Source organism: Pinus tabuliformis, chromosome 7 (assembly GCF_031772625.1).
Source record: "Pinus tabuliformis cultivar Carrire ecotype Pingquan chromosome 7, CPIR1, whole genome shotgun sequence".
In the NCBI taxonomy this organism is placed as follows: Eukaryota; Viridiplantae; Streptophyta; class Pinopsida; order Pinales; family Pinaceae; genus Pinus; species Pinus tabuliformis.
The window spans coordinates 1,701,397,057-1,701,469,145 of NC_142293.1; positions in this window are offsets into that span (position 1 = coordinate 1,701,397,057).

The window sequence follows — 72,089 nt, forward strand, 5'->3', positions numbered from 1 at the left end:
CCCCACCACCCCCCAACCTACGCACCATATATAACTAGTTGTATTAAAGGGGTGGGCATGGGCCACCGGCCCACAGCCCGAAATCCCATACTAAGCGCCATACCAAATGTAATACGGGACAGGCGGGAGTCGAACCTACCCGACCCACGTGGCCGGCCCCCAAGTGGGTGGCCCCAAAATCGAAACAACTCCCCATTAATACATAAAATTTAATGCGCCTCCAACACAACACATGTTACAGGGATATGGGGCGGGCCGCCTAATGTGGACCCAACCCCCCATTCATATATATTTTTTGGGTTTAAAACTATAATGTGGAAAAATAGGAGGGGCAGGGTTTGACCAGCCGACCCCTCCTCAACCAATTTGCTAAATTTACCAATGCACCATAACTGCCTTATTGGTTAATCCGCCGGGAAACATTAGAGAAACCAAGTATTTTAAGTGCACCGAGGACAGATGGAGGAACTAGGAGTGAGCACAAATTTTGAGACAGAGGAGGCATAATCTTGGCACGTAGTTCGAGGCAGCGTGTTGTACAACCATAAATGAGAGTGAAACTAACAACTTCATTACACAATTTTAGAGGAGGAAAGACATACATGAAATGATATATAAGTGAAAAACATACTGCACATTTCTCCATTGGAATCAACAAAACTATTTCATTAATCTTTGAAGACGGAGTCCAAATCACCATTCCATCATAGTTAACATTAGCATAAGCTGGAGAACCTCAATGAACAAAAAAAATTGAACCAAAGTGGAACGTATTTCTCTACAAAACAAAGTTCAAAACTTGCAAATAGACAAAATTCAGGCCTCCAGAATTTGTAGGATTTGGAACCTTTGTAAATAGTTTCTCCCCTTTTTATAAGGAGAGGGGAAGCTTGAAAAATAGTTACAAAATATCTCAGTCATGCTCTTGCTGTATGATCGACTAGCTATCATAGTACACAAAGGTTTTGCTGCCCAAATCATTACAACAGATTCGATTCCTTTCTTTAAAATATGAAAATTAAAGAATAACATAAATGAAAAATTGAATGACAGTCAAGAAAAATATCCCCATGCCATTCTTGTGATTGCCTTTGATTAGGCCACGTCTCAGCCACAATATTCCTCCTCAGTTACTGGCTGGTTCGCCTATCATTCCTCCCTTAATTGCTTGAATTCCCCACTTTCTAGAGCTGGAAGCGATCAATTGTGGTGGCCTTGACGATGCTTTGTAATCGTAGATACCGACCCATCCACTTGACTACACTCTAGGCTATACCATCAGAACCTAATACATCTTGTAAATTCTTATAAAATATTATTATGATAACACATAGTTTCGACCACCATTAGCTCCTCTTGCTTAAGCTCCTCAACCATGGAACCACTGCCTATGACCAAAGGTTTGATGCATAGGCGTTGTGATATCATAGCCTTTCATCCTTGTAACTTTATTTGAACTAGCCTTCTGAAATCACAAAGTTTTGATGCCTTCAAGCTCCTCTTCTATTTGTCCTCTTCCTGTCTATCCCATGGGACCAAGTGTCGTGACCTCAGGCTTAACACTTGGGTGCTAAAACCTTTTGGGCTCCTGTTGGGGCTTATCTCTCTTTGTGATTCGTGCTTCTCCTTTGGTTTTATGGATGGTCATGACCAAGCTCCACCTATATTGGAAGACCTCTTCATCATATCTCTTCCTAAAAGGGTTCTAATACTTTCAACCTATGGTATTCCCCCTTATAACTTGGGTTCTCCAGCCAGCTCAGCGCCATTGGTCCTTTGAGGTCTTTGTGACCAAGTGCTAGTAGACATTGAAGCACCTCTCATTAAAAGTTTTGTAAAAGAAAATAAAAAGGGTTTCAATGGTCTCTTCCTCTGATATGTAGAGCTCTGACGTAATTTACCCTGTCACTTCTCAGGACCAACTACCTGCTGCCATGTGTCCAATTTTGAGGGGAGAGAAAGGGTCCTTAGGGCCTTTGGTTTTGCGCTAGTTTCTTTTATACTGTCATGACCAAGCGCCAGTCTACATCGGAAGCCCTCTTTATCGTAACTTTTCCAAAATCGACTTACACAGGAGTTACAATATTTGCCTCCCTGATATGGCCCGTAGCACTCAGGTGCTAAATCTTCCCTTGGCTCCGGGTTCTATGGATCTCTCATGACCATGTGCCAATCTATACTGGAAGCCCCTTTCATTGAAATTTTTTATGAAGGAGTCTCAATTCTTCCAATCCCTGATATTCCTTCTTAGCCCTGGGGGTTCTGCCCAACTCTGTGCCCTTGGTCCTTTGAGGTCTTTGTGATCAGGTGCCAGCTGATATTGAAAGCCTCCTTTTCATCAAAAACTTTTCAAATGGGAATTAAAATGGAGTTACAATAACCTTCGCTTCTGATGGTATCTAAAATATCCATGCTCAACAAATAGCCTTGCGTGCTTGGTCTTTTGAAGTCCTTGTGACCAAGTGCCACATGATTTTCGAAGCTCCTCTTCATCAAAACTTTTGGAAAAAGAATTAGATTGAAGTTACGAGGCTCTCAATCCTCCGAAGAACTGCCCTCCGATATTTTTTCCTACTATGATATATTTCTCTCTAGATCTGGGCTTTTCCTCTTGGATTTGAAACTTAAGTGTTGGTTTTATCATCCTCCTCGAATTTTTGGCGTCTGATATTTGCTCTCTTTTTGACCCTTTTGTTATAATTTGGCACAATTCGAACAATAATGCAGCAGGTGACAACATGTACCATGGAAGAAAGGCTTTGCAACCAAGTTTGACATATCACACAGTGAGTGAACACCACTATGGACATGCTATATATATATATATATATATATATATATATATATATATACATACAATGAAGGTTCCACAAGGGATAAGCTTTGCAACCAATTTTGATGTGTTGCATAGTGAGTTAGATCCACGGTGAACGGGCTTTGCATACTAAGTTTGATAGGTGTGAGTTAACCCAATAGTGAATAGGCCATATATATGTTTTGATACAATGAAGGCCCCATAGAGGACATGCCATATATATGTTTTAACATAATGAGGTTCCACGAAGGACAAGTCATGCTAATCAATGATTTAGATATTTTACACAACACAAAGGTGTATTCGCAAGGTTTGGGTTACGGGTTAACATGTGGCTTATGTGCCCCCACCCCCCCCCAAGGGGATGAGTTGAAGCATACCCATAATAAAATGGCTTATGAGGATGGTTGAGTAAGGAGCATCGTGTAGCACAGTTAGCATGAATTTTGTGTTGTGTCTACCAAGACCCTGGTTCGAGCCTAGGTCGTCAAGAATATCAAAGAAACTATCCTAGTTGAGAAGTGGCATCCAGATGATTGGCAGGTTGCCCCCCATGAAGCAAGGATCCTCAATATTTTGAATCTATCTCCGCAAATGCTTGCCCCATCCTCCTGGAAGCTTTTGGTTTCCCCTATATCCTCTCCTTGCAGTTTCTCAGCTCCTCCTATTGGTTTTCTTAAACTTAATTTTGATGGGGCCTCCAAAGGTAACCCAGGAGATGTTGGGTATGAAGGCTTATTTAGGGACTCCCAATTCCAGGTAAAACATTTTTATGCAGTCGACTATGACTTTGAAAGCAACAATGAGGTAAAATTCAATGCAATCAAACATGGGCTCATCATAGCTAGAAGAGAAGGGTACAAAACACTGGTGGTGGAAGGAGATTGTAATTTAGTTATTGAAACGGTTAAAAGATTTAAATCATGGCACTCATTGGGAGAAGCTTAGCCATAGTTGGAGAACAACTCGTTTGGTTTATGATATTAACGAGCTCATTCCTTGCTTTGATTATATCATTCCCTCGCATGTTAGGAGAATGAGAAATAAAGTGGTTGACTTTTTAGCCAAATGGGGATGTCTCAACATCGACACGACCCTTGATTCTCCCTGGATGGAAAATCAACATGGTGAAGAGACGAACCCTCTGAAGTAGATCTTGGTTCAGGATGCTTCCCCTAATCAGGCCCCTAATAGGGTAGTGAACCAAGATCCTCGACTAGGGTGCAACACAGTTAATGGATTGTCTTGGGATCCTCATAATGAGTATGTTAGTTAATGAAAGGGCAGGAGGACGGTTCGATCCACACACTCGCATGCTTGTATATCAATGTTGGGTGACAACATACATGGAAATCTTAATGGTGATGCGACGAGCCGGTGTGACCTTTCCCTCCAGGTGGTAAGGGCTCACAACTTGAAGTGTTTCATAGTTTCATGTTGGGTTTTGCTTTTTTGTGGTGGTCGAAGGCTCCTGGTAAACATCTTATCATCTGAAATAAAGGGCGGGTAGGAAAAATCCTTGGACACAACTAGTTTCCTCATTTTAATGGATTCTTCTCTCGGGTATGTAATTCTCTTCAATCCTTCTCTCTGACTGTGGTTTGCAAATTACTCTGCTGTCTCTTGGAACATAATAGACAAGCTCAACAATATACTATTTGTAAGAAATTGTTATTGTTGTTTGGAAAATTGGAAATTTTCAGGTGTCTTGTCCTTTATGATGTTTGTTTTTTCTGTGACCGTATCCGTCCTCTTTGGCATTCCTTTATCTCACATGGGAATGTATGCATGCATGTTCATTGGTGCTGGATATATCATTGAATTGTTGATTATGAGAATGAAAAGGAGAATGAACCTCCTACATTTGATTCACTGCACTTATCTTGTAGGTTTCACTGAAATTGGACTCAAGGAGCTAATCTGTGAAGCCTTCTTCCTTAGGCAGACCCACCTTGGCTTGCTTTGGTATTTAGTTTTGCTCGGGCTCGAGGAGCCGAAATTTGGTATTTTAGGTCGAGGTTGGTAGTCCCATTCGACCTATAGATTATTTGATAGGATTGATCCTAATGTTAGTTGCATCTTGCTTCTCTTTTATATTATTTTGTCAAGTCCTCATAGCCACTGTAAATTCCACGAATCCAAGCGAACAGGTTCACTTGAGTCAGTAGTTTGTTCTATGAGGCTTAATTCTTTTGATTTCATTATTATTTGATGGGCAATCTCTATGGTTCATCCAACCCCTAGTGCTAGTTCTTCAAGTAGAGGTGGTCGTGGTCAAGGAAGGAAATCGAGGAAGCGAGGAAGGAATAACCCAACCTCATACCATTAGGTGAGAAGATGTGGTTGTAAATCATCTATTCAGACTATCTGAGATGCAGCCCAGGGTTATGAAACAGGTACCCCAACTCAAGTGCGACAATTGATTTCTAATTGGGAAGATGAATTGAATCAACAAGAAGAAGTTGAAGTTTAGGTGGAAGACCAGCGTGACTTAGTTCCAAACCCAGGACATTCTAGAGGTCACACCACCCAATATAAGCAAATTTTTCACCTCTACTGGCTAATGAAAATTATTGTGGCCAAGGCTCTGATGACCTCTCCAAAAGGCTCTTTTCATCTTAGCTGCATTGAAAAACACATTCCTTGTCTTCCTCAGTCTGAATTACCAGGTTCAAGAGCAAAGGATCCAACTCCTGTGGAGTCCTTTGATGATTAGTAGTTTGCTTGTTTATGGCTACACTTGTTTTTGTTTAATTTTCTATGATGTATATGTCGACTAGGTTTCTTTGCTATAGATATTTAGGATGTAGTTGGTTTCCAAACATTCAGTCCTATAAGTAACTATTAGACAAACTTAAATCTTTTTGTTTTTGGATGACATATAATGTTGTTTGGTGGCCAACATACCTAGTTTCCCAATGGGCAGGTTGAGGCCAATGAACATCTTGACTCTGGTTGTGACCTGTTTTTGATGAAAATGAATGAATGAAAAGGTCTTGCCAAGATTACAAAAAAAAAACATTTTTGACTCTGAAATTACATAAAAAAAAATTTAAAAAAATATAATATAATTCTAATTATTAATTAAGCAACCTAGATCCATTTTAACTCTGGATCTACCAAGCGTCAAGAGGGATCAAAATTCTTGAGGTGCAAACTTCTTTTAGAGTGAAAAGAGATTTGATCCCTCTCGATGCTAGGTAGATCTTGAGTTAACATGAATCTAGGCTGGTGTAGATGGAGATTAATCATAAATATTTACTTTATTTAATAAAAAACTTTCCCTTCTTTAATGAAAAAATAAAATTGAATCCTTCCTTAAAATTGGAAATTTATTTTGTTTTTTTTCCTTTTCCTAATAATAAAGTTGATCATTAAAATTTCATTTTTTTGTTTTTTAATTCCAATTAATAAAGTTTGAAAGTGGATAATTATATCTAACACAAAACTTTTCGGTCTAATATTATAATTTCTTTGTAAGTTGATTCTGCATTACCTTCAAAATGCAAATTGCATCCTTGATGTATGAAGATAGACAATAAACTTGTAAAATTGGGAATTTGGCCTTAATCCATCACAAGAGGAGTTGGATATTTTGTCCAACACCAAAATAAACATAGCAACAACAACGAAAACTATAAGTGAGCATAACAACAACTTACCACAAACCATCTACTAGAATAAGAACATAAGATATGAGATGAGCTTAAGAGTTAGATGAAGTCACGGGAGCTGGGTTCTAAGTACTTGTTCTTCCAAGGCCAAAGGGCTTTGGATCATAATGGCGGTGACTCTGCAAATGTGTTAGCAAACATCTGATCTCTCCGGGTAGTATCATTGATGATGCTCAATCCTTTGAATATCATTCAAGAATGATATTATGTCATTATGTCTTCTCTCTTTTCCTTCAAGACGAGACTAAGCAAAGTCTTCAGTTGCCAGTGAAGGGTGACAAAGTGCATGTATTGGTTCCTTCGCCCTTGGGTGTGACCAAGGTTGAGTAACTAATTAGAAACCTTTGCAATGAGCTTTGTGGCAGAATAAGATGGGTGGTCTTGAGCCACATGAGACTCTAACTAGTGAATTTCCACTTTGGTACTAGGAGAAGTCACTGCATGGGATAAGGTTGTTTCATCTTGACCTTGAGATTGCACACACAACCGATTTTGCTGGCCACGACCACCCCTCCCTATTGACCCTTTCCCACATCTCATTCTTAGTCTATGCATGGTTGAGAAAGGTAAAAGATCCTAGGAACAAGCCTTGCTCCTATTGTCAATAAGTTCCTGGAAAACCTAATAGACTTTGTCCCCGACACCTGAAGGGACCGCAACAATACATTGAGGATATGTCTCTTCCTTAAAAACTCAAGAGGTGCACTAGACCCCACAAATACCAACCCCAACGAAGGTCCAAATATCTAGTTGGCACCCAGACAACCACAAGATACAACAAGGTAGAAGCGATGGGATAACCATATACAAGGACAATGATAAGAATAAACATCGGGCTAATACTTCAATGCTAGGGCGAGCCGAATAATAGAAACAACACACCCCAACATAGCACAGACTACAGGAAAACCAGATGAAGCTTCGAGTAGAAACAACACTTCAATAACATAAAAGCATAGAACAACAAGAACCTAAACACAAAAATTACCTAGTTACAAAAGCACCAACACACCAGGCTTGACAAGGCCCACACCTGGGCATGCTAAGTAGGTGTAGTAGCAAAAACCCTTTCAACAAACTGACCCCGTGCATGCACCTTTTGTGGGATTATCACCACACCATCAACCAAAATTCTACACTTGACTGTTGAACCTAACTCTCGTACAAAAGCCTTACCCTCCTATAATGAAATTCGCCATGGGTCATCCAGAAGCCCTACCACAATCGATTTACAAACCAATGATACCTATGTAATGAACCACTTATAGTAAATTAAAATTTATGAAATTAAATAAAATTAATTAAATTAAAAATTAAAAATTAAATAAATTAAAATTAAATCATTAAAATAAATAAATAAACTTTATTTCAAATTAAGATATTCAAATAAAATACAATAATTTTTTGTTTATAAAAATCAACACGTATCATAATTTGGACATGAAGATGAAGGAGTCGGTAAATGGAGACTTATAAGAAGGAAGGGACGGTTGGAGGAAAGGGGGAAAAGGAGGAAAATTTGTACAAAGATTTTATCATCGGTAACAATTGAGCCTGGTTGTTCTGAGGTTTCTAGGCACGGGGGAACAGTCTGCTTCAATTGAGAAGCTTACTAGACTGAGTAGCGAGGTTCTGCTCAGTTTGGCTGGGTGGTTTCGGTCTTTTCGGTAATAGAAGCGGGAGCTTGAGGCATCATCAACCGCAGGAATACAGGTAGGTACTCTCATAATTCTATCAGTTAGATTTGTAAAATTTTATGAATTTTATCAAAGGTTCATGATGTTTATTTTAGAAATCTTTTACTGTCTTTACAATGGTTGTTAAATTTTGTACAGTCCTTAAATCAAATTCTAGAAAGTCCTTACATTTTGTTAAAACATTAGCTATTTTTTATTTATAGGCTTTAATTTTGGGTAAATAGCTATTTAATTATTTATAGGCTCTACATTTGGTATCAGAGGTATGTTCAAACTCTCAGATTTGTTAAGTCTATTAAGATAACTCTGTTAAGATAACGTTCCCTGATCTAAAACAAAGAACAAAGAGTCAAAAAGTCTGTGACAAAATATTATAGAAAACCTTCTATTACAAACATAATTAACTATGTTTAAAGAAGTAATGATAGCAAGTGCTTCATTGCTGCAGATGAATCTTCTGACTGAAGAAATGCAACTAAAACACTCTCCATTACTAAATAGTTATGTTTTCAGATGACTAAGAAAAGAGTCCTTATTTTGGAAAGGTAACTCTGTATCTGAAAAGAAGAAAGGTGATGAGGGAATTAGTTTACATGTGCATGCTTTACCCAAGCATGGCTTTAGGCCAAACAGTACTTCCCTAAAGCACTTAACCATCCTATGATGAAATTCTTCAGATGGTGGCAGCGAAGTCCCAGAGGTTAACTTCCTTATTATCATTGACATCTGATCTATTGTTGTTAATGTGCATCGCCGCAGTAGCTCCTCTAGACACAATAAAACACCTTCAGCTACACCATCTCTTTTGAGTTATTTATACAATCCATGCCTGATCACAACCGTGCTTAGTCCTTCAAGTATGAAATTGATTTTTCTGATCTCAAAGTGGTCCTGTTTCTTTCTACTAGATGTTTGAATTCCTGCCCGAAAACCTGCCATTGCCCAACAAGTAACCCAAACACTTACTCTGAAAATTTTCTTTTCTTTTCTTTGCTTCCAGGATCTCTGCAGCTACTGTCGCTCATTTGTTGATTGCCAAAGACTCCTGCTATCCCCAGCTTCCTGGTGGCTTTACATGCTTCCTTGCTGGTTCCTGGTGGCTGCTCGACGATCATGGACTAGCTGTTTCCTGGTGGCCGCAACTTGTACAACTGCCTGTACTCCTGGAACCTTCTGCCTGAGACTCCTGGTTACTGTTCTTGCTGTCAAAAGACCACCACAGCCGATGCCTAGTTGCTGCAATTCATAGTGCTACCCGTGTATGGATCAATCCACAAAGACTGGAAACAAAGGGCATGAACAACAGTGCTATATAACAACATTTTTACATAAGTCCGCTAGCCTCTAAAGAACCAGACGTCAATAGAAGAAATGATCCGCAAAGCATGCAATCATGTTATTGTGGAAACGCGCCAAGGAAACAATTTTATTTTAAATTACGGTTTAGGTGTCAATCGATGAATTAAGGTTCAAACAAATATGATATATCATACCGTAAATATATATTAAACAACATAAATTATATTGCGTCAAACCTTAATGCCGGTCATATAAATATAAATATAAATATATATATATATATATATATATATATATATATATATATATATATATATATATATATCTATATATCTATATATATATATATATATATATATATATATATATATATATCTATATATCTATATATATATATATATATATATATATATATATATATATATATATATATAGCGGTGCGTCAGTTATATTATATTAAAGATGCCACACGCAACAATGTATCCTTTTAAGTCGGCGATACATCTACGCACCCGCGAGTCGACACACGGATTAAAATCCATCGATGAGGTTGGGCTACAACGCCATTCGAGATATTATTTATTTATTTATTTATTTTTTGCAGAGATAGTTTATGATGGGTTTAATGTACAAGGTTTTACATCCTCCAGCCTTTGACTCTGCACTGAAAATCCCCCTTACGTACAATGTTATACAATGCTTGACTCCTTTTCAATTCAAGATGACGGGTGGAATCGTGATCACCACTAAAGGGTCTCATAAACTATTTATCGTCATAGTACCTGTTTCTTTGAGAGAGTATGTTTCTCAGGTGTCCAATAAATCTCCAAACGTGTCCTATCATCCTGTCTAAAAGTTTACGAGATAAATTAAAAACATAATTAACCTAGAATCTAGTTCGATCCTTGTTGCAATATTCAAAAGCATCTTGATTTTATCTGATTTTGATTTTGATAGTTTGTTATTTGGAACAATGTTGTCTTGCATCTCCCATCAGTCAACTGAGCATGCTTCTGTCATAACATAATTACCATAACATCCACATCTTATGAAGCTAGAGGCTTGGAAACAAGCTTAGAGAACAAAAGTTAATACATAATTATGTTGCCCAATTATCAAAGGTTGAAGCAACAACTTTGTATACCAGTCCGATAGATTTGCGAGATTTTAAATGACGTTAAAACTTTCAATTTGAAGGCATGGAAACTGCCCTCTATGACGAATCTCTGAGCCGTGCCTTCATTATATATATATGGCTGTTACATCTTTAAAAAAAAACCAAATCTACAATTTGTCCACTGTCAGGAGAAAGGAGATCATAACCATGGTGCATGAGGGAGATGAATTGTGTGCCCATCTTGAATGATAGAAATGGTCCAAGTACCATACTTTTGCCCCAATGTCTCTTTTGAAAGTACATCTGCTGCCTTGTTCCTGTCCCTGTGTATATGAGACGAAGAAATGGGTGAGACAGAGGCCATCTGTTGTTGTATATAATTGACTTCAAATCCATTCGATAAATAGTGAAGAATCCCCCCCCCAAAAAAAAATTGAAGTAGCATTATACTGTATTTTGAGCCGACTGGAAGGTTAATTCAAGAGCTATCAGTTTACAATAGCTGTTTGTTTCTTGCACTACCAACTTTGAAAGTTATGTTGTGATTTGGGGATTAATACAAGATTCCTCTGAATCCTCTTATTGGAGGATTCCTATTAGAGGCACCATCAAATTATGCCCAAGGAATATCAGTGTTGGTGACTTCTTCATTCCTTCTCGGTTTTTTTGTTTTTCCTCAACTTGAGGATAAGCATTTAGAATACTAATTGATTGAATTGCACTTTTAGGGGATAGGGTCTTCTTGTCCTTTGAAAAGATTCCTGCTTCTAGTGAGCCAAATTGAGTGGTAGAGCTCTCATCTTCTTGGTGTCCTTGTTTATATCCTAGGTCTTGAAGGCTTCTTTAACACACTTCTTCCTTTGAAACTTCTTTTCAGACTTCTTTGGGAAAGAGCAAGTCAGAAGCAAGTGATTGATAGTTTCCTCTTTTGTTGGTATGAACTATACAATCCTTGTTCGTTTTTCACTTTTGTTTGTTGTTGTTCTATAAACCTTTAATAAAGGAGTTTTGTTGTTAAAGGCCAGCCACATGAATATTTTACCTTAACTTCCATATGAATCCCCACCAAATCAGTTGCCCCGTTAAAACTTCCTTGGCAAGGCCTTGATATCCCAATTTGGGAGCATAAATCATGGAAAGGTTAAGAGACCATAGCAACTGGTCTTCCTCATCCCATAATTTGACATGGCTGTCCTTAAAGTCATTTATATACGACTTACAAAATTGTCTAACATCCTCTCCCAATCCCATGGTCCATTAACTTTATAAAAGGATTTGAAAATCCAAAATTCTTTACTGTTTGAGAGAGAGATGGAATGTTGCTTCCTGAGCTCCTGTTCTTATAGAGAAAAATACAAGAGCTGTCTTTCCTCTAGAATATTGTATGAGCATGTAATAGAGAAAATTTTGAAGGCGCTGAGTAGAATCAACCATACAAGACACTATAGAAAAAGAACAAAAGTATGAGAGCAAATTCAAAAAGTTCAACCAGAATAGAATAAATTAAAAAAAAATTAAAAAATATGAAGTATCAAAATGTGTTGTGAACACAGTAAAAGGTAAGATGCAGAACACAGTCAATTGTAATATTCAATTGCTGGATTGTCAAATGAGAAACTTATTTATGTCTCTTACGTCCAATGTGCAACAAATTATATATGCTCAAGCTCAACAACAACAATGGATAGTGAACAATACCTTTTCAAAGAAAAAAGTCTTTTTTGGCTGAGGCATATCCTGTCCAGTGAATAATAGTTGTAAGAATGAATAAGATTAATATTACAAAAAATATAAAATATTGGTACAGAAGATGAGAAATAAACTTGATTAATATTACACAAAAAAAAACATCATTGGTACAGAAGATGAGAAATAAACTTGATTAATATTACACAAAAGAAATTGGTACAGAAGATGAGAAATAAACTTGAATAAGAATCAACTTGATATGTTTCGATAAGAATTCATTTCAGAACATGAAAATGAAAGCATGTTTTAAGGTTGTTGGAGCTGATTGGTTGGATGAATATGATATACGAAGTTTACAAAAGCTATCAATTTTCATTCTAAGTTATTGTCTAAGCAGTCAACTGTGTTAGGATTGAACAAACTTATCTACTATAGATTTGAACAAAATATAGGTTTGTTCAAATCTTCTTAATGTATGAACAAAATAGTGGTAGATTTGAAATATCTTCTAAAGGAAATGTTACTGCAAAATCTAGTAGTCTAGTGAAAAATAAGGTCATTAAGTTTTTGTGGATAGGTGACTTCTGGTGTAAACTAAGCTGATCTCTCAATCTTTTCAGGTTCGTCTATCAATGGATAAGTCTTATCAATACCTCTATCCTCTGTTTCCGTACTCATTTTTACTATCTGCATAATATGTCTACAAGTGTCAGTTGTACTTACCCACACATTCCATACTAATTCATTAAACTACTGTTTATGATGAGGCTTCTAATCCGTGTCAATCTGTGAAGAGACCAATAAAAGGAGAATGAGAAATGCTTTCCCTCAGTTTATATTTAGACTTGTAATAACTCACCTTTTGGGAAAGGGAAAGGTTCTATCAAATTAGAAATATTTTTTTAGTTTCTAAGTTTCACTACATCACTTTCACTCAAAATTAGCAATGACAGAATTGTTAAATTTCTTTGATTTTGTCAATTATGAAACCTTCAGATCCTCAATGTTTTGTAGCATAATAATATCAATACCAAGTGTTTCTTCCAAACAAACTCATTATCATTCTCCATTTCTACATCTATGACTGCAAACTCCTCTTCCATGACAAATTGAATTTTGGTCAGAGATTTCCATTTGGTAAGCACGTGAGTAGTCTGAAAAAAATAAAAATAAATAAATAAATAAATTCCTTGCGTTTGAATTCTCAAATTCTATGACTCAAGCATATTGATAACACCTACAAATTCTACTATGCTTCGGATTTATCATTTCTCTGATAATCGAACAGGCATTTCTCCCAATTCCTCCACAGAAACTTCTTAGAGTTTCACTAAAATTAGTTATTTATTTATTATTAGACATACAATGGCAATCTTTGCAAATGTACTGTTGCGGAAACTTCATCCAGAGCATATGTAACATGCATTCTTACATCATTCTGACTGGATTCATCCAGTGACAAATATAAACTATTGTCTCTCCCCTATGATATGCTTCACTGCATTATCGATGTTAATTTCACTGACTACTGACATTAATGTCCACTGGGTTTTGCACATTCAAAAATAGCATAAAATTGGACTCTGAACAAACTACCTCAGTTACTGCATTCTTACTGTGATCAAAGCACCAAAGGAATGGCACACTCCTTCACAGATTCTTCACTATCATCTGGGAACACACTACCTAGTGAGAGCCCATATTCACCAGTTGTAATGAAACAAATTCAACACCAATCTTTAAAGTCTTGACCTTAAATTTTTCTTTCTTAATCTCTTCTTCATCTTTGTTGAGGATATTTTGAGGATGTATGTTATGGATTAGCAATCACACTAGGAAAAGTACTTATCCTTAGTCGAATTTGCATACAATAATAGTTACCACAGCTCAATCGGAATGCCTCTATTTGAAGCATTATATGGTAGGCCTTGTAGAACACCATTAAGTTGGAACAGATTAGAAGATCGAGTGATAGTAGGACCAAAATTAATCCAAGAAATGGAGTAGCAGGTAAAACAAATTAGGCAATGGTTAAAAGGAGCACAAGATAGACAAAAGAGTTATGCTGATGCTCACATAACTGATAGGAAATATGAGGTATCGGACGAAGGAGTCATATCGGTCAAACCATTACATACACTGGAACATAGGAATTCGACAGCTCAGGAATCGTCTGGTAGACCAAGTTAAGGTCCAGTGGGACAAGTATAGTCCTGGATCAGATACTTGGGACAATATGGAAATCATATGTCAAAAATACCCCAACTTGTGTCAATTTTGAAGAACTTTAAACCATGTTTTGTATATGTTTACTTCAAATCAGAAACTCAGAACCATTTTGGAATGATCACATATAAACGTGAATTCTTATGATATGTTATCTGTTTAATTCCACTGGTACGTGAATACCAAGACAAAATATGTTATTGATCTTACTAAATTATAGTTATCAAAGTAAAGTTTAATTATTTGAGTAATTCTACTTGTGATAGGAATTAAGATATTATAATTTTGTTTCATTTATGCATATCGATATGATTAAAGAGATAGAAATAAAAGAAAGATTATATTGTAAATATGAAAGCTAATAACATGAGTAGAATGTGGCCAAGTATGTTATAATGTAGTTAACATGTACGAATTATACATAAACTATTTGTTTTGAATATGTTGATACATATTTTATAAATGTATGGACAAGTGTTTATGTTGCAGATAATATCGTTACTAAGATGACCATGTGATGACAGAAACTTTAGAACAATTAAGGTTCAAAGAGATTCCATGATAGGGTATTAACCTTGATTCCACTAGGAGGGGTGGAGGTGTTGCTCACTGTTTATCCTCCGAACCCTGGAGTCATGGGAGGACTGTTCGAGTCACGCTCCCCTAGACGTGTGATGATGACTGCTGGATGCCTACTAGGGATCAGGTCATAATAGCCGATGCTGTCATCCTTGGAGTTTATGAATGGTTAGGTCAGTATAATTGACGCCATGGCATACTCCAGTAGAGGACGGATAGGATGGGAGCGGAAGAGATTAGGAAGGATAGGATGATTATAGAATAGCTGAAAATCAACTAAGGCAGAACATGGATATTATAGTTGTAAAATATTAAAAATATTAAAGAAAACAAATTCAATTTTGTAATATAAAGACCTATATACTCATAATAATCATTAATATATTTTAGAAACCCTAACTTCGGGACGAAGTTTTTGGAAGGAGGGATGTATGTAATGACCCACTTATAGTAAATTAAAATTTATGAAATTAAATAAAATTAATTAAATTAAAAATTAAAAATTAAATAAATTAAAATTAAATCATTAAAATAAATAAATAAATTTTATTTCAAATTAAGATATTCAAATAAAATAAAAACAGATTTTGTTTATAAAAATCAACATGTATCATAATTCAGACATGGAGATGAAGGAAGTCGGTAAATAGAGACTTATAAGAAGGAAGGGACGGTTGGAGGAATGGGGGAAAAGTAGGAGGAAAATTTGTACAAAGAGTTTATCATCAAGAACAATTGAGCCTGGTTGTTCTGAGGTTTCTGGGCACAGGGGAACAATTTGCTTCAATTGAGAAGCTTACTGAACTGAGTAGCAAGGTTCTGCTTAGTTTGGCTGGGTGGTTTCGGTCTTTTTGGTAACAGAAGCGGGAGCTTGAGGCATCATCAACCGCATGAATACAGGTAGGTACTCTCATCAATTCTGTCAGCTAGATTTGTAAAATTTTATGAATTTTATCACAGGTTCATGATGTTTATTTTAGAAATCTTTTACTGTCTTTACAATGGTTGTTAAATTATGTACAGTCCTTAAATCAAATTTTGTAAAGTCCTTACTTCTTGTTAAAACATTAGCTTTTTATTTATTTACAGGCTTTAATTTTGGGTAAATAGCTGTTTTATTATTTACAGGCTTTACACCTTGCTCAAAAAGAAATGAATGTCATCCCATATGGCTAACTTTCCCTACTCAATCATCAAAGTTTCCAAGCAAGCCAAGGGAAGTTTACTCCCACCTGCGGTGAGTATGTTTGTCATGGACGCTTTAAATGGCAAACCACATGCTAAATCATTACACTCGAGAGCCAATAAATGAACTAGTTTGGTAGCTTGTATGAGTTGAAATGTCACATGCATTCGACTCCTCCCCCTTTCAACCCCCCTCCCAACATTAAAGGCATCAAGAGGCAGCATGGTGGCACGCACCCCTCCTAACTCCTTTTACCACATTCTAATTCACCGAGGGAAGTTTAATATTATAATTAAATAACCTAAGTACATTCAATTGGAGTTGATTTAAAAAATAATTTTTTCATATTAATTAATTAAAAATAAATGCTTTAAATTTTATTTTGACTTTTAACTTATTATTTTATTTTAAATCACATCTTACATCTAAAAAAGTTTTATAGTTTAATTGTTTTACGTTTTAGAAGTTTTTTGGGCTTTTGGTCAAATTTTGCCAAGATAAAATAAGAATTTATTGAAATTATAAGTTTAATATATGAACTTTACAAATTCAAGTATTAAAAAGTTTTTTCAAAACACTAAATCCATTTATACATTCAAAAAATTCTACCAGATTTTCACAAAATTATGCTGAAAATTTCACTATTTCATAAGGGAAATTGTAGCTACCAAATCTTCACAAAATTATGCCAGCATTTTCATTATTTTCTGGTTAAAATTGTGGTATCGATAGACTAGGGAGGTGTGTTACTGTGAGTGGAGCGAGATACCGATCTGATTTAACATTATTGAATTGGTAACTGATTAGGGTACAGCTGTGTTGATGGGACTTCCAACGATTCTCAAGTGGAGAGAGTGCTATACAGCTATGTTGATGGGACACTAAGAATCTTAAATAGTGGGACACTCTTAACAACGAAGTGGGGCAGGGTTCAGCGTTACTGTTTTAGGTTTCGACCTAACCTGTAAGATCTTTCGATTATGCTGTGACAATCTCATGGGCGTGGGTTACTGCTCATCTTCCAACATATAGTGGATGAATTGGGATGGTGTGAATGGCTGTATTGAGTATTCGCAGTGCCCATTGAGTTTCGCAAGTTTTCAAATTTTATTTCTGCCATCACTCAGAGAGAGGTGCAGGTTTTCTGTGATGGGGCATGGAAGAGAAAAGCGGCAGCTGGAGCTTCGTTTTTTTCAGCAGGACAATACCCTTCTTTCGTCTGCTCCAAATACTTGTTTAGATGCCCCGTCTTTTTTCTCTGCCACTGCTGAAGCTACTGTAATATTGTTTAGACGCCGTCTTCTCTTTTCTGTCACTGCTAAAGCTGCTGGTAATACCAACGCTTCTTCTCCCGCAGTTGAAATCCAAGAAGTCGATCTAGCGCTGCATGATTCCGGAAACCCTTCATTATCTTCTCACCCCTCTACTTCCTCCTCTTTGGCGTTCCAACTATGGTATCGCAGGGCAATGTTCTGAATCTTCAGATGCTGCTGCTAATAACAATGATGCTGCAGAGGATGATCAATTTCAAGGGATGCCCTCCTCTTTCAGCGTTCAAACAGTGTCCGTGCTGAGGGAAGGGATATAAAATATAATAATAAAAGCAGCAGAGATGATAGTGGAAGCCTCTATCATGTCCTCCTGTCAAATTGATTCTTCCAAATTTATTAGGTGAGCACTTCTAGAGTTTTACCGTCGGGGATCATCTTAACCTTATTTCAATCATTTTAATCTAGAAGATATATCTTGGCACTGGAGATTTGTTTCTTCCAAATTTATTAGGTGAGTACTTCAACAGTTTTCCTGTCAGGGATCATCTTAATCCTGCTTCAATCATTCTAATCTAAAAGGTGTATCTTAGCTCTGGAGGGGGGTTAAAAACACAGGCTAGAAGATCTATATGGAGAAGGATATAAAAAGCACTTAATCTAAAGCCTGATATGATACAAATGGTATAAAATCTATTGAAGTGCGAAATACTGAGTGTAGAAAAACACACAGGCTAAAATATATATACGATTTACATCTAACTCGTTGAGTCGTCTAGCCGGTCTACATCCATAAGCCTCCTAGCTAACACGGTACAGGCAGGGCCGACACGCCATTTACCAGTTGTGCAGCTTTGAGTCTCTACATAATAACGGCAAATACCAAGATTGCCACCAGTTCGAGGTACCCAATGTTGTAAATCAACGGTGCAGCCCAACACACGGCTTGTATGTGATGATTGTTCACGGGAAGTGCAGCGCATTCCATGGATTAAAAACGTAGAATGTCTCGATTGTTATCTGGTAGCGCAGCGCAACACACAGATATGTGAATACTGGTTTTTCCTATCGAGCATTTTCGTTCTGGAGTCGGCTGGCATCTGGATATTTTCTTAGCTCGGAGTTGTTTGCAGGATCTTCGTGTCATTACAGCTTCCCGTCACAGCAGTCTTCGTGAGGCTTCTTTGAAGAAGTGTACACAGGATTCTATATTGCCCAGCAGGCAGCAGTGGGGTTCCGGTTCTAGGCACCGATTGCAGACAGCAACAGCATAGGCACAAACCAGGAAAGGAAGAGAGGATGCACGCTAAGTGTTTGACGAATCAACTGTATAACAATTGAAGTTACAGTGCTTGTTTGTGCAGTGGTTTTACAGGACTTCTGATGGACCTACATATGGATGTTAACCAATTCCTTGACATCTTGTCAAAGCCTCCAGCATCGCTTGAACCTGCAGTAACAATGGCTGAAGGTCAAGGGGTACAGCTTGAAACTAGGGTCTATGAAAAAACCATGGAGTTGAATTTTTCATTTTGGACAGCCCAAGTAAAACAAATTTTGCAAATAATGGAATTTCTGAAAACTGAAAAAACAAGCTCCGTTCTAAAATATACACCCTCTCTACCAGAGTTTCGGAGATGGAAGGGGTTAATTTATCCTTTAAGAAGATATTACATGAAAGCAAAGAGTAGGAAAAATCTCCATCCATAATACGTTGCATGTAGAAATTCTTGACCTTAAAAGCAAGTAGGAAGAAATCCGATCCCAACAGACCATCTTTAAACAAGAAACTGAGACACGCATCAATTCTTGGGTACAAGTGGCTCAGGGAAAGGATAAAACTCCTACCCCTCTTGCAGCAATTGAGGAGGTGGTGCAAGCAAAACTTGTGGAAAAACGCACTAGACGAACGAGAAAATTGAATCTCAACGTGAGAGGTCTCCCCTTACCTCACCCCTCTTCGAATCCTATGCAACTAGGGGCTAGGTTCTTTCAGGATACCCTTAGCCTCTTTGATATAGCTCTGGGCAGAGCCTAGTTGGGCTACGATTCCACTCTCTTCCTCAGGTTTCTGACTACATTTGATCGACTCTGCGCCCTCAGGGCTAAGCAAAAGTTGTTTTCTCTCCCTAGCAAGATTTTTTGGATGAGGATCTCACTCGAGCACAAGTTGCAGAACTTAAACAATTCAGAGAATAGGTTATGGCAGCATGACAGATAGGGAAATGAGCAATTATCAGGAATCTTTAGGCAGTTATCGGGACTCCTTCCCACTTGGGTGGGTACCCCGAACTGGAGGTTTGAAATGATGGGTCTACTTGGGGAGATGACAGGGTACAGGCATCTCTATTCGCTATTGGAATGGCAATGGATCTTTTTGGTCATTGTCGAGACTTTTGTACGACTCTCTCGAATCAACAGACATCCTCTTTGTGACTGAGATGCATGCAAACCTTGTTCGACCTCTCCCAGATATCGTAGGTTACCATTGGTTCTCAGTTTGTAGGAAGGAGACGAGGAGCTCGGGAGGGGTCAGAGGATTAGGTGGAGTTGCTTGTTTGGCTAGTGACTCACTCTGGAACAGGGTATCTGATGTAGATGAAGACGAGTTTTCTAGGTTTATGTGGATTCAGATTAATGTCAAGGTCTCTCGTCCGAGGGACATCTACATTGCAGTTTGTTACTTTCCCCCAACCTCTTCACCATTTTCCATTCATAATGGCTCACATGGGGACCCCTTTATGGACTTGTACACCGGCATCACCCAATACTCTATTGTTGGGGAAGTCATCCTCCTAGGTGACTTCAATGCTCGTACTAGAGATCTCTAGATCCCTCTCCATGATCGATCATAGGATGTATTTTGTACCCAAGGGATAGATCTAGATGCAATTGGGTTTCATCGGATATCAAATGAGGCTTTGGGGCCCACAACAGTTTATGGTAAGCATCTATTATAGTTGGGGGAATCACAGGAGTTGTTAATTCTAAATGGTCTTCCCTGTTTCCCAGATTCTCGCTTTTTCACGTGTCAGCCATATGGTTGGGGTGCGAGTGTAGTTGATTATGTCATTGCTAGCCAAAACTTGCTCCCTTTTATTCGCCATCTCTTGGTCTCCCTCATCCCCCATGCTGATCACGCACTTCTTTTCTTCTCTCTGGTTTGACCCTCCCCTTCCACCCCATTCTTCCCCTTGGGGCCCACCCCGAACCACCTTTTGATTTGACGAAGGTGACCCTAACATCTTCTCCTCTACCCTACGCAAGATGCTCCCATCAGAGACACAATTTTCCTTGCTTAATTATGCTTCCACTAAATACACCCATCTTTCATTTTCCATTAAGGAAGCAACACTCAAATTCTTCCCTCACTCCACTCGTTCCACTTCCACCTCTTGAAAAGTTGGATCTTGCTCCATGAACAAATGGTACGATGATGAATGCAAGACTCTACATCGAGAACTTAGATATGCTTTCACCCACTCTCAACCCTTCTACCCTGACCTCAAAGCTTCTTACCATCGTCTCCTTCGTCGCAAGAAACAACTCTTTGTCTCTCATAGAAGACGAGAACTTTCTGCTCTCCTTGCCCACTCCCCTAAACAATTCTGGCATACCATCCTTCCCTGACACTCCCTTCTTCCATCTGACCTCGACCCTACATCCATGTTCTCTCACACTTCCAACCTTTATGATATTCTGGGGTAGGGCCAAATTCATGTTATATCCCCACCCCCTTCTTGTTACCTATTCTTAGACAAAGATATTAGAGAGGCCATTTTGGTGATGAACAACAACAAAGCAACCGATGAGGAAGGCTATCAAACAGAGTCTTTAAACACTGTTTCCGTGCTTTGTTTAGTTACTTGGCTAATCTCTTCAACCATGTAGCCTATGAAGGTTTTCCACCAGTATGGTCACACCACATCATCCATCTGATCCACAAATCAGGCTCCATTTCAAATCCCAATAATTAGAGAATGATCATGGTGGGCACACGTTCTTGAAGTTGTATGCTATTGTTCTACATAGGAAGCTCTCCAGTGACCTTGAGCAAAGACAGCTCAAAGCTAGGGGACATGCATATTTTCGACCAACTCATCAGACCATTGATCACATCTTCACCCTCCGCGCTGTGATTGAGGAGGCACGACATTGCTCTACCAAAGTCTATTGTTGTTTTGTAGATTTTTGGAAAGCTTTTGACTCTGTTTCGAGGGAAGCCTTACTCCAAAGACTCAGAGATATTGGCATCTCGACGACCCTATTGAAAACTATTACGCACCTATATGAGTCTGTCCTTGGTCGTCTTCGCATGGCTCATGGGATGTCTGATTTCATCCAAAGCACTATTGGGGTTAAATAGGGTTGTCCATTGCCCCCTACCCTGTTTGGGATCTACATTGATGAGTTGGAGGCTTTTCTACACGAGCATATCCATGACACTGATGGCTGCCTTCTTCACCAGGTCATGATATCTATTCCACTCTTAGTTGATGACGTGATCCTCCTATCCTCATCTCTAGAAGGATTGCAAAGGCAGGCGGATGCCTTAGCTCTGTTTTTCAATCTTCGACAGTTGATGGTCAACTTGGGTAAACCAAGGTTATGATCTTCAATGGGGTGAAAAAAACTTCAGATCTTCACTTCTTATTGGGGAGGAGGTTGAGATGACAAGCACGTATATGTACTTGGGGGTGCAATTCTCAGGTCCTCGCTTCAATTTGCGATCAACGCTTCAACCTCAGATCAACAAAGGATATGGATCCTTAGCCCTTCTCGAGAGACAATGCTTTTGACATCACTTCCATGACATCTCATCCAAGATAAGCCTCATGGACACCTTGATTTGTTCCACTATTCTATATGGCTCAGAGATTTGGGGACCGTCTTTACTTGAGTCGGATTGTGCTTCAGTTGAGAGAGTCTAGACTCTTCTTCTCCGTTGCATCATTAGATGCAAACAAACAATACCTCAACACATCATCCATATAGAGTTTGGAGCTCAGCCCTTTCGGCTTGAAACAATCTTCAGTTTGGTCTCATTTTTGCATTGTGTCCAGGTATTTGCAGACTCGATAAAGAGTAGGGACTGTTACCCTTACTTGGCTTGGCATATTTCTCTTCTGAGACTATTGCTCGTTCTACTCCCTCGGGTCGAGCTAGATGTTGGTTTACAGGAGTTTAAGATCTCTTAAAGTCAATGGGCATTTAGTTGGATCGTCTCCCTGCTTTCCGATATTCCCTGGATGTTCCTGGTCACCTTCTACCTACTAGATAAGAGTTGAACAAGATCATCAGGGAGGACATCGACAAGCAGTTCGTCTAGGTCACCCGAGTCAATCCTCTAGGAAGGTTGTGCCCAAAGATGGCCTTCTATGATGAGCACTTCTTAGAGTTGAGAGACGGGCTCATTACTTGACCCCAGTAAATGTTTCACCACTGGATGTATGCTCTTTGCATTTCTCTAGGCCAGTTCAGAGTAGGTTCTCATAGACTTCGGGTAGAGACGGATCACCAGATTGATAGACTAGACAGAATCTGTTATGTATGTCATTTACAGTAAGTAGAGACTGAGGTACACTTCATTTTTGGATGCCCTATCTACTACGAGATCGGAGGAAGGTTCCATTGCTTGTTCAGAGACTCTCAGACCCTCGCAGACTTTTTCAAGTATCTCGATCAGAGATGTTTGGCTCTATATATGCAGGAGGCTCTCAGGGTCCGAGTGCATATTCTTTAGCCTCCCATCAGACCATACCCCACATAGAGGACCACGACATTTTTCAGGGTACTACCTTCAGACAGGGGCACAGAAAGAATGATTGATACCATATCATATCTAGACTCTAGACCAGTGAGGATCTGTGAGACCTCAGCAACGAAACCGTCTCAGATCCGTCCCTGGGAGACAGACTGGGTCCTCTAGACCTCAACAATGTGTAAACTCCCCTAGACAACGAGTTAGTGGACAGTCCGCACCTTCCATTAACCCTTCATCAGGCCAACAAACTTTGTGGAATTTTTTTCAGTGTTCTTTGGTTAGCGTCGGATGCTAGGGGAGATGGGTCTGATCCTCAGACCCATTAGCCCTTGGATCTTCTCCGTCAGGGCATTCCATACATTGTATCTTTTATGTTCTTGCATTGTACCTTTTATATTCATGCATTGTATTTTTTATAGGAGACCATTTGGTTCTCCCGCATTTTATGGACATCATTGTACTCAACAGTCCCTTTGACCTACTTTGTGGTCATTAGTTGGACATAAATATAATTATCTTATATATTCATGAAATTTTGCGTTATTTTAGAAGTGAAACATAATTTTAAAAGTGAAACATTTCTTTTGCCTAAGATTTCTTTTTTAAGTTAACTAGTAAAATTTGAAACATATCGAGTATTATCATATTGAGAATTGATAATACATTGGAGTGATTTAGGTTGGGAATTTATTGAGCCGAGAGACTCATTCTACAAACCAGTATGATGTGTAACGTTGTCCATCCGTCATCAAAATTGAATTGAAAATTTGCTCATATCTGCCAAAATAAAAATGATAAAAAATCTAAAAATACAAAAAATTAAATAACTATACAAAACATTTAAATAATGTGGCCTCATAAAAAAATTTACACGTGAAGAAATTGGATCCCTCTCGGCTCATGTTAGATTCGTATTTAAAATAAGTCTATGCTAATAATATATAGAATGATCGCGAAAGATCCTCAATTTTAGGGGTTGTCACTCTAATTCAATCAACTATCCTTATAATTAAGAATATATGCTCATTCAATGGATTGTCGATATCAATAACTTGTGATAGCAAGGGCTAAGAAGTTTGAGGGCACATTGCAATGAATTTGAATCTCTATTCCAAGAGGACATTTAACTTTCCAATGTTATCTCACTTCCTGAAATTAAATTAAAATGAAAAAAACCAAGCAGTACACCCACCCATTAATTTTTTTTTAAAACGTTAAAAGTTTTATATCCTCTTTACATAATTATTAAAAGATATTAAAATCTTAGTATCTTCTTCATAGATCTCTTCGGATAAAATGTTAAAATACTAAAATTTCCATATCTACTTGTATATCTATTAAGAAATATACACATGTTTTTCATGTTTTATTATGCTTTAAAAAAATTAAAACGCATCTTTTTATTCATATGGTTTTCCATTTCATAATATTTTGTCTTTTATGTTATTCACGATCGACACATCTCTTTCTTCTTCTTGAGATCTGGTGTGGAAAATACTAATGCAAGTCTGTATATTGATTCTTTACGGGCATGAATCTTTTGATATGAATATTTGTGTACAAATCCTTGATTGATTTTATAAAGGCATATGCTTTGAGTTAAGACTTTGTTACGACAGTCTGAACATTTTGTTTGTTTCTACTTAAAAAACCCAGGATTCCAATGATATTTATCCACAAATAAAAGGTCTAGGGGTCTTAACCCTGCAAACAAACAAGGATGCCCGTTCCAGAGACGGAAAGTATGGAGGTCCCAGCTCTAAAATCTCTACAGGTAAACACCACAAACATTAAATTAAATTAAAATAAAAATAAAAAAACAATAACCTTATAATATAGGAATAAAAAAAGATCAATGATCTGGATTTCATGAAGAATCAAGGATCCTAATTCCATATAAAAAGGTACAAATGCTGCATCCATTTTATGAAGCATAGGATTCTTGTTGAAGTTAAGCCCAAGTTAAGCCCTTGTTATGGCAGCTCGAACATTATGCTTGTTTATGTAATATTAAAAAGATTAATGGCTCTGGATATTGTTATCTGTAAATGTTAGGTTTAGAGGCGAAAACTCTGTAAACCGGGAGGAAAAAAGTTCAAAGACGTTATATAGAATTAAAAATGTGTTAATGATATGTCAATGCTCTGATGTGAAAACTTTGTAAACTTTTATAAAAATAACATTATACATTGGGTTGGTTTTATGGTCTGAAGATATATATTTCGACATGAGTTAGTGTTTAAGAATAAAAAACTAAGCACAAGTAACTTAATTCTTATCGTTAAGGGTGACAATCTTGGTGAATGGATCATGAAAAATATGAGTAGGATGACAACACATTTTTCTTGTGAAAGGTTCACAAAGATAGCATTTATCAACCACTTCAACACAATCTTTAAAAATCGAAGACTAGAAATTCCCTTATTCCCTTATGAGCGTGGATCATTTTTCCATGTGAAAAGTTGACAAAGATGGCATTTATCAACCACTTCAACACAATCTTTAAAAATCGAAGACTAGAAATACTCTGCTCCACCATCAAAATTATTTAACACTTTTTCATCCTCCTCATAAGTCAAACAATGACATGGTATTGAATCAATCTCATGATGATACAAACCAAAGCTCCACCATGAAAATCATTTAATACTTTTTCATTCTCCTCACAAGTCACCAGAGGCTCCCCCATGAAAATCATTTAACATTTTTTCATTCTCCTCATTTAACATTTTTTCATTCTCCTCACAAGTCAAACAATGACATGGTATTGAAGAATTTTGGAGGGAAATTCAATGTATGGAGATATATCAAAATATCCCCATACCAAGGGTCTTGCAAGATGAGAAAAAGGTGTTCATTTGGAAACGAATCCTCATCATTAATTTTATCATCCTCTCGAGGTAGCTCCAAGATCAATTTTGTGAAAACCAAAGGATTTTATTGGCTTGGGTAACATAAGGTCATGATCAAATTCTTGCAAAACAACAATCCATTTATTGAACTTGCCCCTGATCACTCCCCTAGTGAAGATATATTGAAATGGATTAATGTAGGCAATCACAATGGTTTTCTTGAGAATAATATAATGTCAAAGCCTTCAACAATAATAATGTCAAAGTCTCTGAATAATGTGGACATTTGCTAGTGCTAACTTTTTGACATGAAACTATTGAAGTTCGGGATTGTTCAAAGCATGATTGAGGTAATAGATGACATGTTCTATGAGAAAATCATCTTCCTAAACTAGAACCATACCAATGGTAAATTTTGTCGTTGCAAAATACAAAAGTTAGTGCTTGCCATAATCAAAATACAAAAGGAAGTCCTTGTTGTAATTAGGTGGATTGAGTAATGGAGCAGAAGTCAATGCCTTTTTCAAAGCATCGAAAAATCATTGTGCATACTCATCCATCCCATATGAATGGGATTTTATTTTTCAACAAATGCATAAATCCTTTTGGTAATTTCATGATTATTTACGATGAATCTTCTTGAAAAGTTACTTTTTATTTGAAGACTTTGAAGCTGATGAATATTAGCCATGGGAGGAAATTGAAGTATTGCCTCAACCTTTAGAGGATTGATCACGATCCATTGTTCGAAACTACAAATCCCAACAATTGACCAAAAGTCACAACAACAATGCATTTGTGTAGATTCAACCTAATATTGTAAAAATGACATCGCTAAAAAATCTTTTGAAGGTGACTTGGATGATCATCATCCAAGTCAATGTTTGTAATGCGTTTAATGTCATGGAAGATGTATGGCATATTTGACTTGGATGATCAACATCCAAGTTAGCTTTTGTAATGTGTTTAATGTCATGGAAGATGTATGACATAGCCCTGTAATGTGTTTAATGTCATGGAAGATGTATGACATAGCCTTGTGGTACGTAGCCTTAAAATTTTTAAATCCAAAAGGATTTTTGATATTGAAAAGTGCCCCATGCGCATATAAAGGTTGTCTTACGCTATGTATTTTGGATGGATTTCTATTTGGTTGTGGCCAAAAATTCCATCTAAAAAGGAAATAATTCCGCTCCCTGCACATTCATTAATAAGTTGATTAATAAAAGGTGTGGGGAAGTTATTTTTGGACAAGCCTTGGTAAGATCTTGAAAGGCCATGCATACCCGAATCATTTTTTTCTTTTTATCACTGAGAACATGATTTGAAACCCATTCAAGAAAAGGAATAGGGTAGTTGAAGCTAACTTTAAGTAATTTTTCTACCTCAACATTAATAGCAACTACCTTCTTAGGATTCACTGGTTGAGGCTTCGAGCGAATAGCTTTTGCATTTTCATAATTCTTGGTCTCCTATTAAATGAAGTTGGGATCAATCCACGACATCTCCTTGTAAGACTAATAAAAACATCATGAAACTCTTTAAAAAGATCAATATAGACCTTAACCCCATCAACATAACAATATGCCCCTATAAAGACATGTTCTACATGTTGACATCATGAGAAATGTTCACTTGCATGGTATTGAAAATGTTTTCCATGTTTCCTTTTGCAAAAATATAAGAGGTAGCCAAAGGGTTCAAGGGTTGGTGAGCACTCCTTGATGAATTTGAACAAGACAAACTCGATTTAACCTTATGCAACTCTAGGAGAAAATATGAACAATGATGCAAATCATCCCATGGTTTCTTTGGACTATTCATTGCTTCTATGATAGCCTTATGAGACAGAAAAACAAAATTAAGATAATCCATGGACAAAGTTGAGTCAGTTGCTCAAATGAGTACCATACCAAAATGCATATTCTCTACCGAAGAAGGGATTGGATGAGGGTCTATAGTGTCATTGACAACAACTTGATAAGTGATCTCGACTACAGTCAATGGAGCAAACATTACTATGAATTGTCCTTCTTCAATTGTGGTTGAAGGAGAAGGAAAAATCCAAGGGTCCTTAAAAGTATTGGTACGAAAAGAAAAATTGCAAGGGATCGACATAGAAGATGAAAAAATAATGTTAATATATGCAATTGGGGAACGAAAACCAAAAGCATCCATTCAGGATGAGTACATTCCAGTCCCCAAGTTCTCTGAAGGCTTTTGGGAATTGTTTGCCAACGGGATGGTGGAATCTGCGTAGAACCTGGGTCAATATGGCTATAAACCATCTGATCAATGGTAAGGATTTTCCCGTCACAATGGAAGCATAATATGTAAAAAAAAATCAAAATAATAGCTTGCATCCTGTATACCCCATTACACCCCAATAAAATATTGTAGTCAAGTTTTGCATTGACTGCTTCCACTTCCATGTCAATAGTGTTCCAACCTAACCTGGTCAGAAAGGTAGGAATTATCTCATGAGGCTTATGCGAATGTCCATTGAAGGCTGTTAGTAGAGTTGGAAACAAAACCAACTCTGGAGGCCTTATAGATTTTTGACATGACATGGTTGTAGCACATGTGGAAGCTCCCTTGTCGGCCTTTGTTAGAAAGATAGTATTTTTAATATATGCTACATGAATTTGGAAGAAAACATGGTGAGAAAGTTGAGGTCTGACATTAAAGTATCAAACGTCATTAATCAAGGATTCCCTTTGGTCAATAGCTCTAATTGTTGTGAATATATGATTCGTCGCAGACTATAGCACATGGTGCCTAGTCTAAATCTTCCACAATGGAATAATTCAGAGCAACCTTGACATTGGAATTATAAGTGGAATGTTTTACAAAGCCTTTCAACATCCGAGGAATAGACTCAACCACTTGTTTCTCTATGTGAAGAGGTTCTTATGAATCAAAGGGTTGCTTAGATTTAGAATACGTAGGGTCTCCATAATCATAGGCTTGATTTGATAAGTCGACTTGAGAATTAAACATGTAGACATTCGACGAGTGACCCCCCTCATTAAAATCAAACTGGTTGCCCCATTGTTAGGGTCCAAAGTTAGAAGCAACACCAACAAGAAGTTTTTGACCCTAGGGGAAAGGGTTAGTGAGCACAACCTGCTGACTAGAGAAAGCCTGTTGTGCCAAAAAGCACTGAGCATCTTGAATTTTAGGGCATAGGTGAGTCAGATAATCACCCTTACAAAGCTTGCAAGGGAACTTAACCTTTTCCTTCTTTTCATTCTTGCCCTCCCCAATGTTAACACTAGGCTTAGTGACATTCTCCTTCCCCTTCCAATTCCGTTTACTACCTCTACCTTTCTTCATTCCTTTGGATTGTTGGCTTCCTTTGGGAACAAAAGATTGGATTGCATTAACTGGAAAATATTGCAAGGGGGAAGGGGTAGAGAGTTGAGCTTTCCTAGCAAATGGAAAATGTAATGACATTTTTTATAATTGATTTACAAGCAAGCAACCTGTGGTTGAATTGAGCGATCCTGCCACACCATTGGTATGGGGTCCCGGTTTTAGATTATCCGGTTCTATCTTTGGTCTTGGCTAATCTGGTGGATCAAAATAGTGCTCAAAATTAAAAGTATGCGATAAAGCTCGAAACCTAAACAACTGGATAGATATCGATGATCTAAATCCAACACAATTTGTTTCACTCAAAACCGATATTGTATGCTCCCGATATCAAGTTCTGATCGAATTGGAAAATAGGTAAAATTTTGGTAAATGGACAGGTGACTGGGTATTTTTTGGCCAGTGGCAGGCTTCCACAAAAAAAGTCATATACGAATTAAAGCAGACTTTAGGGTATTAGAGAGAGGATGAAGAGTAGTATGATGAAGAGGATTTGGGACATATAGCTCAGCGGTTAGAGCCTTTATAGGGTCGCGGGGTTCGAGTCCCGCTATGTCCGTCAGTCATCATCCTGGAAATTTCTACAAGTCGGTCCCTAGTCTCATGTGTAGCAAAGAGCGATTGGCCGAAAAGTAAAAAAAAAATGTTTTAAGAAATTCTCCAATTTGCTCCAAGGTCTAATTTTTAATTATTTTACTGATGACTGGGTTATTAAGTGGCCAATGGTGGAGGGCCATGTGGGCTTGCCAGAGGTGGCCACGTGGGCTAGCCATAGGTGGCCACATGGCCTCCAAATGGCACATTAAAATTTTGCTAAGGGTGGAATGGAGGCCACAAGTGTCAAACCCACGACCTCGTTAACCAAGTGACAAGCCTCCACCAAGTGCGCTAAACATGTGCCTTGTTAACCATATTGAAAAACCCACTTATAAAAATTAATAGCGCATATATGGAGGAGGGGCCAACCCACGGTCATCACATGCACCACAAGACCAGGAGCGCATGTGGAGACAGGGGCTAGACAAAGCCCCCAAATTTCGACACTTTTCACCGTCATATGGTTGCCATGTGACCAGGAATTTCGAGACTGGGGCTTTAATGGCACCCTTAACGATCCTACAAATTCATCCACCGAGTGAGAATTGTGCCAGGTTTAATGCATTGGTTCCATCTTTGGGCAAGTTAGGTTTAGGATGAATTGTTTGATGGTTAGCAACAAAATTTGGGAAAATGAAGAAACAGTCATAACTTTTTCAATTATTGGCCAAATGAGGTGCAAAAAGAACCAAAATGGCGGTTTTTGATAGTGATGGATCCATTGGAGACATTAGTTCTTTTATTTGATCTGTTTAAATCATGTAAACACACTTTTGAGCATTTTTAATGAAAGAGGCCCTGCATTGGAAGTTAAACCAAGAGATGTAGCCCAAGAGAGGGGTGAACTCCTTTATCATGCTTTGTGTTATGTGTTTTAGATATGCTTATTCTCTCTGTTTGGCTGTTAAATTTGATTAAAATTTACTTGTTTATGTGTTTAGTAAACTAATCCTCTACCCAAAACATATATAAATTTAACTTGCAAATTGTTAAAATCCTTCAAGTTTATACATTCAAATCATTGACGCATCGAGAAAGATATCATAAATGACACAAGATTGAGAATAAATCAAGTGAAAATGCTCGATCCTATAAATACTCTATCTTTCAATGTATACTTTTGAAATTTGTGGTTGGTGTGACTTAAGACACCGTTCAAGCAAAAATTCATTACAAATTTATGCTTTAATCATCCTCTTCCTTCTCCTCCATTATTAAATATGGTTGGGGATATGAGTGGCTTTATCCTGTTTGAATTTAGTTGAGAGCTTAGTCCCAAACATCATACCTCACAAGCAATTAGAAATGGTTCAAAACCACTGTCATTAGATCGTTAAACAGAGAAAACAATCCCCCTCTTAATTATATGTACCACTTTGTCACATTCCCAATTAAGGTGTGTTAGAAAAGGCTTAACCTGATTGAATAGTCAATTAAAGAGTTCAAAGAACACCAAAGATGAAAAGTGGTGATATAATCAAGAACGCCCTCGCCAGACTTACCTTCAAATGTTGGAATATCTTGTGGGATTTTAGTAGGGACAACAGGTCAATTTTGATCGTATTGGACTAGATCATTTTCCAACTTGGAAAGATCTAGAAAGTTCAATATTGCCAGAAACAGTAAATATGTCTGAGCCACGAGGTTCCACCCCCTAAGAGGAGAGTCTCCTAACTGGCTATAAAAAGGAAAAGAACAACCCAGATTTACACTAACACCAGGTTGTTAGGGGTTATTCATAGAAAACCCCATATTAAAGTTAAAACCTTGAGCTCCCGAGTTAAATGATTGGAAAACTCTACTTATGGAATTCCCATGAGACGAAGAGGGGTCACCCCCTGACAACAGACCATACGAAGAGGAAACACCTCGGTAAGGGTTCCAAACATTCTGAAAAGACATGAAACTTGTCATCATCCCAATAAGAGGGAATACACTACTCCCTAGCTAACCAAACATTAAAAAAGGGATACCAACCATCAACCCACTTGAAGATGGAAAAGTTCCTCCACTCTAACCTGAGAATCCTTGGAAAGGATTAATCCTAAAAGAAAATTGAGGGAATGGAAAAGTCCCACTCCCAATAATGGGGTTCAAAGGAGGCACATGTCTGTGTTTGAAAGAAAAACCCTGTAAAAGGGGTCGAAAAACAAACCATGTTGGGCATAGATGAGGGGATAATAGACAAGAAAACGAATGAGATTGTAGGAATCCTAATCGAAGGCATCCCAAAAGAGAAAGAACCAATGTAAGAACGTTGGGTACCTCCACTCGAGCCAAGAGTGGAGGTAGAGTCAACAACCACTGAAATTGGTATAGAGGTAGAGATAGTGGATAGAGGAGGGACAAGTCCTCCACCACTAATAGCAGAAGACAAGATGTGGTTACCCCTATATTTAGTAGTTGTACTAGTGCCACTCATATTGGCCATTGTGAAAGAAGAAAAGGTCAGAGGATTACTAAGAGCTAGAACACCTAAAAATATACTACTAAATGGTGGTCCCCTAGGAGCAGGGTATACATTTCATTGGCTCTTTTGCTTGTCAAGTAAATTTTTTATGAATAGTTTTTTTTTTTAAGTTTTGGGGTTTAAGTTACCCTTTGTGTGATGTTCGATATTTATTTTTTTCCCATCATTTCAGTAATATATATTAGATGCATTTTTGTTTATTTTTGTCATTGTTGTTTGGAACCGTCATCGAGCAAGTTCTATTACAACCCTTGAAAAGGACATCAATATGTTTTTCAGCGAAGTTGGAATATAACGGAAAAATTGTGGATTTCTTCGTAGTAATTGCAAGCTAGTAAAAATTTAATGGAAAAGTTTTGGATTGCATAGCGGATCCATTAATTTGAAGACTAAAATCATCAGATCTTACTCTATGCAATTCAATCAATTACCGTCAATTAATGGAGATCCATTAGCCACAATGACTAAAAAATTCCTTCATGAACTTTCACGCTATTTCTAACTATCCCACCATAAAACGTCCTTAAAGTTATAGCATGATAAAGACTTCTCCCATTGCATTTTTGGTTTATTATTAGTGTTTTATAATTGAAGAATTTTGACCAATACAATTTGTTCATTTTAATTTTATATGTGGACCTCCACTTTGGAAAATTTAAGATAGATGTAATTAATTAAGTGATGCTAACTGTTATTATGAATTGTACTTAAAATTATATAATATTTACTATTTTAATTTAATTTAATCTTTTATATATTTAAATATTAAAGTGGTAAAAATAACGTGTGAAAAAGAGTAATCAAACAACTAATAGATCTTTGAGTAAAAAGGAAGACTCAATGTTACCAATCTACATATGTCACACACGTAAGTGCGTGCACACACACGTGTGGGTTATGGATTAAGTAATTAAAACTGATTAAAACAAGAGCTATGTGAGGCAAAGTCCATTTTTTCCCAGGTATCCATTATTCTTGAGTGTCTATGGCATCAAGAAAATTGTAAAATGAATGAGAAGAAATATATTTTCTCAAATTACTTACAAACTAAGAAGCTCTTAAATGTGCATGTGAAGAGATCTTAAACCAAAGATCCTCCTCTCCTCTGGCTACACCTTTCCCATTGAATAACTTCATAACTCCATAATTACAAACAACCTTCGAATAATAAATATAATTCATTAATATCAATTTGAAACAAAATAAATGAATCCTTGGAAAAATCAAATTGTATTAAATAAAATCTAAACTAGTTGAAAAGATTATAACTTATATATTTAGCATCAAGTTGGTGTGTTGTTCTTGACTAGATTGATATATAGAAATGGATTATGCTTCAATAGAATCATCATATGAGATTTATAGTTTTCCATCAAGTTTGAATGCATGATTAGCTATGAAAAGATCAAATTTTCTAATTATACCTGATGTCAGAGAAGCTTATATTGTTTTCGTTTTTTGGTCAAAGTTTTTTGACCTTTTTGTTTTGCAAAAAAATTTCTAACATTTTATAAAGTTCATCAAAAAATATTGTATTAAATGAATTTTCTAAGATTTGAAACTATTTTTAAATTTTTTGAAATTCGAAAATTCTATTTTTTAATTGGTTGAAATTATTGATTAAACTATTTTTATGGGGTTTATTTATGAATTGTATTTAAAAAATAGACATAAAATATAAATTTGAAAAACATATATATAATTGACTCTTCTACTATAATGATAACAATTTATAGCAACTCTTTTATTATAATGTATCATCAAATCTTACAAATCTTGGTTAATGATTTTTTTTAATAAAATAATCCAAAATATAAATGTATAAATAAATTATATAAATGCGTTGAATTATATATATATATATATATATAACTCACCGATATTTGAACTTTAAATTTCATGTTTTACATATTATTCATAACAAGGCAATCATTAATTGAGCTACACCCCGTGAGCTAGATGAATTATATTATTAAAATGAAACACACACACATATATTTTGATGATGGTAATTATTTATGCAATTTAGTTTTGATATTTAATGATCAAATTTTAAATATTAATATTATGAATTGAATTTTCTATTTTAATTAATTATTTAATCTAAAATAATTAATTTCAATATATAATTAGGTAAATTTATTTTTTGATTTAAATATTTGATAATTAAAAAAATATAAATTTTGGTTATAGGAGTGAAATATTTTGAAAATAAACATGCTTATATTTTTTGGATTTTCTATTTACTTATCAAATGCGCTTGAAATTTGTAAAAATTGTAGTAAAATTGAATGTCATGCAATGAGAGTATTATTATGTCTCGGCTTAATGTTATTTGGTTCATATTATCTCTATACTTTATTTTAGTGAGTTTTAATTGACATAACTTGAGGACATGAATTCTTTCATAGTATTTAATTTATCTCTATATCGCCTATTTTAGATGTATAAGTTAAATTTTTTGTTAATGCTTATTATGATTAAATTACATTATTTTTTGAACTTTTTCTTTGGAAATTTGCTAAATAGTGATTCGAGTGTGTAGATTTATTGTTTTTTCTCATAAAGACTTTAATTTTGTAGTAGAACATTACACATTTTATTATAAATATGTAACTTAAAATAAAAGATCCATTTTAGCATTAAAAATATCAAGCATCAAGAGAGACCAAATATTTGTTGTGACACAAATTTCATTTTTTCTCTTCATAAAGCTTTGCACATTGAGCGAATTGGACCCTCTTGATGCTTGATAATTTGAGCTTAAGATGGATCTAAATTAATTTATATACAAAGCTAGCCTATTCTTTTTAATTTTAACATTATTTGGCTCACGTCAACATTATGTACATTACAAATTTCTCCTATTTGAACTAAAAAATGCATCTCTTGACAAAAAATGAAGAAAACTTAATGTTTTTTTTTGTAAGTTAGTAGAACAACCTTATATAACCATATAACAAAAAATACATCATATACATCATATCTTGCTGGTCTACCATATTGGAAACTAGACCAGCTGCAGTAAAATATAGTCTTGAGCATAAATTTAGCCAGACATGCCATAAGGTTTTTTTGTCTATGGTATCTCCTAAGCATATCTACAAAAATTTCTGTTCTTCTCTTGCTACTTAGACAATTACCATTTGAAGGCAAGTTTTCTGTAAATCTATCTTTCTGGTTTACACCTACAAACCTACCTATGTTCATAATACTATGATTTGTCATATGCCGCCAATCAACAAAACTAAGAAAAATTAGACATAGAATTGTGATCATTTATCTAGGGACATTGCAGGAACTTGTGCCCCACCTGATTCAGATGCAAGTGTGGTCTTATCTTTTCGAGTTGTAGTTGTAGCCACCCCCAGTCTATACGTCGCTGGTTTCTTGCCACTAGCTCCACTTACTTCTCTAACCCTATATTTCATTAGTCTAGTTGACTCGTCTTGTCACTGTCCCAGTGTGATATCCAGGTTATGGATATATTTCAGGTAAATTTAGAAAATTTTGTTCATATCTCCAATTCTATGATCTTGCAGACGTTCTATGTTAGCCACTCTTTGAAGGGCCTCCTCTATAGCCCGCACGCTACTCAATTGCCTTCAATTGTAGCTGGTGTTCTGCTTGCCTCTTGGTCCTTTATTACGTCACCTTTGCCTGTAGCTTTCCCACTAATGTTTTAACGTGCCAAGTTGTCTCCAGAGTTCTCTGATAAACCGTCTACCTCATTCAGGATTTCCTCGTGTCTATGATCCAGTCAACCTCTTCCTCAATTTTGCTGTCCAGGACGCTCCTTCGCAGGCTTCTCACTTCGTTTTCCCAGATTTCGACAATTTCTTTGCCTTTATCTGGGATAATCTTGTGATAGATTAATGTTTCCTCGCTCGTCGCATCCTCCATCCTAGTCTGCTTACCATCCACAGAGCTTTGAGCATATGCTCTTGGTCTCCCTCACGTCCGACCACCAACATTTCTCCCCTTAGCCATATCTATCTTGGAGGCCTCAATTCTTTGATGAATAAACTCTCTGTTACTACTTCTCCAACTTGTAACCTTCACCCTTAGAAATTTACAGTCGTTGTGTTTTCCATCTTTAACATATAAAGGAAACATTCAACCCATATCCTTCCGCCTTGTCCTTTGAGCACCTTCCCTTCCTATTTTTTCCAACTTCTGTGAACTGATGTAGTTGTAGTACATTTGTGCGAGGATGGGGCTATCTTCCTCCTCATTCGCGTTTGTAACAAGATTTGTGCAAGCTCATTATTGTCTTCGTCATGTTCCAGTATAGCTCCACATTGGGCATTGTCATTCTCCACTCCTTAAACCATCCTTTCCAATTAATGTGACCTCCTGATGGGCAATTGAGTGATCCAGGGTGTGGCCCCTTCCCATCAGCAATCGTCATGTCCATCCTGTCCCGACACGTACCTCTTCGATCTTCCCTAACAACCACAACTTTTCGTCTCATGATAATTGTTAAACACTTGTCTCACCAGGTGGGTCACTACCCTCGTCCTAGCCCACTCCATGTCTGTTGCCTCGTTTATCTGACATGGGGTGATCTTTCTCTACCAGCACTCGACAGTCTTCCTTTGGATTCCCATACACCATGTCCTCCCAAGTCAGCTTGGTGATCATCTTTGCACTCCTGACCCCTTCGTTTTCCACTATGTCCACCAATGCATTAGCTGAGTGTTTCATTATGGTAAACTCCACCATTTTTATTCCTCGAGGTGTTCCTTAATCCATTATCTAAGTGAGGCACCAATTCTTCATGACCTTATTCATATGAGAACCACATTGCAGTATACGTGCCGCTTGGATAGCTAATGTAGGACCCCCCTCCACTATTACATTTACCCTTCTCTCTCGTCACAGGTTTCCAACCCTTGTTCTAGGGCTTGGAATTCAGTTGCATTATTTGTGGCTTGGCCCATGTTGATGAAGTACAACCTTTGACTTTTACCTGTCGAGTCCCTAATGATTCCTCCAGCTCCAACCTTGCCTAAGTTTCCCTTGGATGCTCCATCAAAATTCAATTTCCAGAATCCCTCCAGAGGAGGCTGCCAGACTGTAGATCCCAACTTTATATGACTTTCTCTAGGTTTATGGATCGTATCACTCAGGTATTCCAGGTCGAAAAACTTTAAATTCTTGTTTCCTGAGGGGATGGATGTTCCTCTAAGGTTTGAATTCTTCTGCTACTAATGGTTTTCTTAATCTGACGACAAATTCCTTCCATTAAGTTTGTAATTGGAAGCTTGTTAGATCTAAGACTTTTGTGATCCATAATGTAGATATAATTCTTTCGGATTAATCACATTTTTAGGATTTGGTCGACGTTTCGAACCAACTAATGTGGTTCATCCTCAGGACAAGGTGAGAAATCAATCGATTTGTAGGTATAAATAGCATGGATGCATCATTGCTCAGAGTTAGCTGTTGGTAAATAAGTTTAAAAAAAGAACAAAAAAAATAAGAATTGGTGGTAGGGAAATATCTGTTAAGATATTATATAATTAGTTAAAAACTAGCCGTTATGAAATAATTAGATATAAATATTATGTTTCGAAATTATCGATTTATATAAAATAATTATTTAATAATATCACTTTATATAGTATTATTCGTTAGGGGTTGACTTATTCCCATTAAATCAAAAATATATTTAGTTGAAAACTAATTGTTGGGAATAATTCAATTTAAAATATTTTATTTCAATATATTTTAATAATTATTTATTAATATTATTATTATCAATTTTATAGGATCATTGTTTGTTAGAGGATGGCTTATTTCCCTTAATTAGAAATATAACAATGTTAAATTATATAGAACTAGAATTATAGGTTAAGAATTGTTACTAGAAAAATATTAATAATCTATAAAATAAAAATAAAAAGGAGGTTCCATCATGTTATATTTTTAGTTATATTAACAAATTTAGTAATATTTCAACAAATAAATTTAGAAAGAGAAAGGTCAAGAGGGGAAATAAAATAAGAACTAAAACCTAGGGGTCTCAAAAAAACATAATTTAAAAGGGGGGAGGTTGCTAAAGAGAAAAGAATAATTTAAAGAGAGGCTGCTAAAAAATATACTTATTATGTTAAACACATGAAATTAAAGAATATTAAAAAGGAAATTAGGGGATGAATGATGAAACCAGAAGAAGATAAAGGTAATTAAAAAAGAATAAAAAGAGAAAGGGGAAGAAAGGGAGGCAGAATCATGAAGAGAGAGTCAGAATCCAACTCTTACTCAATTTCCAACCATAATCCCTATTAATATTTCTGACATGCCTCTCAATCTCAATCGCTTCCCTAAGCTTCCTATGGTGGAAGTGATCAACCCTCGCAATGACTTTAGATTCTTTAATGCAGACGTGGTGTTTCGATTTCTCTGCATGCTCGACTAGGGTTGATGCGTGGGAGCGATTGTGTCTAATATCAACAGCATGCTCATTGATCCTCTGCTCAATAGACCTGCCTGTTTCCCCAATATAGGGGATACAATAGGAGCAACGAACAAAGTAGATCCCCTTTGTGTCCTTAGGGTCGGTAGGGTCTTTAATAGATCTAAGAGAATTTTAATGGTGTTGAGAGGTTTGAACGAAGAAGAGACATTAATATTCCTAAGGATAAGGGAAATCATATCTATGGTTCCTTGGATATACGAGAGATGAACCTTAGATATAGGATCAACATGAGTAGGTTTAATTCTCGACACTTGCAGGATTTGTGAAAGGCCTTGAAGCTTTGAGATATTTTATACCCATTATCTTTAAAAACTTCAAGAAGATGAAATTTCTCCTACTCAAGGTGGTTGTCATCAAAGATTCTTAGAGCACAGGTAGCAAGAGTGCCAAGGACCCCGAATTTCTGAGTCGTGAAATGATGAGAAATGGCATGGAGATACTGTTCCATGTGATTTTTCTTTCGAGAAACTTGGTGACTAACGGAACCACCATCCATCCTAGAAAGGAGAGTGTCAAGAAAGGGAAGGCGCCCATTCACCTCAACTTCCATCATGAACTTGATGGATTCTGATTACGAATTAAGGTGGTTCAGAAACAAATCTAGCTTCTCCTGACCATGAGGCCAGATGACACAAGTATCATCAACAAACCTCTTCCATTTTTTAGGGTGAAATTGAGTTCCGTCTAAGGCCTTGGTCTCAAAATATTCCATAAACAAGTTTGCGACGATAGGGGAAAGAGGGGAGCCCATCGCAACACCGCAAGTTTGCTCATAGAACTCACCTTGGAAACTGAAGAAAGTTGAGGTGAGGCAGAGGCCAACTAACTTGGCAGTGTCTTTGTCAGTGATGCGATTTATGATATCAATGGCCTCTTGGATGGGGATTTTGGTGTATAAGGATACAACGTCAAAACTCACTAACAAATCTCCAGGCTCTAATTTGATATCTCTCCACTCTTGAACAAAGGAGGCAGAGTCTTTGACAAAAGAATCAGTGCGACCAACAAGAGGTTTAAGCTTTTGAGCTAAGAATTTAGCAAGAAGATAGGTAGGTCCACCTATTGTGTTAACAATAGGTCTTAAGGGAGCCCCAGATTTATGAATCTTCCGTAGGCCATAGATTCTAGGACATAGAAGCTTGTTATCTCGAAATATTCGGTGGTTGGGTTCCTTCCATATTGACCGGAGGATAAATCTCGGGATCAAGCTCTAGGTCATGTTCACCACTTCATTTTTATTATATTGCAACCTCCAATGTTTAATTGTTTCCTGTATGCTTTCCTTGTTTCTATTCATTTGCCTGTAGATAATGGCTAGCCAATCCCTTAGATCTTCCATGTATCTATAGGTATTTAGAAGGTGGTTAGGGATTTCTTCTTCCTTCTCACCTAGGCAGCACCATGATGGGCCAATAATCCCTCTCTACACTAAATTCTCCTAGGTTAACACCTTTCTATGCGAAATTAACTACATAAACATTTTAATTTTTAGCCAGTGAGAGGCCAGCTAGATTTTACTCCAAGATGGGTCAATGACTTCGAGATGTTCAGCTTGAAGGTAAGCCTTGGATTCCTTGAGGTTGAAATATCCCCCTTCTCTTTGCCCCCATATGAGTTGGTCCTGGTCATCATTCGTTAGGATTTGTCTTTGGTTAAGTTCCTCTGTGATATATTGAATGTCTAAATCACTCAGATTTTCCTAGTGGAGGATGTTTAAGTTCCATCATCTCCATTTATTATTTTCGATATCTTGAGCCTAGAATTGATGGACTTACCTATTCCCCTGTATCTCCGTAGCTACATATAGACCCTATCATTCTGGTTTGTTTAATTTTGGTTGTTGTTACCAGGAATTCTCTGAGAATAAGGCATATTTTCCATTTATTATTTCCCAAAAGCTATGCTTTTGTACAATATCTATGTTAGTCCATGCCAGGTTCCATATAGTCGACCCTTGTATTGACCCTGTGAGCCTTACTAGGTTTTTTAGTTGGAAATTAGAGGCATATTTTTCTTTCCATAATCTTGCCCATGGTGTATGTCCTCCTTTTAACCATCTCCACCACATTTTGGTCCCATTTAATGTGTTAATTATTTCAAGGTCTTGCAGCCCAAGACTTCCTGCCTGCTTAGATTTACAGATTGTGTTCCATGCCACCAATGCCCATTTCCTTTTTTCCTCTGCTCATCAAAACAAGAAATTTCTTTGGATATCACTTATTTTTTGAAGCACTCCCTTCGGCTCAAGAAGAACAGACAACATATACCCTAGAATATCGTGAAGCACTGCCTTTACTAGCACCAATCTCCCCGACAAATTCAACGCTCTCACCGCCCATGTTTTAACCCTAGCTTCTAGGTTGGAGATTGATCTCTCCCAGTTGGGTTTCTTCCATGCTTGCACTGTTAGGGGTACCCCTAAATACTTAGAAGTGAGGGATTTCCTTTAGAGACCTAGAATAACTGATAGGTTCCAATGAATAGCAATGTGAGTGTTAAAAAAGAAAATCATAGACTTTGACTGGTTTAACTCCATACCTAATGCCTTCATGAAGGTATCCATAATTTCTTTAAAATTACATGCCTCCTTTACCGTGGGTATGCCATGAAGCATGGTATCATCCAAAAATTATTGATGGGTGGTCGCCTTAGCATCCTTATGTAGCTTAAGTCCTTTAATGTCTCCTCCTCTGTTGGTTGCTCCAATCACCCTCCCAAGTCCTTCCATCATTAATATAAATAGAAAGGGATACAATGGGTCCCCTTGCATAACCCCTATGGATGGGATGAAAGGTTTTGATGGGGCTCCATTTATTAAAATCGAATAACTGGGTGATGATACCATTGCCATAATCCAATTGATTCAGTGTTCATCGAAGCCAAATTCTTGTAGCACCGATACCATGTATCCCTAGTTGATCTTGTCATAAGATTTGGATAAATCTATTTGCATAAGCATACCAACCTTTTTCTGAGTCTTTAGAGAATGCGCTACTTCATGCGCCAGGATTACATTGTCCAAAATATGTCTTCCCTCCACAAAACTTGATTGTTCCTCTGAGATAAAATAAGGAAGAATTGTTTTCATTTGATTTGCTGCCACTTTGGATATTATTTTGTATAGAACATTCCACAAGGCTACCGGCCTGAACTTTTCATGGGTACTAGCCAATTTTTGCTTAGGAACGAGGGTTATAAAAGCCAAATTCAAGGATTTAAGGATTGATGTTGATTCTTGGGAGTTTGCCACCACCTCATGTATGTCATATTTGACAATTTCCCAGCAAGCTTTAAAGAAATCTATAGTAAATCCATCCAGTCTAGGGGATGTACCATTAGCCATTTCATTCACTTCCAATGCCACTTCCTCCAAGGAGACCGACTTGTTTAGATTCATATTGTGCTCTTCAGTGATCAACTTTGGGATGTGGCTTATAATCTTTTGGATTTCTACCTCTCTCCACTTGGGGATCTTCAGATATCTTTTGGAAGTGTTGGACCCAAACCTTATCAATGTCTTGATGAGCCTCAAAAGTTTCCCCCCTCTCATCCTTTATGTATAGGATTATTTTGGAGTTTCTTTGTGCAATTATTGAACGGTGAAAGAATTTAGTGTTTCTTTCTCCCTCTCGGAGCCATAACACTCGAGATTTTTGTCTCCATAGAATTTAGTCTTGTTTACATCTATCCTCCCACTTATTTAGTAATTCATTCTCCTCTTCTTTATTTTCCTCTAAATAACCTTCAGAAATCATTCGTTGTTGCAATGCTTCCATTTTCTGTTCCAATTCCGTTTTTGCTTGAAAAATGTTGTCAAATTCTATCTTGTTCCATTGTTTTAATTTTGACTTAATATGTTTTAACCTAGCCCTCAGGATGAACATTTTCGAGCCTCTGAATGGGATTCCTTCCTCCCAACATCCTTTGATATTCTCCATGAAGGTAGGGTGACCTAACCAGAAGGCTTCAAATATGAAATGCTTATTTTTGGGGGTACCTACCAACTAAAGCATTAAGAGCACTGGCCAATGATCCAACCCCCGTAGGGAAGGTTATTTGTTGTCACATCTATCCCTCTCATTGGTAAATGTTCTGAGATTAAATATTTGTCCAGTCTATATGCCACTTGATGTCCCTCCCCCCCACACTTATTACTCCAGGTGTAACATCCATTCATCGTTTCCATATTAATGAGGTTGGATTCCTCAATGAAGTCCTTAAATGCTTCAACATCTATATCTGCTCTTCTTTGTCCACCTTTCTTCTCCGATAGAGAGGTTATCATATTGAAATCTCCTCCCATAATCCATGGGAGATGCCCTTTCCTAATATTTATCTTTCTTACATCTTGTAAAAGTTTAATCTTCTCCTCAATTATTTGAGGCCCATAAACATTTGTAAACATGATTGTGCCTGGGGATCCTATAGGCTACAACCTACACTCTGTTGATAAGTATGATCTATTGGATTCAACATCCAATAATATCAAGGATTAGGGGTTTCAGCAAATGGCCAACCCCCTTTCCAAGCCATGTGCTTCCACCTCCACTATCTCATACCTTCTCCCTAAACTCCTACTTAACTCCTTTATTTTCATTGTTGAACACTTTGAATATTGCAAAAGGAATGATGTCTAGTTGTTCCATTTGGATATTTTTCTTTGACAACTGTTGTTTCCTAAGGCTACTAATGCCCCTTATGCTCCATGATAAAACTTTCATTATTTAATTAGTGTTTAAGGAGGGCGAGCCTAATGCTCTAATATTACCTGAATTTATTAACATAGCTCCCATATCCTTAAGGGAAACATTGTTTGGCTTCCTCCCTCTTTTCTGTTGGCACTATTGTGCCACCAGAATCGTCTGGGAGCCAAATGTTTTTATTCCCAACAGGGATTCTTTCGGAGATCCCATTGATTTTTCTGGATACGGTCTTCTATTCCCTTGTAATCTCATCTCTTCTCTCATTAGGTATTGATATTGGACTCTATCCATTTGATACACATTAATTTCCTCTATCCCCTTTTTCCTCGCCTGTTCCACCATATCTTGGAGGTCGATTCCTTCCCACTTGATTATTTCCTGCAATTCTGAATCCTCTATTCCTACTTCTCTTGGGGTCATTTCTACATCTCCCTCAAAATATTTTTTAGATATGGGATATCTCCTTGCTGTTCATAGTCCTTGTTTGACTGCACCATTTATTCCTCGTTACCTTCTCCTTTTTCCTCACTATCCTCTGCTTCCACGCCTTGACCCTTTGGGTTTTCCTCAGCTAGGACTTCAAAGATATTTCTCCGAGCATTTCGTCCCTAATTTCATTGTTGTTGTCTTCTTTTAGGTATGACCCTTGGAGTGGGTCTTAAAAAACCTTCTGCATCCTTTCGTTTTTTTTTCTTTGGTATGTTCCTCCATTTTCCTTAAGGGGCATTCTCTTATCAGGTGGCCATGTTCATGGCATTGTCTGCATCTAAAAGGGATTTTCTTGTAGTCCACCAGTTGTAACAAACATTTGTCACAAAAATCTAGTTTAATAGCTTTAGGTAGAGCCTCGGAGACATCCATTTCAACACAAATTTTTGTATATGTTGTGTATCTACCTTGTAAAGTTGCTTCTAATATTTTAATAAATTTTCCAAGAGAATCTCTTATTATCTTTAAAGTTGTAGGGAGCTTATAGTCCAGGGAAAGGGAATACAACTTGATTCAAACTGGGATGCATGTAAATGTTTCTCTTTATGGTAAAATTCTCCATCCATGATCTCATGTATAAACCAACCGAGGAAAAAAAGTAAGGCCCACCATCAAAGATTCAGCCTTTATCTTCCATATTAGAAAATACCACCAAGAAAAAGCCTTTTGACCCTAGATGTAGCTCGATTTCTCCCCACGATGTCTAGTGATGTTTGATCCAATCACACAAAGCTTTTTTGTGGGCCAGTGACCCATGAACTTGCATAACAATATATGACCACATACGTTCTCTAAAGGCCTGGGTCTCGGGATCGGTGATCAATGCCACTGGGATCACCATTTTTTTTGGCTTACATAGCCCTATGGATCCTTTTGATTTCTTATGTTGTTGTTGGTCCGTTTGCTTCCATGTTGGGCCTTTGTCTTCATTTATTCTCTTTCATTTCCCACCTACTTCTGTAGACCCTTGGACATTCTCTCACATACCCTCTGTTATGTTCCTATACCAATAGGTGTCATAAATTTTGAATGACTGAGGTCAAGTCTGTAATATGTACATACCTTTGCTTTCTGCAAATGTTTTCCATATTTGTAAAAAAAAAATAAAAAATAAAAAATGTAAAGAGGGTATGTCCTAAAAGAAAAATCAAAGGACAAAAAGAATGAGAAAAGGTAAAAAAAGTTGAAAAATGAACCCCAAGAAAAATAAAAATACCATGAAAGTGTGCAAGTCCAAATTCATCTGCTATTTTACTTTTTGTATAATAAAGATTGTGTGCAACTTGTTGTTTATGCCACAATCCATGGTAACCAAATAGTTTAAACTTGGTTGTTCTATGTTTTGAATTTCATGCTTAGAGATAGAGAAGAAAATCCGACCAAACTGTTTAATCTTGGCAGATAAGTAGATAGGTAGAGTAAATAAAAGGAGCTCAACTGTTTAATCTGAGCCCTTGGATGTAATAAGGATAGACTTAGATAGATTACTTTGTAAAAGAAAAGAAAAGTTTTGATAAAGGGTTTGCCAGCGTAAGTGCACCCTAATAAAGAGTAGAAAAAATGGTAGGATGAGTAGATGGGTAAGTAGTTGGATGGTTGTAGAATTATGGTGATTGATTGGATAAAATCATATCATTTAATTTCAGCATAAAATTGCTTAGAGTATGGATGATAATGGAACAATTACAAAGTCAAGCGATTAATTTCTCCATTCATTTTACCTCTAACTTCACTAATTTCCCATAAGTAAAGTCAAAAGTACCTAAAACCTTAAGTTAAAGGGGCTCATAGCATTTCTCTGACTTCTGTAGGGACCGGACCCTCGACCTAATAACTTATAATGTCTAAGTACTAAAACCCCTTTACCAATATTCACCCCTCCATAATTCATCCATTTCATCTAAAAATCCCTTTTCCTAAGGTGAAATCATCATTTGCCTAAGGAAAGTAATTAACCCTACACACAAAACCCTTTTTTCACAAAAAACCCACAAAAAAGCTTTTAGCCTAAGTTATGATGTGTAGATGTGGATATAAAAATAAATATCAATACATTATACTTAGCACAAAATCCATTTTTCTGCTTTCATTTTCATATTAACTTCTAATTTTAATTATATTTATTTAATTCTCAAAAATAAATCCCTTCCCCGTATTATTTATTTAACCCATGTGATAAATATCCTGCCACGACGGTTTGAAATATAAAACTTATTAGTAAATTAACTAAATGGATTAATTAGTCGATCTGCGACTAATTAAGAGCCATAACCCTTTTCCAAACAAAAAGGGGTTAATTAATCAAACTGTGATTAATTAATAACATGTTCCTCCAATCATATCGACCCCAACGTCATTAAGCCGCCCTAACCTGTAGTTAATAACCCATCGGGCCCCTCCATTAATTCCCCGATCAAATCACACCCCTGATCACCGTATGCTCTGACTCCTTCAGATCCAATGGCTGACACTCATATCAGGCGGCCTCTGAAGACCGACCTTTCCTCGCCCGATGTGAGCAGTTTCACTGTTCACCCTGCCGCTACGTGGCGCTTGATGAATGGCATCGGGCGGCCTCCCCCCAAAACCACTTTTCCTGAAAAGCGGTGCGATGGATCCCGCTTACTGCCTCTGCTACACGACAAAACATCACATCCTCCGATTGGCGCCAACTGTCGCTTTGCCATTGTACCTGCAAATATCATTGACTTTACACATAAAGCCAAAAAAATCATTGTTTTTTGTTTTTTATCATAAAAAGGACGTTCTAGTTTCGATGCAAAGCACAGAGCATGTTCAATTGCAAACCTACTACCAATCGTCAACTTTCCGAAGCCGCTAAAACTCCAAACTACCTTGCAGACCTGTGCGCTTCCTGCAAATAGTGCACAGTCACCATTTCACTGTTCAAATAGCCAAAACCAGGTATTTACCCCATTTCCACTGAGAAACCCTGTTTTCTTGCCAAACATGAGCTAAATTGCTTTAAAAATTAAGTAATTTAGTAAATTAATCCACCTGGTAGTCCTGAAATACTTTGAAATAGACCAATTGTTCCCAATTTCCATGAAACCCTTTGCCCCGTCCTTGAATCCACAAGAACCAAGGATGGAAACCCCAATTTCACTGAATGTCATGCCCATTACAACTTCGCACAGGGATTTAGACCACCTTCCCCTTGTAGACAAGGACTTCCAGATTAAATATACCTCTGTCTCAAAATCCCCTTTAAAAATCTTTTGCAAGTATAGAGACCAGTACCTGAACAAGGCTGACTCCATTGGACTTTGCGAATCAGGTTTGCCTAAGTACCAGTTCCCCAGAGTGCATGTATTCCTAGAAATTGTACATTACTGCCACATGAACTATGATCCTATCCAAAGGGCAGTAAGAACCCCTAACCAGTCAGTTCTGTTTACTATCACTGCTGAATCCATTAATCAAATGCTACAATTACAACCAATCCAAAATCTGGCTCCATTCTCTTTTGGAGATATGCTGAACAGATACCCTACACTCACTTCGATCAGACTAGCCTAGTTATTCTAGACTTTTATCAGAGAATAACAATATATCCCAAAGGACCCTCCTCCTTATCTATGGACTATATTCTCCTGCCTTGGTCGAGATATTATAGATATGATATCCGGTATACTAGGCTGCACCACTAGTGAATTTCTTGATGAGATCATAATATCCATCATGTTAATCTACTCTCCTGGCCAACCACCAGCCATCATATTTGACTATGCAAAGTTTATTGCTGACAGAATGCATGATCAATTCATAAGGTTGGAAAATGAAAGATTATATAAGTATTCCTCAGTTCTGTATCATCTATTCTTGTACTACCAAGTTGATAGATTTCGAATTGGCCTCCAAAAGCTAGATACTAGAGGAAACCCCAGACCAGTGATCTTTCGAACTTATTTGATTCATCAGTTTGATTCTCAATACTCCTATACAGACTTCATAGATCTCTTTGTTTATCATGTGACAACCATGATGTTAGGAATCCCTCCACCTAGAATCAGTGCAGACATCAGGAGGGTCCTGCAGTTGTCAAAACAATACAAAGTAGGGGATTGGTACTTGTACCAAAACCATACTGAAATCATAATTTATGGATGTGAATTGCCACCTTACAAATTGCAAAAGTACCTCCCCATGAGATTATTTTCTCTGGAGTACTATAGACAAATGATCAATTCAGATGAGTTGCACTTTGTAAGAGCCAAGAAGAAAGCCCAACTTAGGATAAAGGATCAGTTAGTTCCATTCATTTGTAACAATAGAGAAGCAGGAAAGGAGGCAGATGAAATCCTCCAAATATTGAAACTTAAACAGAGTTTCATGTGGAACTATGATCCATATAGCTTCATTTGTAATAGGAGACAAAAGAATAAACTATCTCCTTACATCCAACGCAGAATCCTTGAAATTGAACAATATGCTAATCAATCTGAATGGGTGGAAGGCACTTTGATAGATTGAGATAGTACAGAGGTTGTTGTGGATAATGTATTAATGGACTTAGACAGAAGACTTGATGAGGATTCCTTTGTACAGGTTCCAGGAGAGTCTCAGTCTCAGAGACAAGCAGGACCATCAGGGCAACCAGAGTCTTCAGAACAAGCAGGGCCATCAAAGCAACCAGAACTTTCAGAACAACAAGAAGAATCTGAACAGCCTGAAATTTCAGAGGAGCTTGCTCAACCTGAAAAAATCATGAGCAATCCTCTTATTTTGTAGACTCCTCTAAATGAGGAGAGGAACCTTAAGAGAGACAAAGATGAGGCTACTCCTTCCAGCAAGCCTGCTGACCAAACCTATGCTAAGAGGAAAAAGTTAAATCCATATGCAGAGCAAGAATACACTGAAGAGATAGCAGGGATTTTAGGAGTAGAGAGGATAGAAAGCAGGCACAACACTCCTTTAGGAGGGACACAAGAACCTTCCACCTCTCAAACTCAAATGTTAGAAAGGCAACAAAGTGTGGAAGTATCCTCCTTCAGGGCTCCCACAGGACAGAGCCAAGACATCAAAGAAAAATACAAGGAAATCAAGGCAAGGAATGAAAGGTTGAAAGTGAAAAGCTATGCACATTATCTGAGGATGGCTCCAACAAACCAAATAAGGCTAATGTCAGCCTTTGATATAAAAGAAGGCAAGATGCAGATGAGCTTTCTCAAGCCAACCATACAACAACCAAAATCAATGGTAGATTACCTTAAGACATATTTTGAAGTCATGGCAAAGGATATCCATCCTATTGACCAAATTGAGTTGCATAAAGAAACTGGAGAAATGGTCTATTCCACACTGACCAGCAAGGCCATAGCAGCTCACCAACTTCAGAATTCACTGAACAACATCTCAGCCCAATTCCAGTTGGAAAAGGCCTCTTCTCAGGCCAAGGACACTAGAATAAAGTCCTTAGAAGACTTGGTCATAGAGCTGGGACATGATCCCAAGGATGTTAAAGCAGCAGAGCAATTGATAAAGAAGAAAAATGATGACATAGTTGCACTGAAGAAGCAACTCAAGATTCCTCCTCTTCATTATCCTCAAACAGCTGAAGTTTTGGAGACACGGAAGGAGGAAGAAATTATGGACCTAGTCCTTAAGTTAAATGACCAATTTAAGGAAACCAAAAAGGAATTGGATAATTTGATACAGTCCAAGCAAAGTGAGTTGGCCACCACTCTTTAGACTATAATACCTACCGTTTCCACAACAGTACCCTCCACCTTGGCAGCTGCCTTAGCACCAACAATTTCACGAGAAACAACATTGCCAGTGACAAGTACTACATCAGGCACAAGTACATCAACCAGCACAGGGACACCCACAGAGACAACTGCAAAGTTGATCAAGGCCATGGAAGAAATGAGTATCGAGGCCACTGAGCTTAAGAAGCTCAGAGAACAGGTGTCAAGTTTAGAAACCAATTGTGAACTTGTACAAACACATCATAAAGACGAAACTCAGAGGAACCTAAGGATGGTAGAAAGGATAAAAGCCCTTGAGAAGGATTTAACACTACAAGAACCATTGGGAGACATGAGAGAAATCCTTTGGGCCAACATCATTGATTCCATCAATGATGTTTTTCCTTCTATTCAGATTATTTTTGAGCAAACAGAATTGGCCAAGATGGCTATAGAGACAATCCACAAGAGAGTGGAAGAATTGGGAAATAAACCAGAAGAAGACAATCAATTGATCACCTTTTTGAACAACAAAAATAGATATCAGCTAGATGATTTGGATATAGATGACAAAACAACAACAATCATAGAAATCAAAAAAGTTCTCACCAAAAGGAACTTAATGCTTAATCTGGAGAAAAGATGTCAGAGCATCCAAATAGACATTGATAGCTTTATGCTAAAGTATGGCATCTTAAGAGAAAAAAGGACTCCCCAGTCCTATGGTGATCCATGATAAGTTTATGACCCAGGAAGATTACGTTGACAAGTTAAACAAGCTGGCCAAAATCCAAGCTAGTACTTCAGGGGTGAAATCTTTGCCCACTGGAAAAGTGCTTTATGATGGCCTGGAGAATCTGTTCTACATAGAACATGAAGTCAAGCACTTATTCACAAGCAAACCAAATTTTGCTAAGTACACAGAAGCTGATGAAATTTACAGGAAGATGATAAGAACAAAGTTACCTGACAGTGAATGGTGGACCAGTTTGACTGATTTACTATAAGTTACTATAGTAAATCTATAAGATAAAAAGGTAAATGCCAGGTAAAACAGGTAAGACAGGATCAAACAGCACAGGTAAAGAGTATCAGTAGGTCAAAGATAAAAGTGATTCCAGCACATAACTACAAGGCAAACTGTAAGAGCCAAATCTGAGCAACAACAACCAGCACAGTCACAATTAAAGGGACATCAAACAAATAGTTCTCCATCTGTCTCTATCTTCATGTTGAAGATATTGTCTGTTTCGTAGAATAATTTTCATATAGTTATGAGATATTTTGTATCAAATTTTGTATAAATACTTCACAAATTGAAGTAATTAGGATGGATTAAAAATACATTTCTGTAGACATATTATTTGTGAGCCAAGGAGCTATTGTACTCAAGACGAGACTGGTTTTGCTGGAAATGAAATAAAGTTGAGGATATTTCACCGGATTCTTGTGCATAGTTGGAACAAAAGTATCATTTTATCATGTTTAAATATCTTTTTTTCTTTATGTTATGAAATATTCACATGTGTTTCTTATAAAATCTTAGAAGAAAACAAGGAATGATATCATCAAAATTAGCTTAAATGCTCTTTGTTTTAACTGTTTGCTTTCTTTATGTTTTATACTAAACTGCCTTGGTCTGGGAATTCTTAGTTGCTCGCTTAATTCCATAGTTTATCCCCCTTTGGTCCATAGTACAGGATTCTTCGTTGCCCTTTGCTACTGGCCATCCTTCCTTTCTTCATCCCAATCCTGGTTAAGGATTCTTCATTGCCCTTGGCCTTGGTTAGGACTTTCCATTCTTTGAAACCTGCAGATTTGTTCTTGATGTGTTAGCCTGCCATGTGAACTCTTATCTCAGTGATAAATAAAATCCACTTAAGCCTTTCTTGATTGACTCCATAGCCCAACGGCCTAAATATTTTCTCAGCCCATCTATTTTCTTAATTCCACCGCCCAATCAAAACAAACAATCCTGAACATTAAGAAATATCCTGAAATCTTATTTAAACAAAGTTAAATTATAAAGAGAGAGCCCTCTCTGGACTTAGGTTGGCTAGAACCTAAATCTAAAAGATTGGTTTGTGGTTACCTCGAGCTATTCCTGGCGACCATACTGGGGATTCAAAACCCTCAGTTTTATGAACCTTTGAGGAATTCAAATTTTTATTTTTAAGCATCTTAAAGGGTTGTTAGAAGTTATTTCCAAAATTTCATAAAAAACTAAAATAATCATAAAAAGCTCGAAATCTGGCTTCAGGGAGAACTCACTATACCAGGGCCAACCCTGATCCAAATCCTCCCTTGTATTTGAAAATCCCAACCTTATTTCGAGAATAATCAGAAGACAGGAAAGTTCAGTAAGCCCTAGACCTCTTTTTAGATCCAATTCATGCCCTGCTGAGTGGTTATTCATTGAAGACATCCCTTTTGACAAGTATTTTGATCTATCTCTATTTAGAACCAAGTTTGAGAGTGAACTTGTGATCACAGTCCTAGATCCAGAGTGTACCAGAGAACTTGAAACACAACGAGCCAACTTGTCAATTAACCAGAACCTGCTGAACTCCCCTTAGCCATCCCTCACCACTGATAGACTCCTTGAACTTTCTGAGTCAACTTCAACATCTTTTAGCTCACCATCGTTTCCCCACACCTTTAAATATCATCCCTCATTTCCATTCATACCTTCACTTCCCCATCAGCCCATCATTACCCCTCAAACACCCATTACCCCTGTTACTCTAACTCCCCTTGTTGTCCCAAATCCTCCTATTACCCAAACTCTTGTTCTCAATACCGTCCAACCTAAAGCTATGGCACTTAGATATGCCTCCCTTATAATGCCTGCACCTCAAGGTGTCTTGCTAGCAGATTATCAGAGTAAAATTACCTTCTTTGGTGGCACTGGAACTTACACAACATAGCAGCACACTAAGAAAATGACAGATTATTTTGAACTTCATGAGATTGACATAGGAGATGTCCATAAGAGAATCTTTGTCCAATCTCTAGTTGGAGAAGTGAGAAAATGGTTTAAATCTTTGCCCCCTCAGAGGATAGATAGTTTAGAATTCCTTTACCAACAATTCCTAAATAGGTGGGAGAATAAAAAGAACCCCCTTCAAATTCTATCTGAATATGAAAACCTTAAAAGGGGACCAAACGAAACTATTCAGGACTACTGCACCAGATTTAACAATGTGTATAATGCAATCCCACTTAACCTTAGACCTCCACCTGGTTTAGCCCTGCTTAAGTTTCCAGACAAATTTGACACAGATATGGCTCTTCAACTTAGAGAAAGGAATCCCCCTACACTTGAAGATATGCAAAGTGTAGCCGTTAGCGTAGAAGCTAATCTGCTATCCAAAAGAGCTAGGGTTAGAAATGAGAGAAGAACACCTCTAAAAGATGAAACTTCACCCTTTGATCAGAAAATGGATGCTTTGGCTAAAGGAATGGAAAGGTTGATGGATAAAATAGAAGTCATTGAAAGAAAACCTCACTGGGATAACCAACAGGCTAATCCAGTAAGGAATGCAAACTTTAGGAAAAAACAGAACCAAAACATGGGTAAAAATGGGCCTGATCAGTCTTTCCAGGAAAATTATGCTGAGACTTCCCATCAAGAAGACCCTGAGATAGACACCCAAATCAACCTTATGGGCTTAGATGATGAAGAAACTATTTTTCTAACTCGGGATGATCAAGAATTATACATGCTTCAACAGTTATAGACTCAAACAGGAGAATCCTTTGACTATAAGCAGGGGTATGGCTCTGCTATTTTTGAGGTACATAAAAAATACAACTTAAGAAGCAAAAAGAACATTGATGTTCTTGATCAGAATAAAAAAGTAGTACTTAACCAGCTCAAGAAAGTAAAAGTTGCAAATCAGAATCCTCAAGTTACAAAAACCTTACAAATCCTTTATAGACCACATCAAAATCCTCCCAGTCCCACCATTGAAGAAGTAACTGATAACCAACCATTTAATGAACAAAATTCCACTTTAGTCCCCTACAATGGAATAGTCGAACAACCTCTAGAATTATATTAGAAAATCCAAACAACGAAAAAGAAGAAAAGACTACTTAGAACCTTGGTGCAAAAATTTCAAATATTCAAACAGATAAATCCGCTCTGCCTTTCAATTTGGGAGCAGTGGTGACCAAACTTAAAATCTCAGTGCCTCTAACAGAATTGGTTAAACATGAAACTTACAAATCTCAAATTAGTAAATCTTTGAACTTCATTTAAAATGAAGACTCTGTGAATCTATTTGATGACCAACCTGAGTTAATTTTTGGACCAGATGTTAATGGAAAGCTAGTTGAAGGAGGGATACCACCCTTCTACATCAGCCTTAACATCCACGATAAAATCCTACATAATTCCATGCTTGACTCTAGGGCCTCACATAATCTTATGCCTAAGTCTGTAATAGAAAAGCTTAACTTGGATATCATCAGGCCTTACAAGGATTTGTTCTCCTTTGATTCAAGCCAAGTTAAATGCTTAGGTCTCATAGAAGATTTGTGTGTTTCCCTAGTTCAATACCCTGCCAAGACCATACTTATGGACATAGTTGTTGTTGATATACCCCATAAGTATGGTATGCTGTTGTCTAGATAGAAACTGTATAGAGAGACTCTGATGAAGTATGTAGTGAGTACTCAGGAGAGACCTCAGAACTTTCCCATATATTCAGTACATTCTGATATTGATTCTTTCATACTTTACAATGTTGAAACCAATCAGGAAGACACTTCAAACAACATAACAACATAACCAAAAGAAATTGTAGTATTAAAAGAAAATCAAAATTTCCAAATTCATGAGATTTCAGATAAAAAATATGACCTAGATACTTTAGTCAAGAAAGATCTCACTACCCCAAATGAAAACTATGAGCATGAAATCCTATGGAATATTGAATTTGATGGGTCTGTTAACAAACTAGGTGTAGGAGCAGGTGTATGGATTTATAACTTAGAAAACGATCATTTAGAGGGTCATGCCTACAGGTTAAACTTTAAATGCACAAACAACATGGCTGAATATGAAGCACTTCTGTTAGGTTTGAAACTAGTCAAAAGGTTAGGAGCCATAAGAGTCTCTATCATGGGAGATTCTGAGTTGGTGATTAAACAAATTAATGTTGTTTATATGACTAGGGATCCTAGATTAGGATTTTATAGAGGAACAATGATAGAGATACTAAATACCTTTTTAGAAACAAAACTTGTTGTTATTCCAAGAAAACACAACATGCAAGCTCACAACTTAGCCATGTTTGCTAGTACTTGCAAGTTTCCATTTTAGCCCAACCATCAGTACACTGCTGAGGTTAGGCATAGACCTTCCATTCCTGACAACTTAAAGAACTGGAAAGTATTTGAGAATGATCAACAAATTAACAATTTTTTGACTTTAGATAATGAATTTGTAAATACCAACATAGACACAGACATAGCAGTAGATTTTGATTGCTCTGATGAAGTAGAAATTAACAAACTAGAAGATGATCAGATAGATAGATTTCACCCTACAAAGTTTACAAAAGCAGATATTTGAAACCTAAAAAAAATGGAAATTGATGAAGCCATTGATGAAGAAACTGAAGTCATAAACCTTAAAGATAATATTTTACCCAAAGGATTAACTCCTTTAGAGGACTTATTTGATTCAAACGATATTCCTAAAAAGCCTAAAATGGAACCCTTGAAATCAGACATTGAGGAATGTAATATAGGATCTGAAGAAAATCCCAAACTGATAAAGTTGTCAAAATCGTTACCTCCCAATGAAAAACTGAAATATATGGAACTGTTGAAAGAATTCCAGGATGTTTTTGCCTGGAGTTATGAGGACCTGAAATCCTATGATACTAGCATAATACAACACACTATTCCATTAAAAAAAAAATCAAAATCCTTTTAGACAGAATCTTAGAAGAATTAAACCTGTTCTACTGCCTTCTATTGAAAAGGAGATCAAAAGAATGTATGAAGCTGGGATTATTGTACCTATCAGGTTCTCAGACTGGGTTTCCAATTTGGTACCCACTAGAAAGAATAGTGGTGAAATTAGGTTGTGTGTTGACCTAAGGAATTTGAATAAAGTTTCACTTAAGGATAACTATCCTCTTCCTAAAATGGATCACATATTATAGAGGGTAGTATGCTCCTCCAGAATCTAACTGTTGGATGGGTTCCTCTAGTCCACCCAGATGATCAAGCAAACACTGCATTCACAACTCTATGGAGCACTTTCATGTATGTGAAGATGCCATTTGGGTTGAAAAATGCAGGGGCCACCTTTCAAAGAGTAATGAATATAGCATTTTCTAAGGAAATCCATGATTTCTTGGTAATATACCTTGATGATCTCACAATATTTTCTAATTCATACCAGCAACACCTAGAACATCTTAGGCAAGTCTTTACTAAATGTAGGAAATATGGAATTTCTCTGAATCCTAAAAAATCCTTTTTTGGGTTGGAAGAAGGGAAATTACTAGGTCACATTATCTCCAAAGATGGTATCAGGATCGACCCAACAAGAATTGAAGCCATTTTTCATATACCACATCCCAGGAACATCAAAGAACTTCAAGCATTTTTAGGTAAAATAAACTTTTTGAGGAGATTTATCTCTAATTTAGCTTAGTTGATTAGATTACTAAACAACATGTTAAAGAAAGATTCGACTATTAAATGGACTCTAGAGGCTAAAAAGTCATTTGAAGATATAAAGTTAGCCTTAACAAAAGCACCAGTCTGCATCAGTCCAATGTTTGATAGGGAATTCATCATATTTTCTTTTGCTTCAGAACACACCATTGCTGCAGTCCTCTTGCAGAAAAATGATTAGGGTTTTCAACAGCCAATAGCCTTCTTTAGTAAAGCCTTGATAGATTCACCTTTAAAGTATAACATAATGGAAAAGCAGGCTTTTGCTCTGGTTAAAGCTATTAAAGATTTCAGAGTTATATCTTGTACTCTCACATAGTAGCTTATGTTCCCAATGCTGTAGTCAAGGACATTCTGACATAGGATGGACCTGATGGAAGAGAGGGAAGTGGATAGCTACAATATTAGAGTGTGATTTAGAAATAAAACCTACAAAATTGATCAAAGGCCAAGGTTTGGCTAAGCTCATGGCCGAACCAAACTATCAGGCCCTAGACATAAACTTCATTGCAGAACTGGATAACGAAGAGGAGATGGCGACTCCACATATTAGCCAAGCCTTTACAGATTCACCATGGTATGCTGACATAATATACATTCTACAAAACCTTCAAGCTCCTCCAGAGCTATTCAGGACTAAAAGTAGATTCTTAAAGATGAAATCTTTGAGGTTTTGCATAATTGATAATGCTTTATTTTGGAAAAATCATGAAGGCATCTTTCTAAATTGTTTGTTAAAGGAGGAATTTGATAAAATTTTGCAAGAGTTTCATGCAAGTGACTGTGGGGGACATCTCTATTGGAAGACAACAACTGATAAGATCTTAAGGGCTGGTTTTTACTGGCCCACTCTGTTTGCTGATGTAAAAAAGTTTGTAACCTCATGCCACAAATGTCAGATTTTTGAAGGGAAAAGAAAACTATTGCCATTACCTTTGAAACCTATATCAACTAAAACACCATTTCAATAGTGGGGTCTTGACTTCATTGGTGAAATTCATCCCCCTTCCTCTGCCAAGCATAGATGGATCTTAACTGCCACATATTATTTTACAAAGTGGATAGAAGCCATACCCTCAAGACAAGCCACCGATACTATCATAATAGGTTTTCTTGAGGCCAACATTCTGTCCAAATTCAGTTGTCCCACTAAAATCATCACAGATAATGCTGTAGCCTTTAAATCAAAAAGGATGGTTGATTTTTGCAACAAGTATCACATAACCCTTGGCCATTCCACAATGTACTATCCCCAGGGATATGGACTTGCAGAATCATCCAATAAGAGCCTAATGAATATTATCAAAAAATTATTGGAAGACAATAAGAAGACCTGGAATAAGAAACTAGTGAATGCTTTGCGGGCAGATAGAATAAACACAAAAAAATCTATTGGCATCAGTCCCTATCAGCTAGTCTATGGAATGGAGGTTGTCTTCCCATCTTCTTTGGGAACTCCAGTGATGAAATTACTCCAAGAAGCATAGGTTGAGCCCAATGATATTCAGAGAAGGATCAACCAGACTATTCATTTGCAGCAAACCGGGAACAAGTCTACATCAGGTCCCAAGTTATGCAGAAGAAAATAAAGAAAGCATTTGACAAGAGAACCAAGGCAGAAGATTTCTATCTGGGAGATAAAGTCTTGAAATGGGACTCAAGAAGGGAAGATAAAGGGAAACATGGGAAGTTTGACTTCCTATGGAAAGGTCCTTACATTATTTATGCTTTCTGAGGAAATAATGCTTATTTTCTCACGGAATTGGATGGTGCAGAAGTAGAAGGAGGACCAGTCAATGGTCGAATGCGTAAGCACTATATAGATCCTAGTCATTGATTCTACTAATCACTTGTATATACTATATCCTTCACAAAGTTTAGTTTGGATTGGATGGTAAATTTTCGAGTTGAAGCCGGAAGAGAAGGCCCTAAGCTTCAAAAGTTTCACTGTCAATAAGTATCAATAAAGCAGCAAAGTAAAAAAGGATGTTGCAGAGTAAAGTCACACCAATTCAGAAGGCCATTGATCTACTAGTTCTTGACATTTCACCAGGAAATTCCATCCCCAAGTGGAGCCACTCTTATGTTCCTATACCAATAGGTGTCATAATTTTTGAATGGCTGAGGTCGAGTGTGTAATATGTACATACCTTTGCTTTTTGCAAATGTTTTCCATATTTGTAAAAAAATAAAAAAAAAATAAAAAATGTAAAGAGGGTATGTCCTAAAAGAAAAATCAAAGGACAAAAAGAATGAAAAAAGGTCAAAAGGAATGAAAAATGAACCCCAAGAAAAATAAAAAGACCATGAAAGTGTGCAAGTCCAAATGCCACTGCTATTTTACTTTTTGTATAATAAATATTGTGTGCAACTTGTTGTTTATGCTACAATCCATGGTAACCAAACAATTTAAATTTGGTTGTTCCATGTTTTGAATTTTATGCTTAGAGATAGAGAATAAAATCTGACCAACTGTTTAATCTTGGCAGATAAGTAGGTAGGTAGAGTAAATAAAAGGAGCTCAACTGTTTAATCTGAGCCCTTGGATGTAATAAGGATAGAATTAGATAGATTACTTTGTAAAAGAAAAGAAAAGTTTTGATAAAGGGTTTTCCAGCTTAAGTGCACCCTAATAAACAGTAGAAAAAATGGTAGTATGAGTAGATGGGTAAGTAGTTGGATGGTTGCATAATTATGGTGATTGATTGGATAGAATCATATCATTTACTTTCATCATCAAATTGCTTAAAGTATGGATGATAATGGAATAGTTACAAAGTCAAGTGATTAATTTCCCCATTCATTTACCTCTAACTTCACTAATTTCCCATAAGTAAAGTCAAAAGTACCTAAAACCTTAAGTTAAAGGGGCTCAGAGCATTTCTCTAACTTCTGGAGGGACCGGTTGCTCGGCCCAATAACTTATAATGTCTAAGTACTGAAACCCCTTTACCAATATTCACCCCTCCATAATTCATCCATTTCATCTAAAAATCCCTTTTCCTAAGGTGAAATCATCATTTGCCTAGGGAAAGTAATTAACCCTACACAAAAAACCCCTTTTTCACAAAAAACCCACAAAAAAGATTTTAGCCTAAGTTATGATGTGTAGATGTGGATATAAAAATAAATATCAATACATTATACTTAGCGAAAAATCCATTTTTCGGCTTTCATTTTCATATAAACTTCTAATTTTAATTATATTTATTTAATTCATAAAAATAAATCCCTTTCTCGTAATATTTATTTAACCCATGTGATAAATATCCCACCCCGACGGTTTGAAATATAAACCTTATTAGTAAATTAATTAAATGGATTAATTAGTCAATCTGCGACTAATTAAGAGCCATAACCCTCCGCCAAACAAAAAGGGGTTAATTAATCAAACTGTGATTAATTAATAACCTGTTCCTCCAATCATATCGCCCCTGACGTCATTAAGCCACCCTAACCCGCAATTAATAACCTGTCGAGCCCCTCCATTAACTCCCCGATCAAATCACACCCCCGATCATCATATGATCTGACTCCTTCAGATCCAACGGCTGACGCTCATATCGGGCGGCCTCCGAAAGCCGATGTTTACCCATTCGATGTGAGCAGTTTCACTATTCACCGCCCCTATGTGGCGTTCGATGAATGGCATCGGGCGGCCTCCCCCTAAAACCACTTTTCCCGAAAAGCGGTGCGATGGATCCCGCTTACCGCCTCCGCTACATGAAAAAACATCACATCCTCCGGTTGGCGCCAACTGTCACTTTCGCATTGTACCCGCCAATATCATTGACTTTACACGTAAAGCCCAAAAAGTCATTGTTTTTTGTTTTTTATCGTAAAAAGGACGTTCTGGCTTCCATGCAAAGCATAGAGCACGTTCAATTGCAAACCTGCTACCAATTGCCAACTTTCTGAAGCCACTGAAAATCTAGACTACCTTGCAGACCTGTGCGCTTCCTGCAAACAGTGCACAGTCATCATTTCAACGTTCAAACAACTGAAACCAGGTATTTACCTCATTTCCACTGAGAAACCCTGTTTTCTTGCGAACCTGAGCTAAATTGCTTTAAAAATTAAGTAATTTAGTAAATTAATCCACCTGCTAGTCTCGAAATACTTTGAAATAGATCGATTGTTCCCAATTTCCTTGAAACCCTTTGCCCTGACCTTGAATCCACAAGAACCAAGGATGGAAACCCCAATTGCACTGAATGTCATGCCCATTACAACTCCTCACAGGGTTTTAGACCACCTTCCCCTTGCAAATAAGGACTTCCAGATTAAAGATACCTCTATCTCAAAATCCCCTTTAAAAATATTTTGCAAGTATAGAGACTAGTACCTGAACCAAGTCGACTCCATTGGAATTTGGGAATCAGGTTTCCCTAAGTACCAGTTCCCCAGAGTGCATGTATTCCCAGAAATTAAACATTACTACCACATGAACTATGATCCTATCCAAAGGGCAGTAAGAACCCTTGACTAGTCAGTTATGTTTACTATCGCTGCTGAATCCATTAATCAAATGCTACAATTACAACCAAGCCAAAATCTTACTCCACTCTCTATTGGAGATATGCTAAACAGATACCCTACACTCACTTCAATCAGACTAGCCCAGTTATTCCAGACTTTTATCAGAGAAGAACAGTATATCCTAAAGGACCCTCCTCCTTATCTATGGACTATATTCTCCAGACTTGGTCGAGATATTATAGATATGATATCCGGTATACTAGGCTGCACCATTAGTGAATTTTTTGATGAGATCATAATATCCATCATGTGAATCTACTCTCCTGGCCAACCACCAGCCATCATATTCGACTATGCAAAGTTTATTACTAACAAAATGCATGATCAATTCATAAGGTTGGAAAATGAAAGAGTGCTTAAGTATTCCTCAGTTCTGTATCATTTATTCTTGTACTGCCAAGTTGATAGACTTCCAATTGCCCTCCAAAAGCTAGATACTAGAGGAAACCCCAGACCAGTGATCTTTTGGACTTTTTTGATTCATCAGTTTGATTCTCAATACTTCTATATAGACTTCATAGATCTCTTTGTTTATCCTGTGACAACCATGTTGCTAGGAATCCCTCCACCCAGAATCAATGCAGACATCAGGAGGGTCCTGCAGTTGTCAAAATTGTACAAAGTAGGGGATTGGTACTTGTACCAAAACCATACTAAAATCAGAATTTATGGATGTGAATTGCCACCTTACAAATTACCAAAGTACCTCCCCATGAGATTATTTTATCTGGAGTACTACAGACAAATGATCAATTCAGATGAGGCGCACTTTGTGAGAGCCAAGAAGAAAGCCCAACTCAGGATAAAGGGTAAGCTAGGTCCATTCATTTGTAACAGTAGAGAAGCAGGAAAGGAGGCAGATGAAATCCTCCAAAGATTGAAACTTAAATAGAGTTTCATGTGGACCTATGATCCCCACAAATTCATTTGTCATAGGAGACAAAAAAATAAACTAGCCCCTTACATCCACCACAGAATCCCTGAAATTGAACAATATGCTAATCAATCTAAATGGATGGAAGACACTTTGATAGATCAAGATAGTACAGAGGTTGTTGTTGATAATGTATTAATGGACTTAGACAGAAGACTTGACAAGGATTCCTTTGTATAGGTTCCAGGAGAGTCTCAGTTTCAGAGACAAGCATGACCATCAGGGCAACAAGAGTCTTTAGAACAAGCAGGGCCATCAAAGCAACCAAAACTGTCAGAACAACAAGAAGAATTTGAACAACCTGAAATTTCAGAGGAGATTTCTCAACCTAAACAAATCATGATAAATCCTCCTATTTTGCAGACTCCTCTAAATGAGGAGAGGAACCTTAAGAGAGACAAAGATGAGGCTACTCCTTCCAGCAGGCCTACTGCCCAAACCTATGTTAAGAGGCAGAGGTTAAATCCATATGCAGAGCAAGAATACACTAAAGAGACAACAGGGATTTCAGGAGTAGAGAGGACAGAAAACAGACACAACACTCCTTAAGGAGGGACAAAAGAACCTTACACCTCTCAAACTCAAATGTTAGAAAGGCAACAGAGTGTGGAAGTATCCTCCTTCAGGACTCCCACATGACAGAGCCAAGACATCAAAGAAAAATACAAGGAAATCAAGGCAAGGAATGAAAGGTTGAAAGTGCAAAGATATGCACATTATCTGAGGATGGCTCCAACAAACCAAACAAGGCTAATGTCAGCCTTTGATATAAAAGAAGGCAAGATGCAGATGAGCTTTCTCAAGCCAATCATACAGCAACCAAAATCAATGGCAGATTATCTTAAGACAGATTTTGAAGTCATGGCAAAGGATATCCATCCTATTGACCAAATTGAGTTGCATAAACAGACTTGAGAAAGGGTCTATTCCACACTGACCAGCAAGGCCATAGCATCTCACAAACTTCAGAATTCATTGAACAACATCTTAGCACAATTCCTGTTGGAAAAGGCCTCTTCTCAGGCTAAGGACACCAGAATAAAGTCCTTAGAAGACTTGGTCATAGAGTTGGGACATGATCCCAAGGATGTTAAAGCAGCAGAGCAACTGATAAAGAAGAAAAATAATGTCATAGCTACACTAAAGAAGCAAATCAAGATTCCTCCTCTTCATCATCCTCAAACAATTGAAGTTTTGGAGACACAGAGAACTTATGGACCTAGTCCTTAAGTTAAATGACCAATTGAAGGCAACTAAAAAGGAATTGGATAATTTGATACAGTCCAAGCAGAGTGAGTTAGCCACCCCTCCTCAGACTGTAATACCTATAGTTTCCACATCAGTACCGTCCACCTTGGCAGTTGCCTTGGCTACTTCCTTGGCACCAAAAATTCCACGAGCAACAACATTGCCACTGATAGGTACTACATCAGGCACAGGTACATCAACCAACACAGAGATACCCATAGAGAAAACTGCAGAGTTGATCAAGGCCATGGAAGAAATGAGTATCCAGGCCACTGAGCTTAAGAAGCTCAGAGAATAGATGTCAAGTTTAGAAACCAATTATAAACTTGTACAAATACAACATAAAGAAGAAACTCAGAGGAACCTAAGGATGGTAGAAAGGATAAAAGCCCTTCAGAAGGATTTAACACTGCAAGAACCATTGGGAGACATGAGAGAAATCCTTTGGGCCAACATCATTGATTCCATCAATGATGTTTTTCCTTCTATTCAGATTATTTTTGAGCAAACAGAATTGGCCAAGATGGCTATAGAGACAATCAACAAGACAGTGGAAGAATTGGGAAATAAACTAGAAGAAGCCAATTAGTTGATCACCTTTTTGAACAACAAAAATAGATATCAGCTAGATGAATTGGATATAGATGACAAAACAACAACAATCATAGAAATCAAAAAAGTTCTCACCAAAAGGAACTTAATGCTTAATCTGGAGAAAAGATGTCAGAGCATCCAAATAGACATTGATAGCTTTATGCTAAAGTATGGCATCTTAAGAGAAAAAAGGACTCCCCAGTCCTATGGTGATCCATGATAAGTTTATGACCCCGGAAGATTACGTTGACAAGTTAAACAAGCTGGCCAAAATCCAAGCTAGTACTTCATGGGTGAAATCTTTGCTCACTGGAAAAGTGCTTTATGATGGCTTGGAGAATCTGTTCTACATAGAACATGAAGTCAAGCACTTATTCACAAGCAAACCAAATTTTGCTAAGTACACAGAAGCTGATGAAATTTACAGGAAGATGATAAGAACAAAGTTACCTGACAGTGAATGGTGGACCAGTTTGACTGATTTACTATAAGCTACTATAGTAAATCTATAAAATAAAAAGGTAAATGCCAGGTAAAACAGGTATGACAGGATCAAATAGCACAGGTAAAGAGTATCAGTAGGTCAAAGATAAAAGTGATTCCAGGACATAACTACAAGGCAAACTGTAAGAGCCAAATCTGAGCAACAACAACCAGCACAGTCACAATTAAAGGGACATCAAACAAACAACTCTCCATCTGTCTCTATCTTCATGTTGAAGATATTGTTTGTTTCCTAGAATAATTCTCATATAGTTATGAGATATTTTGTATCAAATTTTGTATAAATACTTCACAAATTGAAGTAATTAGGGTGGATTAAAATACATTTATGTAGACATATTATTTGTGAGCCAAGGAGCTATTATACTCAAGACGGGACTGGTTTTGCTGGAAATGAAATAAAGCTGAGGACATTTCACCGGATTCTTGTGCATAGTTGGAACAAATAAGTATCATTTTATCATGTTTAAATATCATTTTTTCTTTATGTTATGAAATATTCACATGTGTTTCTTATAAAATCTTAAAAGCAAACAAGGAATGATATCATTAGAATTAGCTTAAATTCTCTCTATTTTAACTGTTTTCTTTGTTTATGTTTTATACTAAACTGCCTTACTCCGGGAATTCTTAGTTTCTCCCTTACTTCCGTGGTTTATCCCATTTGGCCCATAGTACAGGATTCTTCATTTCCCTTTGCTACTGGCCATCCTTCCTTTCTTCAACCCAATCCCAGTTAAGGATTCTCCATTTCCCTTGGCCCTGGTTAGGACTTTCCATTCATTGAAACCTGCAAATTTGCTCTTGCTATGTTAGCCTGCCCTGTGAACTCTTACCTCAGTGATAAATCAAATCCAGTTAAGCCTTTCTTGATTGACTCCATAGCCCAATGGCCTAAATATTTGTTCTGCCCATATGTTTTCTTAATTCCACCACCCAATCAAAACAAACAATCTTGAACATCAAGAACTAGCCTGAAATCTTATTTAAAAAAAGTTAAATTATAAAGAGAGAGCCCTCTCTGGACTTAGGTTGGCGAGAACCTGAGTCTAAAATATTGGTTTGTGGTTACCTCGGGCTATTCCTTCTTTGATAACTTCTAAGGAAAAAACCTGAGTGATAATACCCTCTACATGTACCTCGAATCCCATCCTGATCCCCTTCCCTTTATGCATTACCATGTTCCAGTAGGAGGGAGCCCCACTCCCTCCCCCTCTGAAAGGCATCTTCGTTAAACCCTAGTTGTTTCTTCTCCAAAAACCTCATTTCTCCCACTCCCAACAGTAGCATAATCGAAGAAAGTTTAACATAAGGGACATCCTGATTTTTTTTTTCTAGGTTACAACACCTAGGAAAACCCCTTGGTATTTCCCCTAATTATGAGGATCGTAAGCGTTAGAGGGAAAACCTACATCCTTTAGGGCACAAGGCCAAGTCAACAATATTGTTCAAAGCCATTATAACAATAAAATCAGTAAGAGATTAACATGCCATTTACAAGAATAGAATTTGGATGAAGAGGATAATGCTCCATCCCAAAACCACTTGCATTAGACCCAATTCACATGGGACATCATGACTTATCCCTAAATAATGCTAGAAATTAAGTATATAAAGGATGAAAATACATGTTAAGAATAATTTTTTTCTTTGGAATAAGGAGAATGAGTAGACTCACCCCATATCATTGAGGAGCCTCAAGGTTGAATCAAAGGGAATTCTCTTATACTCTTGAGTCTAATGCAACCACCTATAAGCACACTAAGCAGATTAAACAAGTTTCAATGTCAGGCAAGGCCCCAATATTGATTAACAATTTTTTTTTATGCAAGATGCCCTCTATTCAACCTAGCCTAATGAAGTTACATCAAAAGCAATTATATCTATATAAGAGTTTAGTTAAAGAAAATACCAAAAATTCTATTAATTAATAAATGGTATTGTGTAAAAGTTCACAATTTTTTTTATTCAAATCATATTCAATATTTTAGAATTACAAGTAATTTTCAATAACCAATTATTCCTGTTTTATTTTTAATAAATTTAAGAAGAAACATAAACTTTATATGAAAATAGAAAGTACCAACATCCTCCCTCAAAACACTTAGTACGTTGTTGAATAAATAACATTTACATTATGAAAATAGTAGAATGATTATATTAACAAAATGACATTTAATAACTAACACTTGAAATGTCCCATTTTCAATAATTTTTGTTAGAATTTGGCATAATATTACCATCAAAATTTCAAGCAATCTTAATAACTCTTAAAACTTTAAATCTACTTTGAAATAACCACAATCAAATATACGATAAAAACATCATGTTTTTTCACCACATACGTGACACATTTTTATACCTGCTATATTATTTTTTATTTTAGGCAAAAAACTTTGATTTTCAATTAGAATTGAAATTTTTAAGCAAATTATATGAAGCTTATTAAAGTTCTGAAAAAATAAATATTAAACTAAATATTTTGAAAAAAAATAAAAATGTAATTTTTATTTTCTATTTTTTGATGACTATTTTTATGTGGTTTTAAATTGAACTGTCAGATATAAGAATTGTATTAAAGAAATAAAAAATAAAAAAAAAAATCTATTCCCTATGTGTCGTAATAATTTAGGCTATGTTACAATACCATGGGAAAATACCATGGCTTATCGATATTGCATGCCCAAAAACCATAACTCGTTTCAAAATCAAAATTTTATAAATATTTCATTTTATTTTTTTTTATAGCATATTTAAAATTAAAACTTAATAGAGTTGTCTTTAAGTGTGACTTTTTGGAATTTCCAGAATCTGCTGAAAAAAGTTGTGGTGAAATATTGATTTGTGTTGTTTAAACTAGTTTTTTCATTGCATATATGGATTCAACACCCTGAAAAACCCATGGAGAACTTCGATTGTGCATAGTTCACCCATCAAACTTGTGATTTCAATGAGTCCCCATTGGATTCTAGACAAATTAGATAAAAAAATAAACAAAAAAACTTTTTCAAAAGTCGCACTTAAAGACAACACCAAACTTAATACTTACAATATAAAAAAATTCTTAACCATGGATATTTACCCTCATTTTACCATAGATATTATTAACTTGTAAATAAGATTTATTACAATACATAGGCCAGAACCATGGCTTATCAATACTATTAACTCATTTCAAAATGTAAATATTTTATTTTAATCTTTAATACTATATTAATTTAAAATTATACTAAAATATGTTAGTTACACACACACATATCAAATTGACGTTTTAAAAAATAATTGAATGTCATTAATGATGTGCAAATTTAAAAAATACTAGTAAATTACTGTTAATAAATGTGAAATACGGGAAAATACATGTCAAATTTAATCACTGCCTGGGAGGGGATTTATGTTAAAGCCAGAAGTATCTGGGAACATGACTATCTATATCTCAAAGAGACCCTTGAGCTTTGAGCTCCTCCTTTGACAATGACCCCTCTAGAGGAGGGATCACTTCCAAAGCGTCTGGTTGAATTGGCTCAAAAATCAATAGTATCGAACCTATGCCTTTAGGGTGAAGGCTCAATGCTTGCGGGAGAAAGCTTACAAATCCTCTTATATCGGCGAACCATATCAACCACTTTTGAATAAAATCCAAAGATAGTAGATACCCTAAGGAAATTTGGGAGCATGAGCACTCAATTAAAGAAGTATTATATATAACAAGTAGGCAAAAGACTTTCAAGTTTTTCCACTCTAGGTGATTAGGGGCCTTTTGAAGGCAAGCTTGGGATGATAAGGGAAAAATTCGTATCAATGATGGTAACAAAAATAGTTACACTGACCTCATGAAAATAACCTTAATTGATACAAGCACCCTCGCTTCGCAGGGAAACCTCCAGGAGCACTACGACAATTTATACAACATTTGTCTCAGGTAATATAGGTATTATCCCTTACAGTCACCTAGGCAGTCCCTAGGATAGGCAAGTAATATTTCAGTTTGTAATTGAAAGTTGAGGAGGTCAATCATGGGTAAGTGTTTGGACAAGTAGGAGAGTGGGTATCTATCTTTTCTTATCCTCACACGACCTAGTGCTCTACTGATGTGTTAGAGGAACTTCTCCAACAACCTATATAATACTAGACTTCACCACTCATTAATCAACTCCTAAATTTTAGTTTGAGTGGCCTTAGAGATTTTAATCTCCACACCTATTCCAAGGCCCTAAAAATCTTAAACTAGTTGTTGTGCTAGACAAAATAAAATTTCTAGTTGATTTTATTAGGAATTCATTTTATTTGGTTTTTATTAGGTTAGGGTTATGGAAGTGTAATTGGTGATATTTTAACCTGATATAAAGGAAATCAAACAAGAAAATCTAACTAAATGAAATGCAGTTCTCTTTCTTCGATGAAAAGCTTGATTTCGATGAGGGTTCTACGAATTATAATGCAATATTTTTCTCTTTTCTGTTTAAATGCAAAAGATTTTTTTTTTGCACAACTTTTAAAGATTGACAAAAGTACTAACTAACTCACACTATGCAATATGCAAACTTGCTTAATGCGACTAAGCATAAACTAGGATGATAATAATTCACTCATAAACTTTAATGTAATAAAATCAAGAACAAACATTGAACAATGAACAAGATATAAAAGTTACAAGTGCAAACAAGAAATTGCGAAGTACTAAAAAGAACACACAAAGATAAAAATGCACTATCAGTGCCTTATGGCAGTAAGAAAGCTAAATCAATATTTTGTTTTAATTTTAAAGAAAAAAGAAAGGAATTAAGAAGAACACGAAAAGGAAGACCAAAGCAAACTCTTTTTCTTTCTCAATAAGCGAAGTAAACATTTAACAAAACAAAAGAAATACAAACCTAAAGCCTTGCATCTAGGCACACAAAAAGTAAGAAATGATCAAAAGAAACCAAATACTAACAAGTAATCAACAATAAAAGGCTACAAAGAAAGCATAGGACAATCAAAAATTTGAAATAAAGGTCAAAGGAAGCAATTGAAACCCAAAAAACTTGCAAACCTAAAAGGTCTAAGTTGATACCAAAGTGCCCTTACATCAATGAAGACAAAAGATAACAAAGAATTCAAGAAAAACCTTCAATTCCAAAGATCTCACAACCAAACAAATAAGATGATTGATTCAAATCTTTACTAGACTACCTACGAATAGGAGATGGAATTTTTTCCACCTTCACACGCATATATGGCTGTTTCCAAAGTAACACATGTACATATGCAACTACTACTATAAAAATTCATGTATATATTATTCTTAGGACAAGGTATATATATCTGTGCATAAATAAGAAAAAATAAAAAAAATGAGCCTAGATCTCAATGATTAGGATGGAAATATAGATTCAATAAGAGGCTAAGAGACTCAGGAACAAAAAAGGAACTCATAAAACACCTCAATCAACAAGATAACCCTTAGGAAAGAAACTCAAAGAGCTCCTCCCAAGTGGAGTTGCCAAATCTGTTCCAAGATAAAATCCCTGAGGCTAAGCTTGATAGCCCCAATAGAGGAGAAGTAACCAGACAATAAATAAAACACAAACAATCATACAATATGTTTCGAATGGACAAATAAAGGTTTACGAACTTACCTATGGGTCCTATGTTTGATGTAGATCGAAAGGGTCTAAACCCTTGTTCTCTCTCCTAATGTATATACCTACAACACAAACAACAAGCAAATTAGTAGAATAGCAATGCCAAAGCAAATAAGGATATATGATATATCAGTTCAACTATAATCCAATTGCATAATTAGAAATACATCATATGAACAATTGCATATGAATAGAACATGAGTTTTTTTATTGATATGAACAACAAAAAGGTAGTTATATAGTTACTTGACCTTGGTTGCATGCCAAGGACCCACACATATACACATTTTTTATGTGGAAAAGTCATGTATGAAATTTGAAAGTCTTTTTTAAGTAAAAGCGAGGTCTATATATGTATAAAGGGATGTTTCCCTCACTAACAAGTCCATCTAAAGATAAGTGAGGAAAAAGAGGCTATAACACTGGCGTAAGCTCAATTTCTATCCCCAATGTTATCCTATAGAGTCCTTTGCTACGTAGAAACAATAGAATCTTAGGGTTCTAATGAAAACAGTCAAAGGGAGCGAGGATTACTCATATCTAGTCCATTCTCTTTGTGGGTTGTTGTAACTTGTTAAATTTGCAATAAAATATCAATAATATTCAGAAACACAATTTAGCTATGATACCATATAGGATTTTAAACACAAGCTCAAGAGATATGTGTGAAAAAATATTGGATTAGCTACTACAAAACAAAAGAGAAGAGAGAAAAAATGGTTAGAAAATTAACTAAATAGCAAAAGAAACAATTTGAATCACAAAAGACATGATATGAGAATATGATGTATTATTATTTCTGAACACGAATACAATATATAACTCTCGAGGAAGAAGAAATAATTTGGATTAGGTTAGGATTCCATTATGCATGCACTTAGATACCAAAACAAGAAAGAAAAAATGAGAGCCTGAAATCAGAGAAATATATATTAAAATAGTTAAGTAAAAGTAAGTGGAGTTATAAAATAAGTTAGAATTTATGTAGAAACTCACACATGTAATCAATACCCTTGCAAACTCCAGAAATGGAACTGAAAGTAAACATAAAAGCTGGTAGGTGAGTGGATAAGGTTGTGGATAAAACAATTTTCCAAAATTAGAGAGATAATTCACATTATTGAACCTAGGGATGAAATAATGGAGAGTAAATTGCCATGTCATATCCTAGTTAGTTCCTAGCACCACCATATGTCATCCTAGGTGTCATCTCTTACCAAAGATAGACTTACTAAATAAAATGCTAAAAATAGAATATTCTCCCAAATGGCAGGGAATGTCTAATAGTGAAAGAAATGTGGTCATTTGTGCCCCTAATAATGTATGGAAGAGTTTCAAATGATGCCCTGAGTGTAGGTCTTGACTTGATCATGATGAAATACTAGTGCGATGTAACCCAACACTTTCACCTAGGTGGAAACCCTTGTATCCCTTTTTGGTACCCCTTCAAGTAGTATCACATCAGAAAACATTTGTATATGAAATTCACTTTCATGTTCCTTGAGTATATTAAAATTTCTACATGTATCCTGGAACCAAGCATCGATAGGTTGCTTGATTACCTAATTGTTATAGTGGTGTAAAGAACAAAACATGGGAATATTCCTCTCTACTACCTGGGTTATTAAGTAGCATGACTAAGTGTATGATAGAACCTCCTTAGTTGGAGTCCTAAGATATTGGGTTGGTACTATTATTGTATTTTGCAAGTATATTAGAGGGCTATTACATAGGGCACTCCCTTGTCCTTAGGATAGTTCAAGCCCTACTCCTTGTTGGCAATATAGAAACATTCTAAAATAAGGGGTTGTGTTCAAAGTTTGAACAATTATTCACTATAAACCATACATCCTTCTTCTAGTTTGAGAAATCCCTACCTAATATTCAATATTCAAAATTTAAGCATTATGTCAAAGCAATACTTTTCAAGTAGAAGTGTAACTCCATCG